Consider the following 56,205-nt stretch of genomic DNA (forward strand, 5'->3'; position numbering starts at 1 on the left):
GGAGCCGAAAGGAGGGGCAGGGGAGGATGAATGGGCTTCATCAACGTGGGCTGGGGAGGGAAAGTGGAACCTGCCAAACCAAGGCTAAGCAGCCTGGGTGGGGAAACAGAGACCCCAAAGAGAGCTGCAGAAACTGCAAGGTTTCCAGGGTGGCTTGAACTTGGGGTGTGCAGGAGGGATTGGGGGAGGGAAAGGAAAACAGAGATGAGGCTGGGGAGACCGCTGGCTTCCTAAAGGACCTTGAAAGCCAAGCTGAAGGGCCTGTCCTTTATCAAGGGCAAAAGGGAGCCATGGAAGGTGTTTGAGCAGGAGAAAAATGGACAGGCCTGGGGGTGGAAAGGCCCCAGTGGATAATGGTGGAAACTGAGTCAATGGCAGGAAGCCTGGGGAGGAGGCTATGGGATCACAGATCAGTGGCTGTGTGGGTTCAAATCCTGCCACCACCTCTTCCTGGCTGTGTTATCTTAGCCTGATACTCACCTCTCTGGGCTTCAGTTTCTGCAAAGTTGAGGGAGCCCAGCACGCCAGCCTGACCATTCAAGCAAGAAGCCATGGGAGTGAGTAGCACTGCTAGAGACCACAGAGCAGCTGGAGAAGAAAATCTGGTCACGACACCCTCTGCTCGAGCCCTCCCAGCTCCCTTTGCTCTGATACCACAGCCCTCAAGGGCTCCCACTCTCCCACTCGCTCAGTCCATGCTATCTTCCCGCATGATACTGGGACACCCAAGCTCTTTTCTGCCTCTGGGCCTTTGCATAAGCTGTTCCTTCAGCTCAGAACACTTTTCCCATGGCTGCTGTTCCCATCCTTCAAGACTGTTCAGAGACATGTTGCCCGACCACCCCGGCTAAATGAGATCGTTCCCTTCCCCAGGGGATCTCTCTCCCAGCAACCTGCTCTTTCCTTCAGAGCACATGTCCCAGTGGATAATTATATACTAGATTCTGTAATTACATCTTTGCTGTCTATTTCCCCCACTGGGCTGGGAGCCCCAGGAGAGCAGGAAGGCTGTTTGTCTTTGGAATGTAATTGCAGCAGCTCACTCTGCTGAATAAAGAGGGTGAGAGAGAAGGGAAGGAGGGAGGGATGGAGGAAGGGAGGAGGGAGGGAGAAGGGAGGGAGGAAGGAAGGAAGGAAGGAGGGAAGGAAGGAAGGAAGGAAGAAAGGAAGGAAAGAAGGAAGGAGGAAGGAAGGAAGGAAAAAGGAAGGAAGGAAGGAGGAAGGAAGGAGGGAAAGAAGAAGGGAAGGAGGGAAGGATGGAAGGAAGGAAGGAAGGAAAGAAGGAAGGAAGAAGGAAGAAGGAAGGAAAGAAGGGAAAGAGGGAAGGAGGAAGGAAGGAAGAAGGAGAGAAAGAAGGAATGAAGGAAGAAGGAAGGATGGAAGGAAGGAAGAAAGGAAAGAAGGAAGGATGAAGGATGAAAGGAAAGAAGAAAGGAAGGAAGGAGGGGGAGGGAGGAAGGAAAGAGGGAAGGAGGAAGGAAGAAGGAAGGAGGGAGGGAGGAAGGAAAGAGGGAAGGAGGAAGGAAGGAAGAAGGAAGGAAGGAGGGAAAGAGTGAAGGAGGAAGGAAGGAAGAAGGAAAGAAAGGGAAAGAAGAAAGAAGGAAGGAGGAAGGAAAGAGGGAAGGAAGGAAGGGAGAAGGAGGAAGGAAAGAGGGAAGGAAGGAAGAAGGAAGGAAGGAAGGGACAGAGGGAGAGAAGCTCTTGGCCTGTTTTTTACACCCCTTGCATTAAGAACATTTTTTTTACATTTTTAAAGGGTTCAGGGCAGGGAAAAGAAGACTATGCAACAGATATGTGTCCTGCAGAACCTAATATATTTGTTATATTGTCCTTTACAGAAAAAAAAATATTTGCCTACCCCCAAGTTAGTGCATTAGTTATCTGTTGCTGTGGAACACATTACCCCAAAACTCGGAGGCTGAAAAGAATAAATATTTATTACCTTCACAGTTTCTGTGGGTTAGACGTCCCTGGGTGGCTCTGGCTCAGGGGTCTCTCGTGGGGTTACACTCCAGATGTCAGCTGGGGCTGCGTCATCTGCAGGCTGCACAAGGGCTGGAGGACCCCCCTCCAAGGGAGCTCACTCACATGGTGGCAAGTTGGTGGCTGTTGGTCAGAGGCCTCAGTTCCTCGCCACGTGGGCCTCTCCAGAGGGCGGCTTGAGTGTCCTTACAACATGGCTGATGGCTTTCCCAAGAGGGAGTGAGCTGAGAGAAAGAAAAAGAAGAGACATGGACTCAGAAATCACATACTACTTAGAGGTTACAGGGGGATGACTGGAGGGGAAGGGAGAGTGTGTGTTGGTAAAATAATAATAATAATAATTTTTTTAAAATAAGGAAAACACCCACTTTCATTCTTCCCACTCCAAATGAGCATGGAAGTGGAAGTAGAGAACTTGGGCTCTTCTTTCAAAAATGTACGTGGTAACTCTCCCATCTACGGCCAATTGGTCTTTGCCAAGGGTGTTGCGTCTTCTCCATTGGGAGAGAAGAGTCTATAACAAATGGGGCTGGGAAAACTGGATATCCACATGCAAAAGAATGAAGACAGACTCCTAGCTCATGCTATAGACAAAAATCAATCCAAAATGGATCAAAGACCTAAATATAAGAAACAGAACTATAAAACTCCTAGAAGAAAACATAGGGAAGCATCTTCTGGGCCTTGTGTTAGGCAATGGGTTCTCAGACTTTATACCCAAAGCACAAACAACAAAAGAAAAAATATAGATAAATGGGACATTATCAAAATTAAAAACTTGTACGTCAAAGGACTTCATCATGAAAGTAAAAAGATAACCTACAGAATGGGGGAAAATATTTGGAAACCACATATCTGATAAGGGTTTAATATCCAGAATATATAAAGAACTACTACAAATCAACAACAAAAAGACAAATGACCCAATTAAAAAATGGGCATAGAAAGGAGAGGCTAAGCCTATAATCGTGCCTAAGAGTTTCTCCCAAAAAACCTCTTTTGTTACTCAGATGTGACCTCTCTCTCTAAGCCAGCTCAGCAGGTGAACTCACTGCCCTCCCCCCATGTGGGACATGACTCCCAGGGGCATAAATCTCCCTGGTAATGTGTGATGTGACTCCCAGGGATGAGCCTGGACCCTGCATCATGTGATTGAGAAATCTTCTCGACCAAAAGGGGGAAGATAAATGAAACAAAATAAAGTTTCAGTGGCTAAGAGATTTCATATGGAGTCGAGAGGTCACTCTGGTGGACATTCTTATGTACTATGTAGCTATCCCTTTTTAGGTTTTGGTATATTGGAATAGCTAGAAGGAAATAACTGATACTGTCAAACTGCAACCCAGTAGCCTTGATTCTTGAAGACGATTGTATAACTATGTAGCTTAAACGGTGTGACAGTGTGATCGTGAAAACCTTGTGGCTCACACTCCCTTCATCCAGTGTATGAATGAATGAGTAGAAAAATGGGGACCAAAATTAAATGAAAAATTAGGTGGCATGAGGAGGATGGAATGCTTTGGGTGTTCTTTTTTACTTTTATTTTTGTCCCCCTTTTTTTTTTTGGAGTAATGAAAATGTTCAAAAATTGATTGTCATAGAGGACGATGTTACCTGTGTTTTAAAACTTTTGCTTCTGTGTGGGACCAAAGGAAGAGATGCTTATTTGGTGCAAAATCTATATTTTCCATAGCACACTATATAATTTAACTTGTATGTTCAGTTTTTTCAAAGAACATAATAACATGGGACCCTTGTCCAGGGAGTGAGATCTTGTTAGTTTGTACAGGTTAGCATGAAGCCCCAAAACAACCCAGAGTAATTTGGGCAGAGACCAAAAAGTATTTGCAAAGCCCCCTTGAGGTACTGGGGAAAATATGGAAATATTAAACTTCTCCAGCTGTGGAATTCCTGATAGTCTCACAAGCACTGGGGCTACTAAAGGCCAAGACTTCAACCTTGGTGTTTGCCCTTATGAAGCTTGTTATGGAAAGGAGAGGCTAAGCCTACTCATAATCGTGCCTAAGAGTCTCCCCCAGAGAATCTCTTTTGATGCTCAGATGTGGCCTCTCTCTCTAAGCCAACTCAGCAGATAAACTCACTGCCCTCCCCACCTATTTGGGATGTGACTCCCAGGGATGAGCCTGCATCGTGTGATGAGAAAGCCTTCTGGACCAAAAGAGGGGAGAGAAATGAAACAAAATAGTTTCAGTGGCTGAGAGATTTCAAATGGAGGCACGAGATCATTCTGGAGGCAACGCTTATGCACTATATCGATATCCCTTTTTAGATTTTAGTTTACTAGAATAATTAGAAGGAAATATCTGAAACTGTCAAACTGCAATCCAGTATCCTTGATTCTGGAAGGCGATTGTATAACCATATAGCTTATATGGTGTGACCGTGTGATTGTGAAAACCTTGTAGCTCACACTCCCTTTACCCAGTGTATGGACAAATAAGAGGAAAAATGGGGAAAAAAGTAAATGAATAATATGGGGGAAGAGGGGTATGAGATGTTTTGGGTGTTTTTGTTTTTTTTTACTTTTATTTTTATTCTTTTTTTTAAGTAATGAAATAATTCAAAAATTGATTGTGGTGATGAATGCACAACTATATGATGATACTAGGAACAATTGATTGTACACTGTGGGTGACTGTATGGTATGTGAATATATCTCAATGAAACTGAATTGAAGAAAAATAAAGTGTGTTCAGTGGACACTCAGAGGCAGTGACAACAGGTGTGGAGAAGACTTGACACCCAGCATCAGTTGCGGGAGCAATGAGAAAACAAAGTGCATGCTGCCCGGTGGCTTCTGAAAGTCCCTGGTCCACAGTGTCCAGTAGCTGGAAGAATTGCCGATAAAGCTCCCTGCAGTGAGATTGCTCATGACATGTCTCCCAAGAACCCCAAAGTCATCACGGGTACAGCAGCCCAGCTGCTGTCAGAGACCCCATCCCGGTGCCCAGATGCAAGGTGAAAACAGTAATCAGGCAGCTCATTGCAAGTTTTATTTGTGTTACATAAAACCATAAAAACTCTGCCAAAAAAAAAAGAAAAAAAGAGTGGATGTGCTGACTCCTCAAAAATTTAAACATAAAAAGTTAAACCATAAGACTCAGCAATTCCGTTCCCAGGTATACACACCAAAGAATTGAACACAGAGACTCGAGCAGATATGTGTTTGGCATGATACACAATAGCCAAAAGATGGAAGCAACCCAAGTGCCCACCAGCAGATGAATGGGTAGATGAAATGTGGAAGACACGTGCAATGGAATATTACTCAGCCGTAAAAAGGAATGAAGTCCTGATGCATGCAACAACATGGATGAACCTTGGGGACATTATGTTGAGTGAAAGAAGCCAGACTGAAAAGTCACATATTATATGATTCCATTTATATGAAATGTCCAGAATAGGTAAATTCATAGAGACGGGAAGCAGATTAGTGGTTGCCAGGGGCTGGCGGGAAGGGAGATTGGGAAGTGACTGCTTAATGGGTACGGGGCTTCCTTTTGGGGTGATGAAAATATTCTGGAATTAGAAAGTGGCGATGGTTGCCCAACACTAGTGGATGTGCTATTGCCACTCAATTGTTCATTTTTAAATGGTTAATTTTATGCCATATGAATTTCACCTTGATTTTTAAAATGCTAAAACAAAAAAGAGTGGATATACCTTCTCCACACACAGCACATTACAGAAAACACAGTGGGTTCCACAAATTAAGGGTATTTTTTTAAAGGGGGTAGTATTAGAGATTAAAAAAGTCCTAAGAGACACAGGTATCAAATGATATGTGTAGACTTGTTTTTTTGGATCCTGATTAAAACAAATCAACCAAAATAAGGTATTTTTGAGACAATCAGGAAAAATTTACCATAGATGGTGATATTAAGGAATTATCTTAATTCTCTTGAGTTGTGATACTCATATTGTGGCTGTGATGAAATGCTATCCATTAGAGAAACATAAGAAATATTTATGAGTGAAATGCTATGATACCTTGGATTTGCTTTAAAATATTCAAGCCCTGAGGTTCTCAAGATGAAGTAAGCATGCCCTGCCTTGTCTCTCCGGTGGAAGGTGGTAGAGCTCTCTGAAGACTCTGATAAGTAACTGGTAGTTGGTTGATGAAAGAAGGAAACCAGACCTCACTACCAAACTGGCAATGAGGTTCCCATTTTTCCCCTCTGATATCTCCTAGCCTAGGTTCAAAGGCAGCTCAAAATGTGGAGCTGCACATGGGGTGCAGACAGAAAGAGCTCCAAGAGTTCTTCTTTTGGTCCAATGAGCAGAAAAGGGGAGATCTATGGGTCAGAGAGAGTGGGGGAAAAACCCTCATTTTGTATTTTTCCCATTCTTACCCACTGTGCGGGTTTGGATGTATTATGTCCTCCCAAAATGCCACGTTCTTTGACGCAATCTTGTGGGAGCCCACATATTAGTGTTGATTACGTTGGAATATTTGGATTAGGTTGTTTCCATGGAGATGTGACTCACCCAACTGTGGGTAATACCTTTGATTAGATTATTTCCATGGAGGTGCGGCCCCACCCATTCAGCGTGGGTCTTGATTAATTTACCGGAGCTCACAGACAGAAGGACCTCAGAGCAGCTGGAGCTTAGAGAGACATTTCAAAGACAGCCTTCGAAAGCTGACACTGACATTTTGGAGAACGCCATTTTGAAATGCAACCTGGGAGCAAGCAGACACACAGGTTTTCTAGATGCCATCAGTGTTCGGTGAAGATACCTTACTGTTGATGCCTTACCTTGGACACTTTATGGCTTTCAGACTGTAATTTTGCAACCAAATAAACTCCCTTTATAAAAGCCGATCCATTTCTGGTATTTTGCATAATGGCAGCATTAGCAAACCAGAGCACCCACCCAGACTCCAAGCAATCCCACAGCAGAGGCCAAGCAGTTGAGTATACCTCTAAAGGAGAGAAATTCTTCTCTCTGTCCAGAGAAACTGTGGTCCCAAGGTGAAATCTCTGTTGCGCTTTTTTTTTTCTGTGTCCTGTTGACATTTGGCTCTGGAGGTAGATGGGATTGTGGGATGTGTGTGGCAGAGGAAGGAAACGAGAGGTTTTTAGGTAGAGGACCAAGAAGGGGGTCCTTGGGAGTTGGAGAATGTCATGGAGATCATGGAGAGGAGTGAGCTCAGGAAGGTGACCCCATAAAGTTGCATTGGAACTCCCGAATGCACCCCTGAGAGTGCACGCCTGGATCTGACTCTAAACAACATGCCAGAATGCTAAGAACTGAATTATGGGCTAGACCACCATCCAGTTCCCAGGCTAGCCCTGGGGGGGCACATATGCAGGACAGATCTGAGTAGCACTGCAAAGTCTCTGAAACTGACCTGACACTGGACCCCACAGCCCAGACCAAAACAAAGACATCGCCGTTCTCCATAGGGCTCAAACAAGACCTGGAGTCCCATAATAAAATATTCAAAATGTCCAAGATACAATCCAAAATTACTTGACATGTGAAGAACAAATTCTCAACCACTCGCAAAAGAAAAGAAAATCATCATATGCCAACCCTGAGATAATTATCTGTCAAGTTTTATTTGTGTTACATAAAACCATAAAAACTCTACCCCCTGTAAGAATTAGATTAAGTTTAGCTTTCACACAGGGTGGGGGCATCTCAGGGGCATGGCAGAAGGTCAAGAAGCCAAGCTATAATCAGTGGCCAGTCCTCCTGTTTATCCACCCACTGTCCTTGCAAGGTGGAGACTGGGGGTGGGGTGGGTAGAGGTTCCTAAAATAGCTTCATAAGTTGTTACCAAACCAGCTCAGACTGGCTTTGCAGTTGAAGAACAAAGGAAAAAGGGGTGGAGACTTTTTTCAAATGTTTCAAGTTTGCACCCACTGCATGTTTCAAATTTGCACTGGCTAGTTAGGCTTGTCAAATAGAATGTAACCTCTGGAGTATCAGCCACTGGAGAAACAGGGGAGGGACTTGTGGTTTAGGTGTAGGGAATAAATACTGCTGGGTGTATTGTTCTCTGTGCCAATCCCCCACATTTTGGTTGGGTGCCCGTTCTTGTAAGATCGTGAATAAATTCTTTCCTTCTCCACAATTGGGTGAGCGTTTATTCCTTTTTTGGAATAGTGCTTGTTTCTCACCCACCCACCCCCCAAAAAAAGAGTGGAGCTATTAAAATAAAGCCCCAAGAAGTAAGAGCAAGCACTCTATTTTTTTCTTTAAGTACTTTTTTAGTTTTACAAACAAATACCTCCCCCACAACCTCTAATCTGCTATCTTTGCGAATTTGCTATTTCTGGTCATCTCTTATACATGATATCATACAATTTTTGCCATTATGTGTCTTGCTTATTTCATCGAGCATAATGTTTTTGAGATTCTTCCATGTTGCAGCATGTCTCAGAACTTCGTTCTTTCTTATGGCCAAATAATATTCCACTGTGGGTATGCACCGTGTTTTGTTTATGCATTCACCTGTCACTGGGCACTTGGGTTGTTTCTGTCTTTTGGCTATTGTGAATAATGCTGCTATAAACATTGGTGTACAGTACCTGTTTGAGACCCTTTTTTTCACTCTCTTTGGGTATATACCTAGAAATGGAATTGCTGGATGGTATGGTAATTCTATATGTAGCTTCTGAGGAATGGCCATACTGCTTTCCACAGTGGCTGCACTATTTTTACATTCCCACCAACTCATGATATTATTACTTTTTAATGAACATGAAGACATTCTAGTAAAAAGACTCAAACAAGGCAGGCAAAGAAAAAGAAAATGTGAAGTTCCGCATTGCACCCCTCCTTCCCCTCCTCGGTGTGAGAATGAGATTAAGTTTAGCTTTTTCACAGGTTAGGTGTGCCTTGCAGGGTGGGGCAGTTAAGAAATTGGCAGAAGGTTAAAAAGACAAACTGTAATCCACAGTCAGTCCCCCTGCTTATCCGCCCACTATCCACAGTCAGTCCCCATGCTTATCTGCCCACTATCTACTATCCTTGCAAGGTGGAGACTTGGGGTAGAGGTTCCCAAAATAGCCTCATAACTTGTTACCAAAGTAGCCCAGACTGGCTCTAAAGAGGCCTGGGCATACCCATATTGTAGTCAGGGGTGGAGATTTGTTCCAGCGGTTACTAATGTTGCAAATTTGCGCAGGAAACCTATTTCAAATGTTTCCAATTTGGTCAGGCTGCATGTTTCAAATTTGCTGGGCTAGTTAGGCTTGTTAAATAGAATGTAACCTCTGAAGCATCCAGCCACTGGAGAAACAGGGGAGGGACTTGCGATCAGGCGTAGGGAATAAATACTGCTGGGTCTATTGTTCTGGGCGCCAACCCCCACATTTGGTTGGGCGCCCGTTCTTGCAAGACCGTGAATAAATTCTTTTCTTCTCCACAATCGGGTGAGCGTTTATTCCTTTTTAGGAATAGTGTTTGTTTCTCACATCAGGAATTAGAGATGCCCATGGTTTGCTTTCACCCCACACACCCCTTTTCCTCGGTGTTTGCAGACAACCCAATGGCCACACACAAAAACTTAACATTTTATTGTCCTATGTACACAAAGACCAAGGACTCCCTCTTTCTAAGTCAAACATTTCTTAATGTTTAACTCTGGGTCATTTTATGTATTTATTTTTTAGAACAAGCACGCTTTACTTTTGCATCAGGAAAAGAAAGGACAGTGTGACCTTTTTACAGTGATGGTGGTGGGGAAGTCATTCGCAACTCTGAAATTTCAAAATGTAAAATATAAAGAAGTGAAGTCCTCCGGAAATTCCAAATTCTCAGAGCTAAAGGTGTGGTGCCTGCTTTCTGGCACTTTCCCAATTCTTTCCTTGGGGGCCTTTTGGGTGTGGATTTAATGATTATCCATGGATGCTAATCCCACCGCCAGGAGCTGGGGGTTGGAGCAGAAGAGTGTTTTCCCAAAGGCCGCACCTTAGGAAAAGAAATAGAAACCACATGGTGTGGTTATAAAAATAGCTACATCTCATCAGGAGGGTTACTATTTCCCCCAGTACTCTAAATCAGCACCATTCCATAGGAATCGAATACAAGCTGTGTATGTCATTTTAATTTTCTAGGAATCATATTAAAAACGTAAAAGGCAACAGGTGAAGTTAATTTGAATAATAGATTTTCTTCAATCTGATAGATCCAGAATATTATCATTTCCAAATGTAGTCAATATTTTTTTTAAATCATTAATGAGTCTTATTACATACCGGTGTTGGTATTTTTTTTTTCTGTTTTTGTTTTTTGCCTTTTTTTGGTGTTCTGTTTATTTAAATTCAAAATTCTCCCATAGCTTTTCTACATAGAAATTAAAAAACTTCCATGCCAATAGTCTGTTTCTTTCTGATTTTGATCCAGACAGCAAATTTATAATCCAAATAAGGAAATGTAATTACTAGCCTGCAAATTTTTATAGTGAAATTTGTTCATATTTTGTAGTAATTTTTAATTTCATTGGAAGATGGAATCATAGGATTAGAGTTACTGCTAGATTCTTAGATTATCAGTTCCCTCCACTACAACAGGGGTCAGCAAACTCAAATCTGCAGTTCAAATCTGCCTGCCTGCCTGCTTTTTTTTTTTAATTCAATTTTATTGAGATATATTCACATACCATACAATCATCCAAAGCTCACAATCAATTGTTCACAGTATCGTCATATAGTTGTGCATTCATCACCCCAATTTATTTTTTGAACATTTTCCTTGTACCAGAAAAAGTGAAAATAAGAATAAAAACTAAAAGTAAAAAAGAACACCCAAATCATCCCCCCCACACCCTATTTTTCATTTAGTTGTCTCCATTTTTCTACTCATCCATCCATACACTGGATAAAGGGTGTGTGATCCACAAGGCTTTCACAATCACACTGTCACCCCTTGTAATCTACATTATTATACAATTGTCTTCAGGAGGCAACTGGGCTGGAGTTTGATAGTTTCAGGTATTTACTTCATGTTGTTTTGTTTTATTTTGTTTTGTTTTCAAACATTCTGGGCACATTTCAATTAAGCCCAGCCACGTTTCAAGAGCCTTACATCCACAGGTTATCCTGGACAGTTTGGGTCTAAGTGATTTATCCTTATTAACTCATGTTACTCTCAAAACGGATTCCAGCCCCATTTCAGAGATGAAGACACTGATGCCCAGGGAAGTTAAGAAATTGTTCAGAGAACTAGCAGGTGGCTCCAAGCCAGACCTTCTGGCTCCAGAGTTTGCCGTGTCAACCCCTGTACCATCCAACTGGCCCTGTGTTCAAGTCTTGGTTGTGCTACTTCTAAGCCGGGTACCCTGGGTGATTTCCTTAATCTCATTGAAATTTCAGTTCATCATCTGTAAAGGGGGACAAGAGGGGTGAGGGGTGACTGGCCAGGCTATGGCCCCAAAGACACCCCATGGAGAGCCTGGCCCCAGAAAGCCCCAGATACAAACAGGATATTTTGGCCACTGTGATTTCTCCACTTAGCAAATTCAGTTGAAAAGAGGCCTCAACAGAATACGAAGCTTCTGCACATAAGGAATTCCTGGAAAAGTGAATATGCAAAACTCAAACAATAGATTTCAGTGCTATAACAGATGTTTCATTCACTGAGGCTGACACAAATGATAAAACCTCAAATTACTTCTCACCTCTTAGGTACCATTGCCAAAGATAGATTTCCAGGGTTTCATATATGTTATTCAAAAAAAAAGTTGGATTTATCTTATTGAAGTGTGTTTTTTTTTCCTGATTACAAATGTGATGGATGCTTGTTACCAAAAAGAAATATTCAAATTGTTAAAGAAAGAAACATGCTATACGGGAAGGAAAGGTGTTGTAGAGAACCCTTTGCATAAATTTGCATAAAAGGCTTAGTGATGTATATCTAGACATATATATACACACATATATATATGTTCCAACATATATTTTATATTGTAGATATGTATATATCAATATAAATAATTTGTGACTTTTTTTACAAAAATATCAGACTGATGACTTGTGTATCATGGCCAGCTCTTTCTACTGGTTCAAAGAGATCTACTTCATTCTTTGGAATAAGTGTATCATATTCCATTGTTTGGATGTCACTAGTTTATTTGAACAGCCCCCACTGGATGGACACTTCCTGATTTTAGTAACAAAGTCACAACAAATATCCTTGTGTATATGGCTTTGTGCCCACAGGTAGGTAGTTCTGGGTTTAATATCCAGACTATATAAAGAAATCCTACAACTGAACAATAAGAAGACAAACGACCCAGTTTATAAATGGGCAAAAGACTTGAATAGCTATTTCTCCAAAGAGGATATACAAATGGCTAAGACGCACATGAAAAGATGCTCAACGTCACTAGCTCTTAGGGAAATGCAAATCAAAACTACAATGAGATATCAGTTCACACCCGCTAGAATGGCTTCTATTAAAAAAAAAAAAAACGGAAAACTACAAGTGTTGAAGAAGAGGTAGAGATATAGGAACAATCATTCATTGCTGGTGGGAATGTAAAATGGTGCAGCCACTGTGGAAGACAGTTTAGCAGCTCCTCACGAAGCTAAGAATAGAATTACCATATGATCCCGCAATCCCACTACTAGCTATAAACCCAGAAGAACCAAAAGCAGAGACTCAAACAGATAATTGCACACTGATGTCCACAGCAGCATTACTCACAATCGCTCAAAGATGGAAGCAACCCAAGGGTCCATCAACCAATGAATGGATAAAAAAATGTGGTATATACATACGATGGAATATTATTCAGCTGTAAAAAAGTCCTGATGCATGCAACAACATGGATGAATCTCGAGGGCATCATGCTGAGTGAAATAAGCCAGATGCAAAAGGACAAATACTGTGTGATCTCACTAATATGAACTAATTATAATAAACAAATTCATAGAGTTATAATCTAGAATATAGGTTACCAGGGGATAGACTGGATTTAGAGAATGAGGATTTGATGCTTCATTTGTACAGAATTTCTATTTAGGTTGATTGTAAAAGTGTGGAAACAGATGGTAGTGATAATACCACAATGTTGGGAGTGTAATTAACAGCACTGAATTATGTAGGGAAATGTGGTTAAAAAGGGAAACTGTAGGTCATATATATTACTAGAATAAAAATTAAAAAGATAAAACATAGGACTGTATAACACAGTGAACCCTATTATAGAAGATGGACTATAGTTAATAGTACATGTATAAGAACGTTCTTTCATGAATTATAACAAACATATGACACTACTACTAGGTTTTAATAATAGGGTAGTATATGGGGAAAAATCCAATGAAAACTACGGATGATAGTCTATAGTACTATTTTCATAATCTTTTATCAGTTGTAACAAAGATAAGTACTGTTTAAAAAATAGTACAATTATAAAAAAGTGCTACCATCAATTGTAAAAAATGTTCCACACCATTGTGAGGTGTTGGTGGTGAGGTGGTGTATGGGAATCCTTTATTTTATGCACAATTGTTCTGTAAACCCACAACTTCTCTAAGTAAAAAAAAAAATTGGGCAAACGACTTGAACATACATTTTTTCCAAAGAGGATACACAAATGGCCAATAGGTACATGAAAAGATGCGCAGCATCATTAGCCATTAGGGAAATGCAAATTGAAACCCCTGATGAGATACAAGTCCACACCCACAATGATGGCTATTATTTAAAAAAAAAAAATGTTGGAGAGGATGAGGAGAAATTGGAACCTGTTCCGGTTTGCTAATGCTGCCATTTTGCAAAACACCAGAAATGGATTGGCTTTTATAAAGGGGGTTTATTTGGTTACAAAGTTATAGTCTTAAGGCCATAAAGTGTCCAAGGTAAGGCATCAACAATCGGGTACCTTCATTGGAGAAAGTCCATTTCCGGAAAACCTCTGTTAGCTAGGAAGGCACGTGGCTGGTGTCTATTTACTCCCAGGTTGCATTTCAAAATGACGTTCTCCAAAATATTGCTCTTGGGGCATTTTGTCCTCTCTTAGCTGCAGCTCCTCTTCAAAACGTCACTCTCAGCTGCTCTGAGGTCCCTCTGTTTGTGAGCTCTTTTATAGGACTCCAGTGAACTAATCAAGACCCACCCTGAATGGGCAGGGCCACATCTCCATGGAAACATTCAATCAAGAGGTCACACCCTAATCAAAGGTGTCACTCACAGTTGGGTGGGTCACATCTCCATGGAAACTCTCAATCAGAAGGTTCCAACCTAATCAACACTAATAAGTCTGCCCCCCCACCCAAGATTGCATTAAAGAATCTGGCTTTTTCTGGGGGACATAATATATACAAACCAGCACAGAACCCTTGCACATTTTTGGTGGGAATGGAAAAAAGGGGCAGCCACTGTGGAAAGTAGTAAGGCGAGTCCTCAAAATGTTAAACACAGAATTACCCTATGACCTGGCAAGTCCACTTCTGGGTGTATACCCCAAATAATTGAAAGCAGGGACTCAAACAAATACTTCTACATTAATGTTCATAGCAGCCTTATTCACAATAGCCAAAAGGATAAATGGATAAACAAAATGTGATACATACACGCAACAGAATATCGTTCGGCCGCAAGAAGGAATGAAGTTCTGAGACACACTACAACAAGGATAGACAGTGAAAACATGCTGACTCAAATAAGCAACGTGCCTAAGGACAAACACCGTATGATTCCGTTATATGAAGTATCTAGAAAAAGCAAATTCGTAGAGAGAGAAAGTAGAATAGAGAGCACAGAGTATGGGAGGAGGGAGGGGAGCTGTTGCTTGGTGGGTATGGAGTGTTGCAAATTTTGGAAATTTTTCTGTAAAGTTAATGTTTAAAAATCTCTGAGGCCCAGACCACACCCAAGCCCAACTAAATTAGGATTTAATTAGAATAAAATTAAAGGCATCAGTATTTTGAGAGCTGACCAGGAGATTAAATGGACTGAGGACCACTGGCCCAGAATAGTGCAAAAATCAAGAGGGTTTCCAAGGAACTTGGACCAATTACCCAGTTTTCTAGGACTCCAATTCTTCACCGGGTAAAAGCAGATGGGGTTGAGAAGGGAAGGAGCAAGAATTACTGTGTTATATTAACTCCAAAGCCCATCCAGCTCTAACAGTTTAAGAAACCCTAAAACCCAAATACCAACGGAACTATGGAAACTGGCTATCTGGAAAACAACCATCTTGGTGTCATAAAAACAACTCGAACTTTCTTTCCTTTGTTCCTAGCACAAAAACCAGTGGCTTTATTGTGATATTGCCAAATACCTAGCAGGGTTGTGAAAGTAGGGGGTTTTACCATCAGGAGTTACAAGAAGACTGCCATTTGAAGAATATACTTAATAACCTCACTCGCATCTTATCCTATCCTCAATAACGAATCTCTGAAGCAGGTATTATTACGGCTAAGAAACCTGAAGAACAGGGTACTTAAATATATAAGTCAGGTCCTAAGGTGGGGAAATGGGATTAAAAATTTTATGGTGTTATACGACAGTGGCGATGGCTGCACAGCTCCGTGAAGACACTAAAAACCATTAAGTTGTACACTTAAAATGGGTGAATTGTGTGGGAGGGGAATTGTACCTCTATAAAGCTATTTTTTTAAAAAAGGTAAGGGACAATCCCAGCCCAGGAGAGATTTAGGAACTGGTTGGGGAGAGAAGAAATACTTAACAAAAAACACTGCAGTGGAGCTTACACTGAGTGCTCAGGGCGTTCCTACAGACAAAAACTACCAGACGAGGATAACCAGAAAATATACATGTCTATAATCGATGGCATGTAAATTTTCACACATGCACCTTTGCAAATGGGATTCTTTTAAGACCTGAGAGGGTAAGGGGTTAAGAGCAGAGACTCTGCAGATAGTCTGGCAGGGCTCAAATCCCAGTTCTATCGCTTGCTCGCTGTGCAACCTTGAGAAATTACTTAACCTCTCTGTGCCTGAGTTTTCTTACCGGTCAAAGGAGCCCAAAAGTAGAAAACACCTACACCTTGGTGTTCTAGAAATAAAAAAAATAAAATAAATAAAAAAAAAGATTTGCTGCTTTGGGCTGGTCAACTCACAGCACCAGCGTCACCTCCCTGCACCCAGCCCCTTGCTCGCTAAATCCCAACCACACTTGCCTTCTGCTTCCTGCAATGGTCAGAAACTCTTCCCACTTCAGGACCTTTGCACATGCTACACCCTCTCCACATGCTACTGTACCTCTTCACTTAGATACTTCCTATTCACCCTTCAGAGGGACCTTGAGCCCGGTTTTCCATTGTAAAATCAGGGGTAATAATATTCCCCCCCTCAGGGTTGTTGCAAGGAAGGATTAAATGAGGTACATAATTTAAAGCAACTTGGCACAGCATTTCAGAGAGGGTTATGGCCTCAGCTAAAGGGAAACCTCCTTCAGGAAGCCCTCCCTGATCACCCTGCCCAGGTCAGGTCCCCTCTCTCATGTCTCCTTCAATTGCTCTTTGTTGATTTATATCACAAATGAGATATCTTGGGATATTATCTCCTTCGTGTTTCTCTTTTCCATTCAGTCCAGGGGCTCTGGAAGGCCAGAAATGGTGTCTTCTTCTAGAATATGCCCAGCACCGAGCCTGACACATAGGAAGCACCTGATGCGTGTCTGACAAATTAATGAATGGATGGGTCTTGTGGGCTCCTCTTTGACTCGATTATACTAAAATGTTGGTGGCTAACACTTCTTGGCACATTCTCGGCACATCCATTTTCGCCCTTTCCCCACCTTTTCATAAAATCAAAGGAAAATGCAGTCGTGCTTGGGAACTGCTGCATGAACAAGTCACAATCCCTTAGTCCAAGATGGGCAGAGTTCAAAGACTACTGTCGGTGGACAGGCAGCTCCCCCGTGTGACCACTGGAAATGTTTGCTTTTCTGTTCATCCGCAAATGCCAAAATCCAAATCTCCAGTTATGTCTCCCGCTTGTCCTTGCAGATCTGCTGTCACTATTTCTCTTTGCTACTCCGTACCCCGAGAGGCTGCCTGCATCAACACGTTCCCCTGCCCTCCTGGCTTCCAGTTTGTGTTCAGCTGGTGAGAAGCCCCAGCAGAAGATGGGAAATCAGGAAGGCAGAAGGGATGAGGCCTTTATTCACCTCTTCCTGAATGTGGGCTCAATCTAATGACTTGCTTTTAATCGATAGAATGTGGCGGAAGTGATGCTCTGTGACTTCCAAGGCTAGGTCATAAAATCGATCCACTTTCCACCTGGCTTTTGCTTGTGAACCCCTTGTTCTGGAGAGCAGCCCAAGCGGGGAGGAATGGAGACGTCCGTCCCACGAGCAATAAGTACCAGCCGGCCAGCCACGTGAGGGAGCCACGTTGGAAGGGGACCCTCAGCCCCAGTCAAACCTTCAGATGATGCAGCCCCAGCCAAAATCTTGCCTGCAATCTTTTGAGCGACTCTGAACCAGAATAGCCCCATTAAACCATTTCTGGGTTCCTGACCCACAAACGCTGTATGAGATACTACATGCGTTTTTTTAAAGTCATTAAGTTTGGGGGTTATTTGTTACACAGCAATAGCTGACTAACACAACTGATAATGAGAGCCCCAAGCTCCCACCTCAGGGCCTTTGCACTTGATGATACCTCTTGTCTGGAACTCTCTCCCTCCAGATCCCCACATAGCTCCCTCCCTCTCTTCCTTGAGATCTTCTTTCAAATGTCACTTCCTGTGCTCCTCCCTCATTCCCCTTTTGTACAATTCCCCCCCCCTTACTCCAGCTTCTTTTTTTTTTAAATCTCAGCACTTATCTCCACCGTCTTGTTATACATTTGTTTCTTGTCTGCCTCCCCCACTGCAATGCCAACTCCAAAAGGGCAAGGATCTTTGTTTTCTCCACTGCTATGTCTGCAATGCCTGGAACAGTGTCTGGAACAGAATAAGCGCTCAAGGTCATGGCCATTTTTATTAGAAACTAGCAGACCTGATTTGGGTCTGGGCTGGATCAGACCCCACCTGTTTCCTGCCCACCCCTGGCAGGGGATGGGACATAGATGTGACCCTGCCCTCCACTGAATGAGATTAGTAATTGGCAACTCTGATCGGAGATGCCCAGGGACCTCACCACCCATCCTTGCCTCCCGTCTACTCTCAGGATAAAAATCCCACTGCAGCCTACGGGGATCCCTCTCTGCCTGAAATCCCACCCTTCAGCCGCAAAGAGCCATGGACTTCTTGCAGTTCACTAACAGAAGTCTCCAGAGTGGGGTTGCACCCACCCCACAAACAAACCTTCGGGGCTCAAGTAGAAAAACTTTGAATATCTCTATTTTTTAATCTCCATTTTTTTGTTTTGTTTTCTAATTTGCAAATTATATTGTTAGAGTTGTAGTTGCATGTAATTTATAAATAAATAAAAATTTGTATGGGGCTCAGCTTCAACATTTTTACTTATAGGGATGGAGAGAATTGAAAATCTTTTACCAGAATGCAGTTTTGCACCCCAGGGCACTCGACAATGTCTGGAGTCATTTTTGGTTGTCATGACTTGGGGTGGGGATGCTTCTGGCACCCAGCAGACAGAGGCCAGGGATGCTGCGAAACATCCCAGGACACACAGGGCAGCCCCCCACCACCACAAAGAACTTTCTAGAGCAAAATGTTAACGGTGTCCAGGCTGAGAAACTGCCCTAAAGCACCAGGTTCTCACTTGCTTCTGGGGTGTTTGCAGGAGATGTTTCCTCCCCACTCCTCACCACCTAAGACCTCAAACTTCAGGGACTTGGTCCCAGCACCCCCTCTTCCAAGAAACTATCCTAGGCGCCCCTAGGCTGGGGCTCCTCCAGCTCCAGGCGCCCGGTTGGATTTACAATGCAGATTCCCCGGAGCCTGATTCAACCACTTGCTGTTGGAAGCAAGAATTTGAATTTTTAAAGCAACCCCCCCTCCTTGTTCCCACCCAGCACACAGCAGGTATTTCCGTGACTATTTGAGGGCCTGCTGTGTCCGAGGGGTTGCTAAGTGCTCTACTCGATCTCACCCCAATCCCGGTCCTCCCCCATCCCCCCAGGATGGAGCCACTGTCAGCATCCCCATTTTACAGAGGGGTAAACTGAGGTTCAGAGAAGGGAAACGGCCTGTTCAGAGACTCAGAGCGAGAAGGGGGGGCCCGGGGCCTGATTCCTCGGGAGGAGGGGGGGGTGTTGGGGAAGCGGGGAGGAGAGGGGGCGAGGAACTCGGGGTGAGGGTGGGGGGCGCGCGAGCCGGGGGGCCGCGGGGCCTCACGATGCGGCCCCGCCCCCACGAGGGACGTGTAGACGCGGACCCCGCGCAGCGTGGGCACATGTGACCGACTGCAGAGGCCGCGCCGCCTCCCGCGCCCCCGGTCTGCGCGCTCCGCCGCAGGGCGCGGATCCGGGGCGCCCGCCCGGGTTTGGGGCGCCGGGGCAGGGGCGGAGCCAAGGAGGAGCCCAGGCGCCTCATCTTCCCCCCCAGTCTCCCGCCCCCAAGAAACGAAACCGAAAGAGGGGACCCGGGAGGAAGGGCGGGGCCTCCCGGCCCGAGCCCCGCCCCCTGCCCTGCGCGGCGGCGGGACCGACGGGCGCACCCAGGTAGGGGGGACGGCGGCGCCGCGCAGTGCGGACCCTCGGGGAGCCCTGCGCCGCCGCCACCATGTCTCAGGAAGGAGTGGAGGTAGGAGATGGCTACGGCTGGCACGGGGGACCCGGAGAGACGCCGGGGGTGCGGGGAGAGAGGACCCGGGGCGCGCAGCGCGCTTCGCAGTTCCCGGGGACCCCCCCCCATCCACCTCCATCCCTGAGCCCAGACCTTCCCCCTGGCCGGCGCTCGCTCCCCCGCGTCGGGAAGGAGGGTGACCCCCAGAACGGACTGCGGCCTCCCCGAGGTAAAGCGGGGGCTGCAGGGTCAGGGGTCAGAGGCCACGGGCTCCCTGGCAGGCATCGCTCCTAAACCTGGGACGCGGATCCCGGTCCGCTCCCTCCCCCCCCCGGGCTTTGGGGACTTTGGCTTTTTCCAGGAAATGCCGTAGAGGGAGGGGGAGGCAGGGAGGGGGGGATAGGCCAAAACCCAGGGTCAAGTTCAGGCCGGGAGAATGGTGCCTAGAGAGGGGGGAGGGGCCAGCGCCCCTCTCCTCCCCCAACGACCTCCCCCCCGCCTGTGTCCCCCACCCAAGCTGGAGAAGAGCGCCCGGCGCCTGCGGGAGAAGTTTCATGGGAAGGTATCCTCCAGGAAAGCGGGGGCTCTGATGAGGAAATTCGACAGTGACCACACCGGAGTGGGGCGCTCCATCGTGTACGGTGAGCCGGCTGGGGGGCTGGGGGGGGCTGGGAAACCTGGGGGGGGATCCGATTGGGGAGGGGGGAGCGCCGAGGTGGTGTGGCCTGGGCTGAGGGTGGGAACAGGCGCTGAGTTCACCTGCTGGGGGTCCCAGCCTTGGGGAGAGTCTATGCTGCGGGGGCTCGAGTTGGGGGGAGGAGTGCAAGACCCCCCCCCCCAGGACTCTTCAAGGGCCCTTCACTTCTGCCTGCTCTCCCCCAGGGGTAAAGCAAAAAGACGGACAGGAACTGAGCAATGACCTGGAAACCCAGGTAACCTGCCCCCTCCCCTCAGAGGCCGGGGTCATGGGTGGGGGGAGGGCAGAGGGCCCAGCCCACCCACCCTGAGCCCCCTCTGGAGCAGGAGAAACTGGAACTGGGAACATGGTCCAGCCTCATTCACTTATTTGCCTCCTTCTCGTGTGTCCAGCCAGGGAGTTGGCAAACAGTAGGCACTCAATATGTGCTGATTTGTATCAAAATGGGGGGAGAGACATGCAACCAGGCAGTGACACGAGCCAGGATTAATGCTGCTATGGGGATTGCAAGAAGTCAGGGAAGGCTCCCTAGAGGAGGTGATGTTGAGTCTTAAAGGATGGGGAAGGAGTGAACCCTGGAAAGGAGGGGACGGAAAGGATCCAGGAAGAAGGGATGGCTTGAGCAGAAGCTGGGAAGTGAGAAAGGAAACCGAGAGGAGCCGCTGTTCCTGGAAAGACAGGGATGAGCAGGAGATGGGGGAGGTGAGAGCCCCAGGGGAGCCCGTGTTTTGAATGAATGGATGGATGGACAGACGGATGAAAGGCTTTGAGGCACGCAGCCAAGCCCCGCTTTGCCTTTTCGCTTTGGCGGCTGGTAGATTTCACCTGCTGAAAGGCCCAGCATAGAGTCGTTAACCAGTAATAAAAACCAGTAATCAAAACCAGTAGCCAAGATTAGTACCCATTAAGTACTTCCCATGTGGCAGGGCTCAAGGAATTTTACGTGTTGACTTCTTTCAGCCTCACAGTGGACGTCAGAGGTTAGGTCCTATTACTTACTGTCCCCATTTCACAAACGGAGAAACTGAGGCCCCGGGTGATAAAGTCACTTTGTCGGGTTCACGGGGAGCAGGTGGCAGCTGGGATTTGAACCCCGGCCACTTGGGAGGCAGAGCCTGGGCTCTGAGATGCTCCTTGATACAGACCCTGCAGGAGAAGCTTTCCACGGCCCCAGCTGGAAGTGGTGGAGCTGGGATTCGAACCTGCTGCTATGGGGAATCCCAAGCCAAGCCAGGTGGCTGCAAAGAGACAGACCTGTCCCAGTGCCAGGCAGGGTGCAGCTGGGGAGGGGGCACTCAGAGTCAGAGGTGGCGTTTGCTGGCAGGATGGGGGCATGGGGTGCAGCCTCAGTTTCCCTGTCTTGGCATTGGGGATAATAGGTGTGCACACCTCCAACCAACGGAGGTGACAGTGCAAGGAGGTGCTGCTCATCGTGAGTCGGGGGCACCCCATCTTCACGGGGGGCTACCCCAGCCCTGGGAACCCCAAGAGCAGGAGTCCCTTGGGGAGCGTGAAAAGAGGCCTGAGCCCCGAACCCAGTGTCTGCCCCTCATGTCTCCACCCAGGACCCTCCGGAGGACATGAAACAGGACCAAGACATCCAGGTGGGTTGGCAGCAGGGGTGAGGCTTGCGGGGGTGGGGGGGGCAGGGGGAGGACACCCATGGGGGACAAGGAGGACGGGGACACCTGTGAGCGGAAGAGGAGGGACATCCGTTGTGGGGGATTCTCTAGGGAAAGGAGGAGTGACGTCGCAGGGGAGGAGGAGACACCTGTCAGGGGAGGAGGGATGTCAGTGGGTGTGTGTGGGGGAGGAGGAGTGACATCTGGGGGGGTGTCGGGGTTGGTTGAGGGGTGACATCTGTAGAGGAAGGAGGGGGGACCCCTTGCATCCATCCCCCCACCCCAATTTTGCAGGCGGTGGCGACCTCCCTCCTGCCGCTCACGGAAGCGAACCTGCGCATGTTTCAGCGCGCGCAGGACGATCTCATCCCCGCCGTGGACCGCCAGTTCGCCTGCTCGACCTGTGACCACGTCTGGTGGCGCCGTGTGCCCCAGCGGAAGGAGGTGACACCCCGACACCAGACCTTGACTCACCCACAAACTTGGCTCCCCATCTTCATCCTCAGTGCCTGAAACTCTAGACCTAAGGATGTCCATCTCGGACAGCCCAACCCCTGACCCCTGACCTCCCACCTCAAGCCCGCAACCTCAGCCCCAACCCCGAGCCCGGAGCTGGACTTCTGACCTTCACTTTGAGAAGCCCCAGTGCCTGACCCCAGATTCTGACCCCCAAAATCAAATCTGACCTCTGAACCCCCTGGTGATTAAATCAGTGAGCCACAAAAGCTCAATACCCGGTTCCGGGGAGGGGAGCCCTGCTCTGGAATGTTTGCCGATTCTCTGGGTGAACCCATTCCCGGGTGCTGACCCCACCTCAGGAGCCCTGCTGGGGACCCCAGCCCGCTCCCCTCTCCGTGCTCCAGGTATCCCGGTGCCTCAAATGCCGGAAACGCTACGAGCCAGTGCCGTCGGACAAGATGTGGGGCCTGGCTGAGTTCCACTGCCCCAAGTGTCGGCACAACTTCCGGTGAGTCTCCCCCCCACCCGCCCCACCCTGATCCCCTCTCTCCCCGTCCCTCCCTGCCCTGTCCGCACCCTCACCCTCACCCTGGGCAGCCCTGTCTGGCCCGGGACCCCGACCCTCACAGCCCTGCCCGCCCCCAGGGGCTGGGCACAGATGGAGTCCCCGTCCCCCTGCTACGGATGCGGCTTCCCAGTGTATCCGACGCGGATTCTCCCCCCGCGCTGGGACCGAGACACGGAGCGGCGCAGCAGCCACACCCACTCCTGCTCGGCGGCCGACTGCTACAACCGGCGAGGTGAGGGCCTGGAATGTTCCGTGGCCTCCCCTCGCCCCCCGTCCCACCCTCAGGGTCCCAGCCTCCTCCTCGCTCCACGTGGCCACGTCCTCAGTTTCTCCTTCCACGCATTTCTTGCACGGCGTCCAGACCCCAGGCCCTGCCACGCTGGGTCATCCGGGGGTTTCCGTACACCTGCCGTGGGCTCACCCGTGAGGCTCTGGGGGTGCCCCATCCCATTCTCCCCGTGGCCCCCGTGTCCTTGTCCTCTCCCTCCCCAGAGCCCCACGTGCCGGGGACATCTTGTGCACACCCTAAGAGCCGGAAGCAGAACCGCCTCCCCAAAGTCCTGCACCCCAGCAACCCCCACATCAGCAGCGGCTCCACCGTGGCCACCTGCCTGAGCCAGGGCGGGCTCCTCGAAGACCTGGACAGCATCATCCTAGAGGACCTGAAGGAGGAGGAAGAGGAAAGGGGGGGAGACGAAGAGGAGGAGGAGGAGGAGGGCGGCGGACACGGGGCGTGACCCTGTCGGGTACAGACGCAAACCAGACACGGTCTGTGGCCACTTTGTGTTGTCATAAAACATGAGCTCAAATTGAGATATAAAAACGGCCTTGGGTCCGAGAGATTGGTGGGGGGATTTCTCAGGTCCCGTTTTGCAGGGCCCCGGGGAGCAGATCCACGATTGGAGGGTCTCCAGGACGCGGCTACGGCGAGCCACCGAGGAGGTGTGGCCAGGACAGCTCTGGACACAGGGTCACAGCCTCAGGGGCCGGATCAGCATGGCGGCTTTTTTGAGAGAGTAGGCCCCGCCACGAAACTCAGCCCAGTAGACGCCATCCTGGTAGCGGCTGCGGTAGTGACCCCCACGGTGCCACACGCCGTTGAGGTTGGAATGGGCACAAGCGTGGTACCACCAGCCTCCCCGCTGGTACAGTGCACAGTTACCTGAAGGGCAAAGAGAATCCATGTCCTCCCACCAGAATAAAAGCCTCCACCGACTCTTCCCTGGTGCAAAGCCAGGCATCCTCTGGTCCCTCTTCCCACTCTCATTCCTATATCCTCACCAAAATAAGAGCCCTGACCCCACTTTCTCCTTCAGAGTAATAGCCTTAATTCTTTCCGTATCTTCTTACCAAAATATAAGTCCCACCTGTCCCATCCATTCTGCAAACTAGGATCTCTACTGCACATTCCTGTGAGGGAGACAAAACCCTTCTCTACTCCCTTTCCAGAACAAGAGTCCTAGTTCTCGCCTCCTGCTCTATACCAGGAATCCTGACTCTTATTGCCACATCAGAGCCGGAGTCTAGCTTCCTTATCCCCTCACCAAAATAAAAGTATATCCTCTATTCTTTTGCCAGAATAGAAGTTTGTGTGCCCTGATCCTTAACTGAGGTGAAGCCTACCCCAACTTTCATTCATTCCCTTACCAGAGAACAAGAGTCCACCTCCTCCCACCAGAATAAGAGTTCTTCTTACCAGAATAAGAGTCATGGTCCCTGTCCACAGTGCTGAAGGGCTTGTCATTGTGCCAGGAGAGAGAGTCTCCGGCGTCTCCATGGTACTGGCCGAGTCGCAGACGGTAGTAGTCGCTCTCAGGCTCCAGGGAGAAGCTGTCATAGTGGGCGCGTGCCCCACGGCCCCCCCAGTCTTCCAGGAGCACCAGCAGCTCGTGGTCCCCCCGGCTTGTCAGCTGATGCACGGGCTCCAGGCCCAGCCAGTATTCCCCATCAGGCCGCCCAAAGCCCACCTGGCAGGGCGGGAAAGTGAGGAGGTCAGGAGTAGGACCCCTTCCCCTGCCCAGCTCTGCCCCTGCCTGCCTCCGGCCCCACCTTGTAGTGCTGCCAAGTAATGAAGAAGTTGACAGAGCCATCTTGCCGCTGCTGGATCACGGTCCAGCCTCCACCGTCCACCTGCTGTTCACACCACACTGACACCACGTTCCGACCCAGCCGCAGCTCGTACACTCCACTCTGCCCATGGCCTGCCTGGTGGGCCTCGGCACAGTCCCGCCACGGGCCTGCGGGTACAGGGACAAGAGCAGGGGGTGCCCAGCCTGGGTCAGCCAATCCCTTACTGGAATGAGTCCTGATTTCTCCTGGTCCCCTCACCAGAATAAAGGTCCTACTGCTCCCATCCCGTCACCAGAATAAGAGCCCCAATACCCATTTTCTCACCTGAGTAAGACTCTAGGTTCCTCTTTTCTTGTGAGAGCAAATTGGGAACCTCGGGTTCTTAAACCTGGGTGTTGTGGTCCCCTCACCAGAATAGCAGTCCTGAGTATGGCACTCTGGGCCAGCCCAAATTCTCACCCAAGTAGTAGTTCTAAATCCCCTGCCCTCTCATCCCAAAATGAAGAGCCCATCCCCCTACTCTCACACCATAGTTTTTTGGGTTATTTTTTATGAGAATAAAGGCATTCCTCCCTGTTCCATCACCAGAATAAAAGCGTCATTTCCTCCAGTCCCCTCACCGGGAGAAGAATCTGCCACTGAAATCCTGACTCCTCTATTTCCCTCTACCCACAGTGCACTAGGAGCCCCCTGCCTCCCCACACCCAACCCCCATCAGCCCTGCCCTCATCTTAACCTGCTGGCTTGGTAGGGGCTGCAGAGTGTCCTACAGGCATTGGAGAGGCCACTGGCCTCTGCTCTCTCCGGGTCTGTTTCTGGGGCTCTTGAGCTGGGTCCAATCTCCTGCTGCTGTCATGGGTGCCACCCACTAGGCTGACCGGAACCACAGGCACCAGGGGAGGTGGCAGGACCTGGTGTGGCCAAGAAAGCCCCCGGGGATATGACTGCATTAAGCCTTCCCACTCCCGGGCCCAAGATGGTGCATCAATCTCCCAGCACCCAGATGGGATGATCAGGCAGGAATGGGTCCCAGACCCAGGATCACTCTTCCCCAAATCCCAATTCTTGGCCCCAGAGAGCACAGGGTTGGGGTCACACAGGGCTGACTCAAAAATTTAACCCAAATGTGCCTAGGTCTCCTCTTCTTTAAGGTGGGAATAACAAGTGTATATCCAACGATGCACATTAACTTATTGAACCCTTCCAACCACCCTGTAAAGCAGGGACAGTCACAGGGCACCCATCTCTTATCCAAAACCTGGGGTGGGGGGCGGACATATTCTGGAGTTTAGAATATGGTGGGATTTAGAAATAGTCATACACTGCGTAACATCCCCGGATGGGGTCTTTGGTCTTTATCCACATAATATGCTTGATTACTGGATGTTGTGAATATTCACATTAAGTGGACAAGTAAAGATTAAGAAATAGCTGCCACTCTCCTTTGGATCCAAAAGAGCAATGAAAAAAAAAAAAAAAAAAAAAAACACAACCTCCAAAAATCCGGTTTTCAGAGCTTTTCGGATTTTGGAACTGCGGATAAGAGATCGTGGGGTACCATTTCACAGACGATGCGCACGGGAGGTGGCTGCGATTCGGGGGGCTTCGGCGTTACCTGTTGCTGCCCGTCCGCGCCCCCCGGGCACAGGCGCTCCAGGCGGGCGATGAGGCCGCTCTGCTGCGTGACCAGCTGCGCCAGCTCGCGGAACTTGACGTCCAGCTGGTGGAAACGGGCTGCCGCGCGCCGCGCCTCCGCCGACGCGTTGAGCACGCGCTCGCCCAGCAGCGCCAGGGCGGCGGCGGGCTCCGCCCCCGGGCCCGCCCCCAGGCCCGCCCCCGGCTCCGCCCCCGGGCCCGCCTCGTGCTGCAGCTGCGCGCGCAGCTGGCCCAGGCGCGCGCTCAGGCCGCGGCTCTCCTTGCGCAGCGCGCGCACCTCGCCGGCCACGGCGCCGTCGGCCGCCGCCAGCCGCTGCAGCTCGCGCAGCACCTCCTCGTGGCGGGCCACGCGCACGCGCAGCGCCGCCACCTCGCTGGCGTTCAGGGCCTCGGGCGCCGGCTGCGCAGGCGCAGGGCCGCTCCAGCACACGGCGCCCGTGAACTTCTGTGGCGGCAGCACGAAGGTGTAGGTGCAGCGCGGGGCGCTCGCCCGCGCCCACGACGCGCCCACCAGGAGCAGCAGCTGCAGCGCGCGCAGGCGGGGCGCCGACATGGCGGACCTGCGGGCAGAGCGGGGGTGGGAAGGAATGGGGGTGGGGGGGATACCCGGGAGGCCCAGACCCCCGGGAGTGAGCGTGTCTACACCCGCGTGGCTCCGGGGCCATCTCCTCTGCACCAAGTTGCAGGCTCCCCGCGAGACAGCATGTCTGGTGCATCCTTACAATGAGCATTCATTGAGCGCTTACTGTATGGCGGCCTCCGTTCTAGGCGCTGGGTATACGATCGGGAACAAAATAGCCCCCAAATTCCTGCCCTGGTGGGCGAGAAACAATGAAGGAAAACAGGATATTAGGTGGTGTTAATAGTTAAAGGTAACAGTAAGCAGGGGGAGGTTTCACTTTAAGAGGATTGGGGACAACTTGAGGAGGTGACAATTGAAGAAAGACCTGAAGGAGGTGAGGAATGGAGAAGAACCTGGGGATATCCGAGGAGAGGAGCGCCCCAGCAGGGGATTCCAAGTGCAAAGGCCCTGAGGCCGGACCCTGCCTGGCTTATTAAAAGAGCCCCACGGCGGGGAGCCGGAGAGGCTGGAGCAGAAGCAAGAGGGAGAGTGGGTGGGAGGAAGTGGGCTTGGGGTGGGTGGGGAACTCTCATTAACTGTCTTCCTGTCTGTTTCAGTAATGAGCATCCCATCCTTCTCCCCTCCAGTTGTCCTCACTGCAGAGCCAACCCATCAGCCAGGCCTGTCGGCTCTTCTTAGACCCTAAATTCCTCCATGTCCCCGCCCCATCCCCCACCCCGCCTGGCCCCTCCCGGTCCCAGCCTCCGACACCATCTGGATTTTCTTACAGGAGCTGCCCCCCGGGTCCGCGATCTCCCGCCCTCACCCTCTGGTCTTTTCCCCCGACGGCGGCCAGGGGGCGCCAGCGAACACCTCCAAAGCTTCTACCATCCTCAAAGTAAAAAGCCCGCGTCCTCCGCCCGGTCCCCAAAGGCCCGGCACGCTCTGCCCTCTGGCCTCCCTGCCCGCCGCTCCTTCCCTTCCCGCTGTTCCAGCCTCTGCAAGGGCCTTTGCATTCGCTCTTCCCTCAGCCGGGAACATTCTTTCCCGAATTTTCACCGGGTTCCCTCCCGCTCCTTATGCAGGTCAAACGTCCCTTCAGAAGCCCTCCCTGGCCACCCCGCCCAATCACAGGCCATCTTGACATTTTAGCATTTGTCAATAAATGTCTGGTTTATTTGCCATTGTTTGTGATCTGAATCCCCCCACCAAAGCATCAGCTCCCGGAGACAGGGGCTGGGTTTTATTTCAAAATAAATGTTTGTCAAGTGAATAGATGAGCTCCCATCCCTGCCCCCGTGCTCCTGCTTGCGCTGGCCAGTGTCCCCAGCCCTGCAGAGTCCACACGCGGGACCCCCAATGCCCTGGTGCCCTCTCTGACGGGGACCTGCCTGCCTGGGTCCACACATGCCAACAATCGGAACCTGTCCCACAAAGCCACACGCAACCCCCCTCTGCACCAAGTTCCACTGAGTTTCTGGCTGGGGCAGAGGGGCTGAGGAGAAGAACCCGAGGAGGGGAGGAGAGCAGATGGCCCAGGACCTCGTGAGCTGCAGGGAGGAATTGGGCTCTTATCCTCAGTGAGGTGGGAGCCATGGAAAGTTCTGAGCTAGAAAAGGGCACATTTGCAGAGCCCACCAAGCAGGAATTCCCAAGGGTGTGTGGGATCCTGTTCCTGCCCCACTTATGGACCTACAGGGAAGGAACCCCACCCCCGGGAGTTAGAGTGAGGGGATAAGGAGGCCTGGGAGCCCCCAGCCAAGCCATAGCTGGGGTCTCCCGACAGACAGAATCAGCCCCCACCTGCCCATCATCCTCTCACCTCTCCCCTCCACGGGCCTTGGGTCCCCCGAGGCTCACAGCAGGCAGTGGAAGTCTGAGGAGTTGAGGGTCCGACAGGGGCCTCGGAGCTGGGGAAAAAAGAAGGAGACTTGGTATCCCCTCCACCCTGCTCTGCTCCCCAGTGCCTGGGACTGGAGCTGAGACGCCTGGCCCGGGAGCCCCAACTGTAAATATTTAGCATTTCTCACATGAGAACTGGGTCTAGAATTGCAGAGCCCCCTATCCAGGCCACCGGAGCCTGATAACACAGGTCAGTGCCCTGGACATTCCCCCCATCCAGGCAAGAGCAGAGCGTGGGAGACTGAGGCCCTGGGGCTGACGAGCAGATCCCAGCCCCAGGCAAAGCCCCCCACACATACCCCAAGGAGAACAGCAACAGTGGGCTTGGGGGGCTCTAAAACCTTCACATCTTTTACCTCCTTTCACCCTCACCACTTGAGCAGGCTTCTGTGTATAACTCCATTTTCCAGCCTGGGAAACTGAGGCTCAGAGAGACCAAGCACCTTGCCCAAAGTCACACAGGCAGAAAGGGACCACTCTGGGATGCAGCCGTGGCTGCCTGGGCCCAGAGTTTGCACACATGCACCATGACAGAGGACAGAAGTGTGAGCACCCACATGCACGCGTGTGCATATAACAGTGCAGACACCAAGACATGTACCAACGAGATGTGCAAAGCTAGGCAGATGGGGATCCAGAGAGAGATGTGAGAGTTGAGGTGTGTGTGTGTATGTGTGTGTCTGTGTATGTGTGTGTCCACAAATCTGTACGGCACACATACATCTAAAGACACAACTGGAGACACAAAGATAGATTCAACAATAACTGTTCAAACTACTGTCTCTCTGTCACACACACACACACACTCACCATGACTTAATGGAAAATTTCTGTGTGTGCATCTAGGGGGTTGTGTGTCACACCCCGGCAAGCACAGAGACTCAAGGTAAGTAGACAGCGAAACCCACCCGCCTGCCCACCACTGTGGGCCGTGTTTCCATTTGTCACCCACACACCCCATCACATTCTTGCTCAGATCAAATCACACAGGGACAAAAATAGGCGGAAACCACCAGACAGCCATTTCTCGGAGATGTAAAGAGACTCACGTGGAGCCCCCAGGACCCCAGGCCCGGGGTCCCCGACCAGTACAGGAGGTCCCACCGACGAGCAAGCAGACACTAGGAGAGCGGTCTCCTCCCCGCACCCCCACTTCTCAGTCCCGAACTCGTAACCCGAGTGGACTCCCGGGCTGAGAGAGGAAATGGTCGTTCTGGATCTGAGAGAGGCTGCCAGGCTGAGCTCTGGGCCTGGGCGGGGGGTCCCCCCAAGCCGGGCCCCTCGGCCCCCCACCCTCAGCCCTCTCCAGCTTCCCATATTGGCAGCAGAGAGAGAGAACTCTCATAACTCACAGAGAGCATCCCAGGGCCGGAGATGGGGAGAGGGACAAAGATGGAAGAGAGCTGGGGACAGAGATGGAAAGCTGGGGAGAAGAATGGGAGGAGACACACAGATGGAAGACAGATTTGGGGACGGGGACAGGGACTGAGACAGACAGAAAATGGAAACGAATAGATGCTGGAAAAGACAGCTAAGGACAGAGCAAAGTTGGAGGTGAGGGGGACAGACAGGAGAAAAGAGGGATGGCGAGGGGGGGACAGCCGGGGAAGGGGAGCCAGATGGGACGGGGTGAGGGAGATTCAGCCCAGGGAGGGGATATTCTGGGAAAGAAGCCAGAGATCTGAGGCCAAGGCTGGGGCTTCCAGCGGAAATGGGGAGGAGGGTGAATTATTCCTGAAGCCTTGCCCCGAGTTTCCAGAAGGTGATGTGGAGTTTCCATCCCTCATCCCGACCGCAGACGGGGCCCCCGGGAGGACGGACTGTCTTCAGGAGCTGGGGGCCTCCCCTTCCCCTCCGAATGAGCAACTGCCTCGGGCCCTACCCACTTCTCTGGTTGCTCCCAAAGTGCCTGGGGCCAATGTCCCAGCCATCGTGCATACATTATCTCTTAATTCGCAGGTCAAGGGGGAAATTATGACCCTCATTTTAGATTTTAAAAAGCTAGAAAAGGGTTAGCAAAATCGCACAGCCGATGGAAACGGGCCGAGGCGGGATTCGAACCCTCGAACACGTTTCCTCCGACGCCCGCGCCAGTTCCCTGAGCCGCACAGCCCCGCCCCGGTTTCCATGGAAACAGGCACATGGTGTCTCCACAGCAACGCGTCCGCCATCCCCGAGGCCGCCTGGTGCGCGGGCCCGCTCGGTGACGTCACCGCGCAGCACCGCCCCTACGTGTCACAGCGCCCGCGCCGGAAGTGGGCGGCGCGGCGCCGGAAGTGGCTGGCCGAAGCGGCATCGTGGAGAAGGCGCCGGCATGGGGCAGCCGAGGCGGGTGAGGCGCGGCGGCCGGGGAGGCCGGGGGCGCGGGCGGGGTCCCCGCGGAAGTCGGGGCGTTCAGCGCTCTGTCTCTCGCGCCCTCAGTCCCGGCACCAGAAGCGCGCGCGCGCCCAGGCGCAGCTCCGCAACCTCGAGGCCTACGCCGCGCAGCCGCACTCTTTCGTGTTCGCTCGGGGCCGCGCGGGTCGCAGCGTCCGACAGCTCAGCCTGGACGTGCGGCGGGTCATGGAGCCGCTCACCGCCACCCGCCTGCAGGTCTGCACCCCCCCAACCCGCCGCCACCCGCCCGGGGCCCCGTCTTCCCGGCTGCTGGGCCGGATCTCGCCACCTAACCGCGCGCAGGGGGTCAGGGGGTCAGGTCCCCGGCTGGAGAAAGAGTCCTTGGCGGGGACCATCGTTTCCGCCTCTCAGGGCTTTTGGGGGATGCATCGGGAGCGCGCGGCCGGATGCATTTAGCTTGGGGTTTGGCTGGGTGCCCAAGCCTGGTGCTTGGAGGGGGTTTTCAAGTCGGCAAAGCCGGGTTGGCAACTTGGTTCTTTTCAGAGGTTTGGGGCCAGTTCCTTAGCCTAGCTGGGCCGAGTTCGCTCTGTAAGGGAAACATGCAATGAGCAAGTGCAGAGGTGACATTGGAATTCGGGTGTGATTGGTTTTAGAGGTGACAAGTATCCAACTCCCTTGGCTTTGTTGGAAGGGAAGGATGCAAGAGGCATGCAGCCCCCATCTCTCTCAGCCAAAAGCCCTTGCTTCATAAGGTCTGTCTGTAATCCTTCCTTGCTAGGTACGGAAAAAGAACTCCCTGAAGGACTGCGTGGCAGTGGCTGGGCCCCTCGGGGTCACACACTTCCTGATCTTAAGCAAAACTGAGACAAACATCTACTTTGTGAGTGGACGCCCACACCCCTGATCTCAGCCCGACCGCCCACCTTTCCCAGCTCTGGTGATGAACCCATGTGCCTCTGATCTGCCCTGATTCTGGCTTCAAAGTAAACGCTCTGAAGAGCTGGGGCACGTTTCCGGCCTCCTCCCCTTCCCCTGACCCCCAGGAAGACACCCCCACCCTCAAGCCTCCTTTCTCCTGCAGAAGCTGATGCGGCTCCCAGGCGGCCCCACCTTGACCTTCCAGATCAAAAAGGTGAGGGATGGCGGTGGTATGAGGGCCACATGGGGTAGGGGCCCCGTGCACCTGGCAGTGACCGCCTCCTCCCCCTGCCCTGCAGTACACGCTGGTGCGTGACGTGGTCTCCTCGCTGCGCCGGCACCGCATGCACGAGCAGCAGTTTGCCCACCCACCCCTCCTGGTGCTCAACAGCTTTGGCCCCCACGGAATGCACGTGAAGCTCATGGCCACCATGTTCCAGAACCTGTTTCCCTCCATCAACGTGCACAAGGTGGGCCGGGGTGGGTCGATGGGGTGGGCAGCAGGCCAAGTCCCAAGGTCAAGTCCCACTCATGTTCTGCGACCCTGGGGAAGGGGCTTCCTGGTGAGCCATACTGCCTCAGCGGATGGACGGAAAACAAGGCCGATGGTGCTTTCTTTCACTGGCTTGATGAGTACAATGTGTACCATCACGGGGAAACTGAGGCTCCAAGGGAAGCCATTAGCCTGAGGTTATTTGCAAGGGGGAAAGGCCTGGATTTTTAAATCTGTGCACTGAAGTAGGGCTTGTGGAGGGCTCCAGGCACTCAGGTGGTGCCGTGCCCATGCATCCTTTCTCTTCTAGGTGAACCTAAACACCATCAAGCGCTGCCTCCTCATCAACTACAACCCCGACTCCCAGGAACTGGATTTCCGCCACTAGTGAGTACTTCGAGAGGCAGGTGAGGGAGGGGGGTGCCTGGCCTACCTGTGCGGCTGATGACGACACTGCTGCTGAGCCCCTGTGATTGCTCAGTCTCAAAGTAAATGCCCTGACGCGCCCTGGAAGCAATAGGGGATGGGGCTGACCCTTGACCCCTAACCCGGCGCCTCCCTGCTCATTGCAGTAGCATCAAAGTCGTCCCTGTGGGTGCCAGTCGTGGGATGAAGAAGTTGCTTCAGGAGAAGTTCCCCAATATGAGCCGGCTGCAGGACATCAGCGAGCTGCTAGCCACGTGAGGAGGGGCAGGGCGGGGGACCCCAGAGTCATCCTGGAGCCTGGGACCCCTCTGCTGAGCCCCTTGTGTCCCCCGCGTAGGGGCGCTGGGCTGTCAGAGAGCGAGGCAGAGCCAGATGGCGAGCACAACATCACAGAATTGCCACAGGCCATCGCGGGGCGCGGCAACATGCGAGCCCAGCAGAGTGCAGTGCGGCTCACCGAGGTGGGGGCAGCCCCCGGGACTCCCTCCGGCAGCCCCAGCCTAGAGGAAGCTCGGGACCCACTGGCTTTCCCTCTTGGTCCCCAGATCGGTCCCCGGATGACGCTGCAGCTCATCAAGATCCAGGAGGGGGTTGGGGAAGGCAGTGTGCTGTTCCACAGCTTTGGTGAGGATGAGGCCGGCCGGGCCTGGGTGGAAGTGAGGCCAGTAACGGGGGTGTCACGAGGTGTGGGGGCACGGGGTCTTAGTGAACTGCCTCCTTCCCGCCCAGTGCACAAGACAGAGGAAGAGCTGCAAGCCATCCTGGCTGCCAAGGAGGAGAGGCTGCGGCTCAAGGCCCAGCGGCAGGACCAGCAGGCCCAGAACGTCCAGCGCAAGCGGGAGCAGCGAGAGGCCCACAAGTCAGTGGCACGGGGTGGGTGGGGTCCCCGGGTGTGTGGACCCCCTTGCAGACTGTGCAGGCTGACACCCTCTCCTCCAGGAAGAAGAGCTTGGCGGGCATGAAGCGAGCCCGGGCGAAGGACGGGGACAGTGATGCTGAGGACCCCGGGGCTCCCCCGGAGGCAGAGGGGGCCAGCCAGGAGGAGGAGGACGAAGCCGAGTATTTCCGCCAGGCTGTGGGCCAGGAGCCTGATGAGGGTGCGTGGCGGGGATCACTGGGGTGGGCACCCCGGGCCTGTGTCCCTGTGTCTTGGGACCCGACACCATCTCTCCCTGCAGACATGTTCCCACGGCCAGCCAAGCGGAGACGGCCTGCGGGGCCTGCAGGCAGGAAGCAGCAGGGACAGGAGCAGAGGCCCGACCGGGGCTCAGACCACAGGCGTCCTAAGACCAAGGGCCAGCCCCGGGGAGCCCAGGCCAAGTTTGGTCCCCGAGGGGTAGCCCGGAAGCGGTTGCCACGCCAGCCACGGCCATCCAAGGGGGCGACCCGGGCCTGAGCCTCACCTGTGGGCCGAGTGCCCCAGATTGGGGCCCGAGAGGCTGCCCTGGTGCCCGCCTGGGCCTGCAGCCGCCGCTCTCGGTTTCCTTTCATAAAGGAGCTGCTCCCCGACCCTGTCTCCCCAGTAAAGGACGGAGCTTCCCGAGTCCGAGTCTGTGTTTGGAAACGGGTGCAGTGGGAGGGGCCTCGGGCAGTCCTGGGCCGGGCAGTGGACGTGAGGGTCCTGGTTTCCAAGGGTGACGGGCAGAGATGAGCCTGTGCCGGGGTGGCCCCGGCCCTCCCCACATCCCTTAGTCAGGTCTTCCCAGGGAGGAAGGAAGCCGGGCCGGGTGGGGGCAGAGCCCTGGCGGCTCCGCGGGCCTGGGGCGGGGCGGCGGGGAGGGCGGCTGCCGTCTACACGGGCTGGGCCAGACGGCGCGGGGAGCTGAGCGGGCCGGGCGTGGGGCCATGGCAGCTGCCCCAGGTGAGCGGCTGGTGCTGGGGGGGTGAGGTACCCCGGCCCCCACTAGGGCTTGGCCCAGGGCAGGGGTGCTGGCGGGCTACGGAGGGAGGTGCAGGGCGTGGGGAAGGAGGGGGAACTGGCAAGTGGGGTGGGAGCTGGAGCCGGCTGAGGCTAAAGTGCACGCAGGGAAACCGCTGTGGCCTCCCAGCACTGTCCTGGGCCTTGGGGAGCAAACGGTGGTCAAGAGGGGGAGCTCCTTCCCTTGGGGAGCAGGGTCCTGGGGGGAGAGGCGGGAGACATGCTGCAGGCGGCTTTTCCTTGCCGTGATTCGGATGGAGCTACGGGCTGTAGAGAAGCGTCCATGGAGGGTGGAGAGTGGGTGCGAGGCTAGTAGGGGGCGCCTCCCCCAGGCGGGACCAGGGACCAGTGAGGGTGTCCATGGCCGCTGACCTTGGCGGAGGGGACGGCCGCGGCTCCGGGAGCAGCCGGGAAGCCAGTGCGGCCGCGGGGATGAGTCGGGGCCGGGAGGGGTCGGCATGGGCTGCGTGAGGCTGTCCTTCTGTCCCGGGCGAGCGGGGAGCCCCGGAGGGCTGGGGGCAGAGGGGCCTGACTTGGGCTCACGGGTGCTTCCAGGATGCTGGGGGAGGACAAGACAGTGGGTGGCTGAGGACAGGAAGCGGGGGTGCAGGGCAGAGGCGACTGTTTCCGTCGGGGCGGGAGATGGTGGGGATGGAGGGGGGCAGTGCCAGCGGGGTGGGCCGACAGACCAGACCCTGAGGGGGACCGCAGCGGTGGTGGCTGCCTCTGACCTCCCACAGGTCTCCTGCTCCCCCACCCCAGCCCCCTGGGTCATCAGTGCCCGGTTACATGTCTCGGGAGGACAGTGGCCTGCCTTCAAGGGGGGTGCAGGACCCAGGAAGCAGCCAGAAAGGTCAGCAGAGCTGAGGTGTCTTTGGTTCAGGGCTTCTGCCTTCCAGAATCCGGGTTTGATCGGTGAAAAGGGACCAAGATCTGCGTCCCCTCGTTCCTGCAGCTAAGGGGGCTGGAGCGCCGCAGATGGGGGGCTCGGGGGCAGCCTGGAGCTCCACCGAGGAAGGACCAGGCTCAGCTGGGGACACTCTGTTCCCACAGGTGCCAAGCCCTGCCCGGGCAACTTCTCAGGAGCAGCCGATCGCCACCTCAGCAGGTTCCAGGAGGACTTCCTGTGGCCCGTGCTGGTGGCCGAGTTCCTGGTGGCAGTCACCGGCAACGGGCTGGCTCTGTACCGCTTCGGCACGCGGGAGCGGCGCCCCTGGCACCCGGCCGTGGTCTTCTCGGCCCAGCTGGCGGTCAGCGACCTGCTCTACGCCCTGACGCTGCCCCCGCTGGCCGCCTACTTCTACCCGCCCAAGCACTGGTGCTACGGGGAGGCCGCCTGCCGCCTCGAGCACTTTCTCTTCACCTGCAACCTGCTGGGCAGCGTCTTCTTCATCACCTGCATCAGCCTCAACCGCTACCTGGGCACCGTCCACCCCTTCCTCGCCCGCAGCCACCTGCAACCCAAGCACGCCTGGGCGGTCAGCGTGGCCGGCTGGGCCCTCGCAGCCCTGCTCGCCGCTCCCACCCTCAGCTTTTCCCACCTGCAAGCATCCCTGCAGCATGAAGGAAAGGAGGCGCATGTCAGGTGCTTGGGGACGGCAGATGGCAGCCGGCTGGGGGCCTACTGGGCCTACAGCCTGGTGCTGGCTGTGGTGGGCTGCGGCCTGCCGCTGCTGCTTGCCCTGGCAGCTTACGGTGCCCTGGGGAGGGCCGTGGCGCACAGCCCTGGCGTGACAGCCGCCGAGAAGCTGCACGTGGCGGTGCTGGTGGTCAGCGGCGTGGCTCTCTATGCCGGCTCCTACCTGCCCTACCACGTCACGCGGGTTCTCAACGTGCGGGCCCGGCAGCGCTGGCAGGAGCGCTGCCCTGGCTTTGCCAATGAGGCCCAGGCAGTAGCAGCGCTGAGCCTGGGGTCCTACCTGGGCCACCAGGTCACGCGGGGCCTCGTGCCCCTGGCCATCTGCCTCCACCCGCTGCTCTACATGGCCGTGGCCCCCAGCCTGGGCTGCTGCTGCTGCTGCCCCAGCCACGGCGGGAACCAAGCCACGGAGACCGACGGCCCCAGCCAGGCCCTGCCCCTCAGTGTCACAGCCACGCCAGGGACCCCGGGGCTGCAGTCCCCCAAGCCCACTCTGTGACGCTACGTGGAGCCTCCTCCCCAGCACAAGGGACTGGGCCACAGCAGCCGAACGAAGGTGGACGGCAGGGTAGGACCTCGGCAGCGGGCACTTCCTTCCGCTAGAGACTCATGGTCCCAGAAGACAGAGCCAGCAAGAGCGGAGAGCTGAGGGTCTGAGTGGTGAGGGATTCCCGCTCGCCCGCAGCGCTGACCACAGACGGGCCCACGTGCCAGGGGAGCTGACCCAGAGGCCCCAGGGCGGGCGGTGCCCGGGAAGGACAGGACACACACAGAGCGGGCTGAACTTTTTATTGCTCGTGGAGCGCCCTGTTCTCGGGAGCTGCCTCCTGGGGCTGGGAGCCAGGCGGCCAGTGGCGTCCACAGCTGCCTCAGTTGGTGGACGGCCTGCAGAGGGAGAGGGGAGGCGGTGAGGATGGCAAGTGTGGGGGCTTCAGACCCCAAATCCCAACGGTATCCCCTGCATAAACTGGGGCCCCCATGGGGAAGTGCCACGGAAGACGGGAGGGGCAGGACAAGGTGGCACCTAGGGCACAGCCGACCATCATGTGCCCGCTGGCCCCTCTGCAGCCCAGGCAGGAAATAAACAGCCTTCTCCGCACCCGGCTGTGACGAGCATGACACTGGTGCGAGACCCAGGGGGAGCGGAGGTGTCAGTGGTGGCTCCCAGGCCAGGCTGGGGCGAGAGGACAGGGCTCAGGGTCGGGCAGGGGTCTTACTTGGCCCACTCAACGTTGAGGATGAGGTGGTCGTAGCCGAAGCCCGACACACCAGCGATGGCACGGGCAGCGTCCTCGCGGCGGTGGAAGCTGATGAAGGCAAAGCCCTGGGGGAAGGGGCGACGTCAGGTGCGCCCAGGGCCCCACCCGCTGCCCCCCGCGGCCGCCAGCCCACCTTGGACTGGCCGGTGGTTTTGTCCTTCGCCAGGTAGATGCGGGAGATGGAGCCGAAGGGCCGGAAGAGCTCCTGCAGGTCGGTCTCCCGCGTGTCCTCCGACAGGTTGGTGACGCGGATGGTGGCGTTGTCGTCGGCTGGGCGGGCGGGGAGGGGCAGCTCTCAGGGGACGGCCCACAGCCGGGTAATTACGGGGTGCTGGGGGGCCCGCCCACGTGCCCGCGCCCCTCACCTCTGCGGTTGGGCTGCATGGACTCCCCGCGGCGGCTGGCCCCGTCCCGCAGGCTCGGCGGCACGTACTTGCCCGTCTTGCTCTGGGCAGCCTGCACGGGCTCCAGCTCTGGAAACCAAAGACGCAGGGATCAGAAGCGCAGACCTTGGCGCAGCGGAGGGACAGGGCCCTCCCCGGTGGCTCGGGCCCAGGCGGCCAGTCGGTCCCTCGAAGGCCCTGAGCCGCGCTGGCTGCGGATGCCTTATGTGCTGGGGACACTGGTGGAGGGAGACCCCACAGGGACTGATGTGGTTCAAGGTGCCCACGGCCAGATGCCCTGCAGGGCCAGGAGCTGAGGAACCCCAGGCCCATGAGGGACGGCAGGCACACGCACACACACACGGGGTGGACAGACAGCGCCATGGTCCCTCACGGCAGGGAACAAAGGCATTTCACATGCAAGTCACCGATGCAGAGCTGTCCAGACACAAAACTAAAACTGCCTCCAGCAAGTCACGCCACACACTGGAAGACGTGTCCTGCAGACGGCTGCACGTGTGAGCACATGCACAGGTACACACACGCGCACACGTGTCCACAGATGGGGGTGGGGATTGCATCCAGTAGTGGACAGACACGTGCTCCCGTCAGGACAGCCGTACGTTCACCAGCAGAACCGCAGCCACAGACCTCGATATACAGGGAGAGCTGCCTCCCATCTGCCCACACCACAGTGGGGACGTGCGCAGGTGACACACTCACCACTCGCTCCCCAGGCCCCTCTCCTCGTGACACAGAGAGGCAGACGTGACCCTGCGGTCACAGTGGCCCCCAAGCCCACACAAACACAGACGGCAGGCACAGCCTCACATGCTGACATGGCCATGTCATGACAGATGACAGCCACGAAAGAGGTGGCCCCGTTCCCAGAGCCAGACCCCCCCCCCCCAATGCACACACCCCCCCCCCGGCACCCTCCCACCAGCCCCACCCCAGGCCCGGCACCTCCGGGCAGCTTCTCCTTCTCGCCCGTGGACAGGCCCAGCTGCTCGGCCAGCTCCTTCTGCATGGGCCCCAGAGTGTCCTTGTAGGGGCAGCGGGTGGTCCAGTGGTCGCCCTTGCAGATGCGGCAGGACACGATCTTCTGGCCCTTGAGCTTGTTCATGGGGTCCTCCTCCTCCTGGCAGTTCAGGTCCTGGCGGGGGTCGGGAAGCTCAGGGGCGGCTGCCACGGCCCAGCTGCCAGGGTCCATCCTGCCCCCGCCAGGCGCTGCCCCATCCTGTCCCCCCTTCCACACTGACCTCTTTGCTGGTGATGAACGTCATGGAGACATCGTCACTCACTGTGGTGGTGGCCACGTTGGGCCCTGGGGGGTCAAACTCGGAGTTCCCAAACTTCTTCCAGTTCTGAGGTCAGGGCGGGATGAGGGGTCAGGAGCAGGTCAGGTGGGGTCCCACACTGGCACCACAGCCACCCCCGGGGTACAAGCCCTGAGCCCTGTCGTCACCCTCCCCTAACAATAACGATGACAGGCCTCATTTCCCGAGCGAACCCTAGGCCCTGGCTTCACACCAGCTTGAGGCAGGGGCACCTCTCCTGCCCGTGTCCCAGATGAGAAAAGAAACTGGGAGCTCGGGGAGGCAAGAGCTGCACAGCGTCAGGGCCTGGAGCCCGCGTGGGATGGTGGTCCTCAAACCCGGCTCCCACCGGGCAGGCAGCAAGGCCCAGGGGTGACCCCAAGCAGGGGTGTACGGGGGTCACCCAGACCGTGAAGGGCCATAAACTAGTTAACCCAAGCCACAGCGTCCCTCCCCATAAAATGGGAACCACAAACGGTTACCATGGGGACCAAATGAGAAAACGTGCCCTGGAAAACAGTCGGCACCAGGTCTGGCACAAAGAAAGTGATCAGCAAATCGTGCCAAGTGTATTTACTGCCATCGCTTCTTTCTGGAGTGCTTGGCCCGCTAAGACCTTCAGAGGAGGGCTGGGCTCTGTGCCTCCTGCTAGACAAGACGAGAGGGATAAAAATCTATCCCCACCCACCCCTGTGTGCTGGACTCTTCAAGCCCCCAAGAGGCTGTTCTGTTTCAACAAAATAGGTACAAACAAGCAAATTCCACCTCTGGAAACAAAAGCATCGAGGCAAAAAAAAAAATAAAGGGAGGAGGGTCTCACCTTCCTCCTTGCAACAGCCTTTGAGGCCTTCCGGGTTTCGATCCTGAAGGTGCGGACAATCTGGGAACGGGAGGAAAGGGGGGTCAGGCTTCCTGTGCCCCGTGCTGGGGTCGGAGCTCTCCCATCCCCAGCTCCCGGTCCAGGCACCCCACGCCTCACCTTGAACTTCTTGCCGTCCTCGTCTATCTTGTACTCGGTCACTGTCTTGATGTTTCCGTTGATGACCTCTTTGGGAGGCGGCAGTGGAGCTGGGAAAGCGGAGGAGAAGGTGAGGGGAGCTGAGCCCTGGATCCGGGCTGGGCTGGGAAAGGGGCTGGAGAAGCAGAGGAGAGATGATCGCTCACCTCCCGGCAGGAGCTCAGGCTCGGGGCTGGTGTCGCCGGGGGTCAGCGGGATCCCCTTGAGGAGCTCGCTGGTGACGCATTTGTCTGCGAGAGGGAAGGTGGAGAGAAAGGGTGAGCTGAAGGGGCTGCCGCACTCCCCAGGCTGGGGCGGAGGGGCCCCTGAGATGACGCCCACGCCAGGAGCTGAGACAGGCAGGGCAGAGCGCAGAGGGCTGGGGAAGACGCGCCCCGGGCGCGCCGGGTGGGGACAGCGGCGAGGCGAGGACGGCCACCGTGAGCCCCGGCAGCTGTGCGGACCCGGGACAGCGGCCGGCCGTGATGGGGGCTGCGGGCTCAGACCGCGGGGCCGGGGGCTGGCTGCGGGGACCCGGGGCGACCCGGCCGGACTCACCGTCCTCTCCCTCCTCCTCCACCTGGTCGGCCCAGCTGGGCTTCGAACTGCGGAGACACGTGGGCGGCGGGGAAGGCTGGGTCATCGGGACCGGGTCCCCGCAGCCCCCGCGATGCGCCCCGAGGACCCCCAAACCGCCTCCCGGAAGCCCCTCCGCGACCCCCGACTCACTCAAAGTCTCCGGTCGGCATTGCGCAGGCTTCTCTCCACGCAGCCCGGGCCCGGGCCAGAGAGCGGAAGGAGGAGGAGAACGAGACTTCCGCTTCCGCCGCTGCGTAGAGCGGCCCGGCCGTGGCGCCCCACAGCGCCCCCAGCGGACGGAGGCGGAGGCGGCGGCTGTGCGCGCTGCCGGGCGCCGGTACCCAGGGGCGGAGGGCACATCACCGGGGTGATCCGGGTAACGTTTAATAATTTTAATAAAATCTAGCTTAATTTTAATAAATTTTAATTTTAATAAAATCTAGCTTAATTTTAATAAATTTTAATTTTAATAAAATTTTCTCTGATCTTAATGAATTTTAATTTTAATTAAATTTACTTTGATTTTAATAAATTTTAATTTTAATTAAATCTAATTTAATTTTAATAAATTTTAATTTTAAAAATTACTTTAATTTTAATAAATTTTAATTTTAATTAAATTTACGTTGATTTTAATCAAATTTAATTTAATTTTAATGAATTTTAATTTAATTTTAATGAATTTTAATTTTAATAAGATTAAAAATTTAAATATTAACAAAGGCCATTTATTGAACCATGTGCCAGGCACTGTGAGAAGGAAATAATCATTTCCATTTTGCTGCTGAAGAAGCCGAGGTTCAGGGAGGGGAAGGGGCTCTCACCCCGACTTGTTCTCATCTGGGGAGGGCTTTGCTGACTGGGGAAGATCAAGGTTTCAAGTGACCGCCTCCACCTCTCCCTGTTCTTTGTAGTATTCTTGGCTCTCTGAAATAATCCTGTTTATTTATTGTGTTTATTGTCCATCTCTCCCTCTAGAACCTGCAACCTCAATGGGGGGGGAGTGAAAATTGGTTCTTGGTGGGGGTGAAAAAACCCGAGATATGACAATGGTCTGTGGCCCTCCAAAGCCAGCTCTCCGCACAAACCCTTATTCCTAAAGATTTGATTTCTAGCAGTAGGGAGAAATTAAATGTCGTTGAAACTGAAATTTACTTCATTGATTTAAAGCTTAAGATAATTAACTTTTCTCTTAGAAGAGTGATGATGAAAAAGATTGCGAAACACTGCTCTAGAAGGTCAGCTGCAGAAAAGCCGATTTTTGTGCTTTGTTCACTTCTGGGTCCCCAGCACCCATAAGATGTCTGTAGCTAGTAAGTGCCCAATTCGTGGGCATTTGGGAAGGGTTGAGAGTCAGATGTGGAAGGACTTTTTCAACCAGACTAACTAGTTTGGGCTCGTTATCCCGTTGGCTCATAACGGATGTGGTAAAGTCACTGAAACATTTTGAGCTGTCAACCCAATGTGACAAGCTTTTATTGTGAGAAAGATTGTTCTGGAAGCTTTTAGGGGGCTGGAATGGAGGGAATAAATTCCTAGGAGACTAGGAAAGAGGCTGGATGAGTGAGTCAAAGAAAGAGGAGCACATCAGTATATCCTTTCAGGAGGGTGGACTGGCAACACCGATGAGGATAGAGAGTTTGTCCAAAGGGCTAGTAACTGTTTGCACAAACTTATTCAAATTCACCCCAAGAAAAGCAAAATCCAAACAACCTAGCAAGTGGGTGAAACTTTTAAAATTTGATATTACTTCGTGGTAGTAAAGAGGAAGGGAAACAGATATTCACACCTATTGTTGGTAGGATAAGATAATGCAAGCTCTTCGGAGGGTAATTTAACAACTTCTGTCAGAACTTAAAATGCCTGCATGAATCTCCCCTTGAGCCAGCTAATAATGGAAGCTGTGAGTGAACTTGTAAATATTTGCAAAGATGTGTGAACAAGAGGCCTGTGTGGTACTGTTCATGATAATGAAAACAGGAAATGCCACCTATAGGACTGATTAGATAGATCAAGTTATGCTAAGCCACAAGCTATGAAATGCTGTGCAATCTTTAAGAGGGTAGAATCATTTGTGCTCCTGCAAAAAACTCTCCAAGATAAGAGATGGAGGTGGGGAGAGAAAGATGGAGAATGCATGTATAATATGATCCAATTTGTGGGAATCTTGGCATGTAGATATGCAAGTATATGCAAAGCATTTTCTGGAAGAAAATAGCAGAAACTTGCTGAAAGATGCTTTTGGAAGAAGGAGTCAGGGGCAGAAAACTTTGATTATTTAATAAACTTTGATTATTTTGATTAAAAATATCTACATAAATATAAGAATCTTCATTTTATTATGTTTTATATATTATATAACATATACAAGACATATCATGTAAGTGTATTTTTTATCTATTCTGTATATCCACTAGCTTGCATTCCCACTTTTAGGACTGATCTAAGAAATGTCCATTTAAGTGCCTCAATAAGAGAGCGTTCAGCACAGTGTGGCTTAAAGGACTGGAAAATTGCAAACAACCCAGCCATCGACAGTGGATTAGTTGAATGTTGACTCATGTATCTGTTACTGCCCCTGGAGGTAAAATTGTGCACATTTGTGAATATAACAGAATTGCCAAGAATGACAGTAACACCCAAACATTGGGGTTTGGTGGTGTTTCGATTTGACCTCGTCTTTAGTCCTTTTTTGTTATTTTTCTGGGCAGAATAGTTTTTCTTCAACGTTAAGCATGTGTTATTATTTTTTACAAAAAGTCAGGTATTTTTTCAAGGGAAAAAGAAAAGGGGTCCCGAGGGCGTGTAGGGCAATGGGGAGAAGCTGGACTTCATGGGTGGATGGGGGGAAAAGCCCCCACAATCTCCTCCGACCCTTCTCCACGGCACCAACATTGTTTCCACATCCCGAGTATCACAGGATAATATCTCTACTGAGCAATCTGATAAGGAGGACACTGTCTCCTTCTCTCCTTGCTGCTCTCATGTAGCACATGATGTTTTCTATTCTGGTAGAGAAGAACCAGTTATTCCTTCTGATATGGAAGAATATTTAACAGAACTGTTACCTAAAAACACTCAAGTACAATTTCCAAATGACAAAAAGTGGAAAGGCCTTACTATAATAACTGGGACAGATGACTCATATCCTTCAAATCCCATATTAGAAGATTATACTGAAGGAAGTGTAAACAGTTAGAAAAAGCTGTGAATATTTTCAAGAAAGCAGAAAGGCCCTCTCAACCTTCTTGCATATAAATAACATGTAATCATCTGGTCCTCTGTGTAAAAAGGAAACAGGATGGGCTGCAGCTGTTATTTTAATCATAGATAAGTCATAAGTAATGTAGTGAAGTTGAATACAGTCCTAATCAAATGTATGTTTATCAATTGATGTAATGGCTAAACTAATCATCGACTAAAACAAGAAAACTATATTAACAAGTTAGAGACAAGTAATAGTAATCACTCTTCTAATTTTTAGACTTTATGTAAGTAAAAGTACATTATATTGCTCTTACAGAAGTTATAGCTTAATTAGTAGAAATATTTCAGTAGAGTTTTGCAAACATTCAAGGCTAAGTCTCTAATAACATTGTGGATACCCTCCTTGGATTGTGAATAACTCATGGATCAAGATGCTTTATTTACCACTCCTAGTTCATATGTAAAAATAGAATATGATTTGATTGAATGTAAATCAAAAGTGCTATAAATTTTCTGTAACTGCAGCAAGGGGGAGCTCTCTGATCTCATGTCTAGCTGTGTCTGGAGCAGTGGGGGCTCCCAGGCTTGGTAATGTATCAATTAATTTTTATATTGTAGACTTGTTCCTTTTACCTTAATGCTCCTTTAGTAAAAATGTGTTGAAGTTGCTTTCTTGTCTTGAGTGCTCTTTACTTTTAAACTGTTGTCTGTCCCTATACTCTTATTTGAGTGGGATGTTACTTGATGAAGCCCAAACCAATTGAATCACAATCTGATAAGGCTCAGAACTTTTCTACCAGAGATCACAGGTTTGAGGTATAAAGAGAGAACTGTGACAAGAGCCTCCAGGGGATCCAGCACAGGACAACAGCAAAACCAACCCCACAAAGTCAATTGATAGGGGAAGGAGAAAAACATGTGCTGAGCCATCCCTGGACGCTCTCCAGCAGTTTAAAGTGGATTATCTACAACTGGCAAATGACATGGAATTCCACTTTGAGGTATTCTCCTTAAGAAATGGAAACGTGGTGTTCCAGTTTGCTAATGCTGTTGTTATGCAAAATACCAGAAATGGATTGGCTTTTATAAAGGGGATGTATTTGGTTACAAATTTATAGCCTGAAGGCCATGAAAATGTTCCAAATTAAGGCATGAACACAAGTAAACCTTCAGCGAAGGAAGGCCAATGGCATCTGGAAAACCTCTGTTAGCTGGGAAGGCACGTGGCTGGCAGCTACTGATCCTGGGTTGTTTTCCAGCTCCTCTCTCAGCTCCTGTGCATTCTTCAAAATGTTGCTCTTAGGGCGTTTTTTCCTCTCTTAGCTTCTCTGGAGCAAAGTGTCAGCAAAAGTCTGCTTTCAATGGCCATCTCCAAAATGTCTCTCTAAGCTGCAGCACTGAGCTCCTCCTGTCTGAGCTCTTATAGGACTCCAGTGAAATAATCAAGGCCTATGCTGAATGGGCAGGGCCACACCTCCATGGAAATTATCCAATTAGAGTCATCACCTACCATTGGGTGGGGCGCATCTCCATGGCAACAACCCAATCCAAAGGTTCCAACATAATCAACACTAATACATCTGCCCCCACAAGATTGCATCAAAGAATATGGCTTTTTCTGAGGGACACAATATATGCAAACCAGTACATGTGGCCATAAAAAAACATGCAGTAGAATATACACAAGAGTGTTCATAGCTTCATTTACAAGGGCCAAAAACTGGAAACCAACTCAAACGTCCATCAGCAGACAGATGGAGCAAGAAAGATAAACAGTGGTCCATCCCTATGTGGAATGCTATATGGCAATAAAAAGGGACAACTTACTGACACACAATTACATGGAGTATGTCGCAGACATTAATGAAGAAATATGTAGTGATTTCTTTTACATGATTCTGAAACAGGCAAAATTAATCTATAGTAGCGGAGATCTGAGCTGTTAGTACTTGGGGTGGGGGTGGGGATGATTTGGGAGGAGCTCCAACAACCTTCAAGGGGAATGGGAATTATTGTCTCTTAATCAGGACAGGGGTTATGCAGGTGAATACATGGGCAAAAAAAAAAAAAAATGTCCAGCTGCACACACAAGACCTGTGTACTTGAAAGAAAATCCAGAACAGAGCTTTGCTGTTTTCTTATCCTTGTTGGTAGCGTGCATTGCTCTCAGTCATCACCTTGTTTGTTTGCTCTGCTTGGGAGGCAGGGAATGGAGGCTCTGGTCTGTTTTATTGCTGCACGCCCAGTCCCAGAACCGTGACCAGGATAGCCAATGCCCGATTGAGAGTTGTATGAAACCATTTAAGTTTTTTATTCATGGTTTTATTCACGGTTGGAGAGTCTGATCGCGTCTGCGTGATAATGGGCACTTGTGGGGATGACAGGGTGGTTAAAGGGCCTTCCTCCTGAAACAAGAAGTGGAAACGAATGGTGACCACTGATTGTGGTTGTTGTGTGATTCATTGTACTTTTCTACTGTTTGCATTTCTTTAGAAACTGCAAACATGGTTGGTCAAAGGAGAAAAGCAAGTTGCACATATGTACAGCAGAATGTCATTTACACATTTTAAAAGACTCATTAAATACTAAGTTCATGGTCACCTGGATGTAGTAGCTGTGGAAAAAAACAGGACAGGAAGGAGACACCCCAACATCTTGAGGATGTTTGCACACAAAGGGACATTCATCCACGCCCTGAATGTTTATTTCATTAAAAAACAACCTGAAGCCACTATGAGATAATACCTTACACCCACTATGATGGCTTTTTTTTTAAAGGAAATAATAAGTGCTGGTGAGGATATGGAGAAAAAGGAACCCATGTATGTTATTGGTGGGAATGTAAAATGTGCAGCAGCTGTGGAAAATAAAAACTCAAGAAGTTAAACACAGAACTACCATATGACCCAATGATCCAAATTGTATGTATATACCCAAAAGAATTGAAAGCAGGGACTTGAAGAGATATTTGTACACCAATGTTCTTTTTTTTAAAATTCAATTTTATTGAGATATATTCACATACCAGACAATCATCCACGGTGTACAACCAGTTGTTCACAGCACCATTAAATAGTTGTGCATTCATCACCACAATCAATTTTTGAACACTTTCATTACCACACACACAAAAGAATAAGAATAAAAGTTAAAGGAAAAAAAGAACACCCAAAACATCTTGTACCCCCCCATCCCTCCCTATTATTCCTTTACTTTTGTCCCCATTTTCCTATTCATGTGTCCATACACTGTATAAAGGGAGTGGGAGCCACAAAGTTTGTACAATCACACAGTCACACAGTATAAGCTATATAGTTATATGATGATCTTCAGGAATAAAGTCTACTGGGTTGCAGTTCAACAGTTTCAGATATTTCCTTCTAGCTATTCCAGTACACTAAAAACTAAAAAGGAATATCTATATAATGCATAAGAATAACCTCCAGAATGAACTTTTGACCTTATTTGAGATCTCTCAGCCACTGAAACTTAATTTGGTTTCATTTCTCTTCCCTCTTTTGGTCCAGAAGTCTTTCTCAAGCCCACATTCCAGGGCCAAGTTCATCCCTGCAAATCATATCCCATGTTGCCAGGGAGACTTACACCCCTGGGAGTCATGGCCCACATAGGAGGGAGGGCACTGAGTTTACCTGCAGAGTGGGCTTAGAAAGAGAGGCCACATCTGAGCAACAAAAGAGGCACTCAGGGGGTGACTCCAGGCACAATATTAAGAAGTCTTAGCCTCTCCGTTGCAGTAACAAACTTCATAAAGGCAAGTCCCAAGATCAAAGGCTCAGCTTTCTAAATTGGTAGCCCCCAATGCTTGTGAGAATATCATTAATTCCCCGGGTGGGGAAATTTAATATTCCCACATTTCCCACAGTCCCTCAAGGGGCTTTGCAAATACCTCTTCATTCTCTGCCAGAATCATTCTGGGATATATTGGGACCTCACAATAACCCACACAAACCAACCAGACCTCACTCCCATATTAGTGAGGAATTATAATGTTTGTTTTTTCATTTCTGGTTTATTTCACTCAACATACTGTCCTCAATGTCCATTTACCTCACAACTTCACTGCTTCTTGTAGCAGCTCAATATTCTATTGAATGTATACACTACAGTTCACTGTTCCATTCATCAGTTGTACCCTTAGGTCACTACCATCCACCACAAATCGTGAATACTGACATCATAATCCCCACTGTGCAAATGTTCCTTCATGTCCCTTTTTTCAGTTCTTCCAAGTATATATCCGATAACTGGGTTGCAGGACCATATGGCAACCCCATGCTTAGCTTCTTGTGGAACCACCACACTGTCCTCCAGATGGGGTGCCCCATTCTACTTCCCCATCAATGGTGATTAGGTACATCCCTTTCTCCACATTTTCTCCAGCACTTCTATCCCTCTGTTCATTTTTTAGATGGTTTTATTCACACACCATACATTCCATCTTAAGTAAACAATCAGTGGTTTCCTGTATTTTGGCATAGTTATGCATTCACCAACACAAAATCTATATAAGGACATTTTCATTTCTTCCACAAAGAAAGAGAAAGAGGTGAAAAAAGTAAAAAGAAAAGAAAGAAAGAAATGACAACTAAAAAACAACAAAAGAAAAAATAAAATTAAAATAAAATATAGTTAGAAAGTCAGACACCACCACCAATGCCAAGAATCCCATACCCTTCCCTTATATCCCCCTCTTATAGACATTTAGATTTGGTATATTGCCTTTGTTACAATTAGTGGAAACATAATGTTACCATTAACTATAAACTCTAGTTTGTATTGATTGTATTTTTTTTAATACTACCCCATTTTTAACACCTTGCAAAGTTGACATTCATTTGTTCTCCCTCATGTAAAAACATACTTGTACATTTAATCACAATCATTGACCACTCTAGGTTTCACTAAATAGTCCCAGCCTTTATATTCTGTCCTTCCCCCTGTCATCCTACCTACCCCTAACCATCCTCCCTCAACCTTACTCACAATCATCTTTGTTCAGTGTACTTACATTATTGTGTTACTGTCACTCAATATTATGCTCCAAACCTCTCTCTCCTGTCATTTTCTATCTGTCTGTAGTGCTCCCTTTAGTATTTTCTGTAGAGAAGGTATCTTGTTCACAAACTCTCTCAGTGTCTGTCTGTCTGAGAATATTTTAAACTTTCCCTTAGTTTTGAGGGACAGCATTGCAAGACATAGAATTCTTGGTTGGTAGTTCCTCTCTTTCAGTCTCTTAAATATATCATACCACTGCCTTCTTGCCTCCGTACTTTCTACTGAGAAATCCGCACATAGGCTTATCAAGCTTCCGTTGTATGTGATGGATTGCTTTTCTCTTGTGGCTTTTTGAATTCTTTGCCTTTGACATTTGATAATCTGATTATTAAGTGTGTTGGAGTAGGTCTATTGGGCTATTCTGTTTGGGGCACACTGTGCTTCTTGGATCTGTAATTTTATGTCTTTCATAAGAGATGGGAAATTTTCTTTGATTATTTCCTCCATTATTGCTTCTGCCCCTTTCCCTTCTCTTCTCCTTCTGGGACACCTATCACACATACATTCATGCATTTCATGTTGTCATTCAATTCCCTGAGATGTTGCTCATATTTTTCCATTCTTTTCCCTATCTCTTCTTTTGTGTGTAGGATTTCAGATGTCCTGGCCTCCTGCTCATGAATCTTTTCTTCTGTCTTTTCAAATCTGCTATTGTATGTCTCCATTGTGTTTTTCATTTCTTGTATTGTGTCTTTCATTCCCATAAGTTCTGCCAATTGTTTTTTCAAACTTTGGAGTTCTTCCTTATGTTCACCCAATGTCTTCTTTATATCCTTCATCTCTCTTGCCATATCTTCCCTCAACTTGTTGATTCAGTTTTTGAAATGATTTAGCATAATTGTTTAAGATCTTTAATTAGTTGTTTCAATTCTTGTATCTCAGTTGAAGTGTAAATTTGTTCCTTTGAATGGGCCATATCTTTGTTTTTCCTAGTGCAATTTGTAATTTTTTGTTATCTAGGTATCTAGTTTCCTTGATTACTCCAATCAGATTTTCCCAGACCACACAGGCCCAGGTCTCAGGAGGAGATTGTATTCAGTATCAGGTTCCCTGACAGTGATACCTAGCAAATTGTCAGACTTTCCTGAGGACTTTAGACTCTGCTTTTCCTATCCTGCCCAGCAGGTGGTATTTGTCAGATCACAGCTCCCCACTGGTGTAAAGAAATGTGGTCCTTTTAATTCTCAGCAGACCCTGTCCTGGCCAGGGGTGAGGTTGTCAGAAGCCAAGCTTCATTTGTTTCTAGTCCCCCCCGCCACACACACACACAAGCCCTGGGGTCTGAGTTCTCTGAGGGAGGGCAGCCACTTGAGCTGGGCCCCTCCCCCCTTTTCTTAGGGAAGATACAGTGTTTAGGGAGTTATTTTCCACACTTGAATTCCTCTGTTGTCTCTCTGACTCTGTTAACTCCACCCTTGCCTGGGTCTACCCTGACAATTGAAAATGACTGAGGCTTTCTCTAATGAGCTTTTTAGAATGAGAAAAAAAAAGGAAAAAGAGATAAAGCCCCTTTTCAAAGCCAGTCCTCAGTCCCCCAGTTTCACTGGTCTACTGGTGTTGGTGCCCAGTTCTCTGTATCCATTTTCTTGGGACACAGCTATTTTCCAGTATTCTGAGCTCAGCTGTCTCCAATAGCCTCTGTTTTTATTCATTTATGTATTTTTTTTCCTTCAGCCCCACTTCTTTCTGCTGGGAGGAACCTCAGTTTCCTTTCCTGCTTGCTCCAGATTATCTGTGCTTGTAGCTTGTATTCAGTAGTCAAATTTGTTAATTAAAAGCACAGTTGAAGCTTGGTTGAGTTACTTTCCCTTGCTCCAGGTAACCTGCTTCTCTTTTCCACAGGGAATATTTCAGCTCAGCATGCCATGATGGTGGGGGAGAGGCACCAGCTCCACAGTTTGGGGAGCCTTATTTACAATTCTTATGCCATGATCTCAGCCATTCCACCCATTCCAGGCTGGTGTATGATGTGTGTCCAGTCACAGATATCTCCCAACAGCTGTTCCAGACTATTTACTAGTTGTTCCTGATTATTTACTAGTTGCTCTGGAGGATTAACGAAATTCCACATCTCTCCATGCTGCCATCTTGTACACCAATGTTCTTAACAGCGTTATTCAGAGTAAGCAAAAGGTGGAAGCAACCCAAGAGTCCATCAACAGATGAATGGATATACAGAATGTGGTATATCCATACGATGGAATATTATTCAGCCATAAAAAGGAATGAAGTTGTGATACAAGCTACAACATGGATGAACTTTGGAGACATTGTGTAGAGTGAAATGTCAGACTTGAAGGCACAGGTTTTGGATGTGTCCACATATATGACATAGCTAGAATATGCAAACTCCTGGAGAAAGAAAGTAGGTTAACAGGAGTAGGGGACGGGGAGGGGAGTTAGTGCATTGCAGGGTTTCTGTTTGGGGTGTTGGGAAAGTTCTGGCGGTGGATAGTGGTGAGGATATCATAACATTGTGAATGTAATGGACTCCACTGAATTGTATGCTCGGGAGTGGTTGAGATGAAAAAGCTCATGTTTTACATATATTTCCATAATTAAAAAAAAAACAAAGCAAATAAAACGGTGCTAATTCTAGAGATATGGGTGTTTCTTATATTCTTGAACTTTTGTCAGTATACTTGAAAGTTCATAATTTTTTTTATTAGGAGGCTGTAGGGTTTCAGAACAATTATGCATAAAATGCAGGATTCCCATATACCCCCCCAATTATTAACACCTTGTATTAATGTGGTACACTTGTTAAAATTGATGAAAGTCTATTTTAATAATTGTACTATTAACTATAGTCTATGGTTTAACTTAGGATTCACTGTTTGTGTTGTGCAGTTCATGGATTTTTTTTTTATTCTAGTAACATATATACAACCTACAATTTCCCCGTTTAACCACATCCAAATATAAAATTCTGTGCTGTTAATTACATCCACAATGTTGTGCTACCATCACTGCCATACATCACTGAAACATTTCCATCATCCCAAATAGAAACTCTATTTAAGCCTTAATTCCCTATTCCTACCCCAACCCCATCTCCTGGTAACCTGTATTCTCGATTCTGATGCTACAAGGTTCCTCATTCCAATTATTTCATATCAGTGAGACCAGGCAATTTTTTATTAAGGTAAACACTTCCATACTCGCATTGATGGGAGGGTAGAGAAGGGGCAAGGGACAGGGGAGACAGAAGTGTAAGGACCAAGTTGAGGAAAAGGGTTTGAAAATTTCTTTCCTGCCTTGTTCCCGCAGGAGGAAAGAGATCTCCCACCACTTCCCCCTGGGAAAGTGATAAACAGGGTGTTCCAGTTTGCTAATGTTGCCAGACTGCAAAACACCAGAGATGGATTGGCTTGTATAAAAGGGGGTTTATTTGGTTACACAGTTACAGTCTTAAGGTCATAAAGTGTCCAAGGTAACACATCAGCAATCGGGTACCTTCACTGGAGGATGGCCAATGGTGTCTGGAAAACCTCTGTCAGCTGGGAAGGCACGTGGCTGGCGTCTGCTCCAAAGTTCTGGTTTCAAAATGGCTTTCTCCCAGGACGTTCCTCTCTAGGCTGCAGTTCCTCAAAAATGTCACTCTTAGCTGCACTTGGGGTATTTGTCCTCTCCTAGCTTCTCTGGAGCAAGAGTCTGCTTTCAACGGCCATCTCCAAACTGTCTCTCGTCTGCAGCTCCTGTGCTTTCTTCAAAGTGTCCCTCTTGGCTGTGGTTCCTCTTCAGAATGTCACTCACAGCTGCACTGAGTTCCCTCTGCCTGTCAGCTCATTTATGTAGCTCCTGAATGGGTGGGGCCATGCCTCCATGGAAATATCTAATCAGAGTTATCACCTACAGTTGGCTGGGGCACATTCCATGAAAACACTCAAAGAATTCCAATCTAATCAACACTAAAATGTCTGCCCCACAAGACTGCATCAAAGAATATGGCTTTTTCTGGGGGACATAATACATTCAAACTGGCACACAGGGTCACCAAGAAAGAAAGAGTAGTAAAGAAATAGACAACCAGGTTTGGGGGGTTTTCTTTTTTAAATGTTTAAAGTAAATTACAGACATCACAACTTTCTACCACTAATTACTTCAGAATGCATCACTGAACTTAAGATCATTTTCCCATATGGCAAAATAGTTACTAATTCCTTCATTTCATTCATGATGAGGCTCGTGATGCCCTTTAGAGCTGGTCTGTCTGGTTTTGAGGCTGTAAAGCCACCTCCAGAGAAGCCATAAAGCCATACCCATCCTCCACCTTGTGGATGGATCTGAAAGCACAAGTGCGTATTCCTAAGCACAATAGCTATCTGTACTAGAACCACTGCTGCTACATATCAGTAACTAAAGAAGCTCATTTATGATCTTGCAAATCCCAACTTGGCTCTGTGCCTTCCTTGCTCTTGGCCCACACAACCCCCTGTAGCCCCCTGGGTGGCACGGAGTGCTACTCCAAACATCCCGCGGCCGCCCAGGACCAGCTTTCCAGTTTGTAAGTTCCCTGGTAAACTGCTGCTATTTTGCTAAATGGATTGGCCTTGCTCTGTTTTTCAGTCATAAGTTTGGCGGATCCTATTCTGAAAACTCACGGCCAGACACCAGTTCGGGCCACCTGATATGGATCCCAACACCCCCTTCATCCTTCCCAGGTTCCGTAAACAGGTGAGCTGGGCACCCATAGGACCTCTTGCCTGGGTTTGTCTGTTTCCCACTGGTTAGCTGGATTTCCTGTAAACTGGAAGCTCGAGGCTTGATTTGCTTCAAGTTAAACATTTCTGACAAGAACCCATCACACTGCGTCACATCAATAAACACCTCTTAGCCGAGGTGGCGGTTTGCAACTGAACCTACCCCGGAAAATCACGTTCTTGAAGCTATTCCATTCCTGTGAGTATAAACCCATGGAAGTAGGTTTTCACGAGGTGACTTCAGTTAAGGCGTGGCCCAGGGTAGGTTTTAATCTTCTCGCCGGAGTCGTTTATAAATGAGGTGAATATATATGAAGAGAATGTCACAGAAGCAAGAAGCTGAAAGCAACAAAACCCAGAAGGTAGAGACTGGCAGATGCCGCCATGTTGCAGAGGAGTCCAGAATCACCAGCAGCTGGTCTTTCGGAAGAAGGTATCATCTTGATGATGCCTTGATTTGGACTTGCGTGAATGTTGTTTAAAACCCAGCCATGATCCTTGCCTGAATCAATTATATCGTGAGGGGTTCCAAAGCATTATCTAAATCGATTCTTCCTCCTGTGTTCACTAACGGGTCTCTGAATGCAAATCGTGTTTTCCTCTCGTCAGCCAGCACCCTTCGGTTATCCTCAGTTACAGTTCCTGCTGGAAAGGGAGGGAAAATGTTTGATTTCCCCCCCTCTAACAATTTTTAAAAAAAAAATAAGAATTGTTTTCACTTTTATTGGAAAAAAAATGATTTTTACACTTCAGATGAATAAAGAAAAAAATACAGTAAAATTAGATTCGGAGCATTCACCAAAATCCAACCGAGTTATCTTAATTCATGGGAATATTTAATTCAATCATTAGAAAACTAGCAACAAAGGGAAGAGAAATATTTTACCTTCAAATTCACTTTAAACAATAAATTATCTCAATTAATTTAAAAGTTTGCTAATGAGTAGAATCCAGAAAGTTCTTGAGTTAATAATGACAAGGTTAGGAATCTGCCTGATACACATTCATTTTGGGGATACAGACTGTACACATAATAACATACAATTATTTTTCCACAATGTAAGAGCAAACAGGCTATATTAGCAAAAGGTCAAATTTTAAAAATGTCATTAAAATGAAAGATCAGTAAAACATTTATTCATCTCACTATTTCAAATCAATGCTCAGTTCATTCACAATATCCTTTTTGATGGTGAAATTCATTACAAACTAAAAATAACACCATATTTATGTAAAAATAAATTCATTTTCTCAGTAAGAGCTAATCTTCTTTTAAGATTTCCTACGTATTCACAGTACATATTTGGCCTAAATGTCTCTGAATTGTCATATTACAAGATGGTAGTTCACTGTGCCTGATAATTTGATTGAGTTTTGCCCAGATGTCTTCTGGTTTTTGGCTGTTACAAATAGTGTGTTCTGTTGCCCATTTTCCTCTATAAAGAGTATGCAAATTTAGTGCTTTTAAACTGTCTTATAATTTTAGATAACGGAAAAATCTTTTCAGGACAATTACTGCTGGGAATTGAAACACTCCAAGGCCTCTTAAAGTGCTGTTTTCCTTTTTCTGATTGTTTATTTATATTTCCAGAATTATTTCTGTTCATTCAGTGTGTAAGATTGGATTAAGTGCTTCTTTTTTGTCAAATTAGGTTGAAATTCCAGTAGATCTACTGTACATACTGTACAATCATAACGTTGTGATTTAACATCGTGTTCTGAAATGGTTAAGTACCATTTCACGTCTTTAGGTGTGCGTCTTTAGAAATCACAGGTGAGAGGAGGAT

General features: G+C 50.1%; 4 protein-coding genes, 2 non-coding genes and 1 pseudogene across 10 annotated transcripts; 4 read left to right on the plus strand and 3 right to left on the minus strand.

The window, feature by feature from the left end:
• The first annotated feature begins 19,359 nt into the window (after positions 1–19,359).
• SHFL (shiftless antiviral inhibitor of ribosomal frameshifting) lies at positions 19,360–24,540 on the plus strand. 3 transcript variants are annotated; one of them, XM_037818199.1, is made up of 9 exons: positions 19,360–19,646; positions 20,146–20,269; positions 20,511–20,560; positions 21,891–21,929; positions 22,242–22,391; positions 22,811–22,914; positions 23,052–23,206; positions 23,467–23,742; positions 23,837–24,540. In XM_037818199.1, the coding sequence occupies exons 1-8, from the start codon at positions 19,626–19,628 to the stop codon at positions 23,709–23,711; spliced, it is 888 nt and encodes a 295-aa protein (XP_037674127.1). In that variant the 5' UTR covers positions 19,360–19,625; the 3' UTR covers positions 23,712–23,742; positions 23,837–24,540. The 3 variants fall into 3 exon arrangements, with proteins under 3 accessions (XP_037674127.1, XP_037674126.1, XP_037674128.1); XM_037818198.1 differs by having other exon boundaries at positions 23,467–24,540; XM_037818200.1 differs by lacking the exon at positions 19,360–19,646 and adding an exon at positions 19,655–19,857 and having other exon boundaries at positions 23,467–24,540.
• ANGPTL6 (angiopoietin like 6) lies at positions 23,721–30,535 on the minus strand. 2 transcript variants are annotated; one of them, XM_037818193.1, is made up of 8 exons: positions 30,517–30,535; positions 29,085–29,172; positions 27,447–27,514; positions 26,660–27,260; positions 25,781–25,955; positions 25,024–25,211; positions 24,671–24,941; positions 23,721–24,136 (listed from the first exon to the last, which is right to left on the minus strand). In XM_037818193.1, exons 4-8 carry the CDS (start codon positions 27,251–27,253, stop codon positions 23,946–23,948), a joined length of 1,419 nt encoding a protein of 472 aa, XP_037674121.1. In that variant the 5' UTR covers positions 27,254–27,260; positions 27,447–27,514; positions 29,085–29,172; positions 30,517–30,535; the 3' UTR covers positions 23,721–23,945. The 2 variants fall into 2 exon arrangements, with proteins under 2 accessions (XP_037674121.1, XP_037674122.1); XM_037818194.1 differs by lacking the exon at positions 30,517–30,535 and adding an exon at positions 30,214–30,438.
• An 855-nt stretch (positions 30,536–31,390) lies between these two features.
• LOC119520394 (suppressor of SWI4 1 homolog) lies at positions 31,391–38,251 on the plus strand. Of its 2 annotated transcripts, XM_037818196.1 has the most exons (13): positions 31,391–31,496; positions 31,586–31,756; positions 32,280–32,381; positions 32,583–32,633; positions 32,719–32,889; positions 33,223–33,299; positions 33,485–33,592; positions 33,676–33,799; positions 33,884–33,962; positions 34,068–34,197; positions 34,278–34,435; positions 34,517–34,603; positions 36,310–38,191. In XM_037818196.1, the coding sequence occupies exons 1-13, from the start codon at positions 31,479–31,481 to the stop codon at positions 37,392–37,394; spliced, it is 2,361 nt and encodes a 786-aa protein (XP_037674124.1). In that variant the 5' UTR covers positions 31,391–31,478; the 3' UTR covers positions 37,395–38,191. The 2 variants fall into 2 exon arrangements, with proteins under 2 accessions (XP_037674124.1, XP_037674123.1); XM_037818195.1 differs by lacking the exons at positions 31,391–31,496; positions 31,586–31,756; positions 32,280–32,381; ... (7 more) ...; positions 34,278–34,435; positions 34,517–34,603 and adding an exon at positions 35,145–35,199 and having other exon boundaries at positions 36,310–38,251.
• LOC119520667 lies at positions 32,427–32,507 on the plus strand. The gene has a single exon (XR_005214207.1). It is a non-coding gene; the product is annotated as a small nucleolar RNA SNORD105 (small nucleolar RNA).
• On the plus strand, positions 33,344–33,423 carry LOC119520670. The gene has a single exon (XR_005214209.1). It is a non-coding gene; the product is annotated as a small nucleolar RNA U105B (small nucleolar RNA).
• On the minus strand, positions 37,668–41,685 carry EIF3G (eukaryotic translation initiation factor 3 subunit G). The gene is made up of 11 exons (XM_037818197.1): positions 41,583–41,685; positions 41,412–41,458; positions 41,021–41,104; positions 40,836–40,924; positions 40,677–40,736; positions 39,800–39,904; positions 39,504–39,693; positions 38,520–38,627; positions 38,288–38,424; positions 38,113–38,219; positions 37,668–37,780 (listed from the first exon to the last, which is right to left on the minus strand). The coding sequence occupies exons 1-11, from the start codon at positions 41,600–41,602 to the stop codon at positions 37,765–37,767; spliced, it is 963 nt and encodes a 320-aa protein (XP_037674125.1). The 5' UTR covers positions 41,603–41,685; the 3' UTR covers positions 37,668–37,764.
• A 13,935-nt stretch (positions 41,686–55,620) lies between these two features.
• Positions 55,621–56,205, minus strand: part of LOC119520340 — a 6,689-nt pseudogene continuing 6,104 nt past the window's right edge.

This window comes from Choloepus didactylus, chromosome 25, assembly GCF_015220235.1.
Source record: "Choloepus didactylus isolate mChoDid1 chromosome 25, mChoDid1.pri, whole genome shotgun sequence".
Taxonomy (NCBI): domain Eukaryota; kingdom Metazoa; phylum Chordata; class Mammalia; order Pilosa; family Megalonychidae; genus Choloepus; species Choloepus didactylus.

Bases quoted from the DNA above. Each gene is read 5' to 3' on its own strand.
- SHFL (XM_037818198.1), top strand. From the start codon at position 19,626: ATGTCTCAGGAAGGAGTGGAG. The intron at 20,561-21,890 runs GTAACCTGCCCC...GTCTCCACCCAG, and splicing joins GCAATGACCTGGAAACCCAG to GACCCTCCGGAGGACATGAA. The intron at 23,207-23,466 runs GTGAGGGCCTGG...CTCCCTCCCCAG, and splicing joins CGACTGCTACAACCGGCGAG to AGCCCCACGTGCCGGGGACA.
- ANGPTL6 (XM_037818193.1), bottom strand. From the start codon at position 27,253: ATGTCGGCGCCCCGCCTGCGCGCGCTGCAGCTGCTGCTCCTGGTGGGC. The intron at 25,212-25,780 runs GTTAAGATGAGG...CTGTACCCGCAG, and splicing joins AGCCCCTACCAAGCCAGCAG to GCCCGTGGCGGGACTGTGCC. The intron at 24,942-25,023 runs GTGGGGCCGGAG...CCGCCCTGCCAG, and splicing joins TTACTTGGCAGCACTACAAG to GTGGGCTTTGGGCGGCCTGA.
- LOC119520394 (XM_037818196.1), top strand. The intron at 31,757-32,279 runs GTCTGCACCCCC...CTTCCTTGCTAG, and splicing joins TCACCGCCACCCGCCTGCAG to GTACGGAAAAAGAACTCCCT. The intron at 34,198-34,277 runs GTCAGTGGCACG...CCTCTCCTCCAG, and splicing joins GAGCAGCGAGAGGCCCACAA to GAAGAAGAGCTTGGCGGGCA.
- EIF3G (XM_037818197.1), bottom strand. From the start codon at position 41,602: ATGCCGACCGGAGACTTTGA. The intron at 38,628-39,503 runs GTGCCGGGCCTG...TTTGGTTTCCAG, and splicing joins GAAGGAGAAGCTGCCCGGAG to AGCTGGAGCCCGTGCAGGCT. The intron at 38,425-38,519 runs GTGAGGGGCGCG...CCGCCCGCCCAG, and splicing joins CATGCAGCCCAACCGCAGAG to CCGACGACAACGCCACCATC.